Raw genomic sequence first — 71,648 nt, 5'->3', positions numbered from 1 at the left:
TGCGTCTGTATAGCCGGCGTCTGGCTGCCTTGACCACCATTTCGCTGCGATGCCACACTGACGGCAGTCCAGTGTGCAACGTGGAGGGCCAAGAGTATCAAATCCTGGCCAATTTCGTTTGAAATTGTTGGGTACGAAGACCTAGGAGTGCACCGGGCCGCCATGTACTGCGGATTGCAAATGCCGACCCCTGAGTATATGCTGCCATTCGCCGAGGAAGCGAGTGCTTTGGAAAGGGATGGCATGGTACTGCAAAGCCGGGAAATCAATGTGAAAGTCCAGTTGTTCACAGTTGATGCCCAAGCCCGTGCGCTCATTACCGGTATGTATTTGTGTGTAACGTGTGGAGCAAACTCTTTGACACCATCCCACACCTGATGGGATTAGTTCCACTTGCCACAATGAAGTTGCTGTCCACGTACTTGCCTGTTGAGATCAACCAGGATAACATTGCACGAGTCGCCCACAGGGAATACCTAACGATCTACCACTACCGGTTCCGCAGCTGGTACGTTCTGATCATCCCGGCGCGTAGATCAGAGGCGTACCAGTGGATCCTTCGATTCGTTGTAGCTGTGTTCATGATGAGCTCCGATTTTTATAGCGCCAGCGTCAATGAAGCTGCAGTGCTCCTGCAAGACTTCTCGCGGTGGTATAGAAACGGTACAACGATAGAAGGATCGGCACAGATGGATAACGGACAGCATCCACTGAGGAACACGACGAGTATGGTGCATAATGCAATTCACTTGCATGAGGACGTGCAGAGGCATGGCAACCTGGCGGACAACTCGACCTACAACTTCGAGTTATCGTTGCGTCCAGACAAGACGATTGCAAGGACCGCCAGGGCAAGTCCCCTATCTGCGATGGTGTCGAACTACCTCAAACATGAAACTCCATACTTGGACAACGAGACCTACCCGCGTATTCGAGACAAGACGCTGTACATGAGGGGCTACAGCTTGTCTGCCAAGGCGAATGAGAGATGGTTCCTGACAAGGTCATACGAAGTGGCGTTCGTGATTGACTTTTGCGGTAGGATCTTTATTACAAAGACACGTCCCCTTCCCCCTCCCTTAATTCCATTAGTTACTGCTGGAAATCTGTGTACCTATGAAACAGAAACACATAACCGACAGATCATCGAGGTGGTAGATCACCAACACACAATGAGGATGATGAGCCTGTCTGTGTGACACTCAGGCAGTCGTCAGCCACACGAGCCCGCCACTCTGATAGCGCGATCGTCATTCCGTCAACAAACAGCGAGGCGACTACATCTACCAATCACCTACAAACCAAGCTATATCATGGATCAAGTCATGGTAAGTGAAAGTGTTATTAAATGTTTTTTTTTTTTTACTTAAAGTACTTTGACTTTTTTATAAGGTGCTAATTTTCCCAATTTTTCCCACGTTTTCCCACAGCAACCGGCGCCTGCGGTGGTGAAACCGGCGGTTGGGCTATTTGTGGAGTTGCCCCCCCGCCAGGGGCAGCCTGAAAGCTGTCCTGTTGTGCAGGACTACGTGGCAGAACAATGGAACAATAAAAAGTGGTGGTGGTGGAACAATAAAAAGTTAAAAAAGGAAAATCTTTGTGTTAGATTTATATTAAAATGAAAGAAAATAATGGATGGGAAATGTCGGTAATCGGTCCCTTCTTGATTGTGACGACGATGCACTCGAAAAATGTAATCTTAAATCGCGCACACGCCGATCACGTTACGAGAACTAATTAACTAATAGGATTGAGTATTGGCCCGATCGCGAACCCCAAACCCGATGGCGGAATTCTGAGAAACCGTGAACACGCATCATAAGGAACGTTTTGCCGTCTCGCCCTGTGTGGTCTTTTCGTTCGGCTCTCCCCGGCCGTGTGTTGCTGACCCCTACACACCCCTAGCTCAGCAAGCACATTCTTTTCCGTTCGCTCTTGCAGTTCAGTTCTGTGTTAACACTCGAAAATGGATAATCGCTTAACTACAGGATCGCTTAAATACAGTGGTCCATGCATCCATGCAACATTTCATGCTTACAAGCGATTAAGTGTTAATCGTTGTCATAGTCGTCGTCATACACCATGGAATATTTACAAGAGAAGATCTCGGCTGTGGAGGTAAGTGCAACTGCAAGTGGGCTATGCTCGCGAGCATAATTTCGTATATTTATTCCCTACCTGGAATTTCCTGAATTCATTCCATACTTTTTGGGTGTATTTTTCTTCTTCTTATTTTTCCCAGGCCCTTCTGCCATCGGTCTTGGAGTGGATTGCAACCGCTACGCCGCCGACAATCACTAATGGCAAAGTGAGACCGGCCACTACAGGAAACGGAATGCGGGCCCCTCCGCCGTCGGTCCTCAGCGTGCAGTTTTGCAGCATTAAAATCATAATTGATATCGCAAGATGAGAAAGTGGCGATCGCGTCGGCGCCATACGCAGCACAACAGCACGCTGCAGTTCAGGCGTCCACTGCAGCATACACATTTGTTACACAAATACATAAAACACATTTGTTAGATAATTTGGGGTACCCCTCCACCTGTGCCATAAACTAGTGAAGTAGAGCGCCATCTAGGCAAGAAAGTAGTGTAGAACGAGGCGAGAGTAAAGAAAGCAGGAATCGACGAGAAGCCACGACCGTTAGCATCGCAGTCAGAGCAAAAACGACAGCGAGAATCGACAGTGGTTTTTTTTTAGTTTCGCGCAGTTTCTAAAATCGCCGGTTGACGACCCGGCAGAAATAAAATAGCGATACTGCTACAGGAACTCTCGCGATCCATCGTTTTTCACTAACAGGTGTCAAACTGCAAACAAACTGCGCTCGCTCCGGTTTTGGTACGACTATTCGCCAGATCGCTGCAAGATGGTGCTTAGCCGCAATCCAGGAAGGCAGCTTCCTTGTTCTCCTCTTTCTCGCTCCTTACGGGCATGCCGAAGGGTAGCGTTCTCCGCCCGCCTCGCTTCTCACTTTTCATCAACGACTGTTCGTCTATCCCACCTGTCGATGGCCACCTTCTAAATCCTGACGACATTAAGTTCTTTCATACTATCTCCTCCCCATCCGATTCCTGCTTCCTCCAGAGAACCAATGACGAGTTCTGCCAGTTATGCTTGTTAAATGGCCTCGTCCTTTCCCCCTCGAAGTGCCATACGGTATCCTTCAGCCGATCGCCTACGCCTAGGAAGTAGCTGGCTAATCAGCCAGCTGTTGGGCAACACGCTGACTCGCGTCGACGAAATCCGGGACCTTGGAGTCATCTTGGACAACTCCTTGTGATTCCGGCAGCAGCTTAAAGAGGTGTCTAGGAAAGCCAACCGTACTCTGGGCACGGTGCTTAGGTTGTCGTCTGAGATCAGAGGCACGCAATGCCTCAGGGACCCTATTCTGTGCTTGGGACAACGGTCGAGCACGCCAGCATTGTTTGGTCGCCGCATGCTGTGGAAGCTATCGCGAGACTGGAGGGAGTGCAACGGAAGTTATCTATTATTTCTTCGCAGTCTATATTGCCCGGAAAGGGCACCGTGATGACTTACTAACTAGACGATTAAGTGGCTTTTGGCTGATACACTAGGCTAAACGAACGGGGCCTTGTAATTGTCCCGCCTCGTATGAAATATTTTGAGCGTACGATTCCGCATGTTTCCACCCTAACTATTCAAGTTAACGCAGACGATCTTCAACTTTTTCATAGCTCGCCAACTCAATTTTGGCTAATTTTAATAAAAGTTGAAGAGTTGCCCGATGCCCCCATTATGCCTATCGGTATCTACAAGGGACAAAACAAAACCCGGAAGATGTGGAACAATATTTGCGTCCCTTTGTAGACGAAATGAATCCCCTCTTCGACAACGGTTTAGTATTTGACGATAAATACGTTGATTTGGCCGTTAGTGCTTCTATCGCAGATTCTCCGGCACGGGCATTTATCAAGTCTGTTATGAGCTTTCAAGCGAAACTCGGATGCACCGGCTGCCGTATGAAAGGGGTTTATTTAAAAGCATTTAAAAGAATTCTTTCGAACAAACCGAATCTAAGTTTTGGAATAGACCAAACTGAAATCCGAATTATTGGGAGAATTATTGGGCTATTTTAGATATGAATATAAAACGAACTGGGGCAAATCATAAGCTATAGTTTTTTCAAGAGCTTAGAAAGAAAAGCGTGGAGCGAATTGCATACACAATTTTTAAAGAAACCCGATGAAAAGTATCCTAAAAACGCAGGAATTAGAGACAAAGTCAGTCAAGAATTAGATCAGAAGTGCCACCTCCTACATTGAAACTCGTAACCAATCTGGTCGAGTTGGAGGAATTGGAAGCAACGGCAAAGGATAAAAGGTTTATCTTCAGTGTGATTAATGACATCACCGTAAGCTTCCAACTCAAATCAGTGCATTGGTTAGGGCCGGACCATTGCACTGAAGGCCCTAGACCATTTTTTCACCGAGAATTCCTTACAAATGGACCGGAATCAACAATCCAGGATATGATGGCTTCTCAAATCTAAAATGGCAATGAAAGAATACCACAATAAGGTAGATTTTATACACGCTGGCCGTTGAAAATTTAGTAGACGAGTCGAATAAAAAACAGTTGTGTGATACATCAATAGAAAAATATATGTCAAGCCAACCTAGAGGATGCCCTTTAGTGAATTCGAGGAGCTGCTGGGCTACAATGCGGCGCACATTTGGGTTTTCCAAGACCGCGGCGACGTGTAAGCGACACTATGCAGTTATCGACTAGAACCATCGACTGGTGAACATCGATAGTTACCACCCTCCTCTGTCGTTAACTTTAAAGCTACCGCACAGCAAATTTAGTCATGCGCAGGGACAGTAACAGGGCGCGGCGCGCCTACCACAATGTCCGTTCGTTCAGTTCAACAAACAGCAGTTCAAATATGCTATGTCAGCCTACAGACCTTAAAATATTGCTCGGTTAGAAGCGCATGTGGAGTTTTGTCACTGAGCGCAGAGGCTCTGGCAGTCTGCCTAGCACAATGTACCTTAATGAGTCCAAAGCTAACTGCCCTGCTGACATCTGCTCTCTGTTTGCCAGCCATTTCTCTGATCTGTTTGCCGAACCGTTGTCCTCTGCTGTAAGCCAGGAGCCTTGCCTTTCCCAGAAGGAGTTGTTAATACCACTTGCTCCTCTGACTATGATCTTCGAATTGTCGCTAGCTACAAAATCCTTTCCTTCTGCATGGAAGAAGGCTCACTTGATCCCAATTTTCAAAAAGGGCGACAAAGCATGTGTGGCCAACTACAGCGGAATTTCGACTCTATGCAACGGCAGTAAAATCTTCGGTCGTTCGTCCCTTCCTCCTATCAGCCGTTAGCCCGTGGTTGAGAGCCCACATCAGCATAGCTTCATACCTAACAGATCAAACTGTGTCCAACCTGTTGGAATTCGTCTCAAAGGTCAAAGTCAAGGGTCAAAGGGATGCGATTTACACTGATTTTAAAGCAGCCTTCGATCGTGTGCCTCATGCGCTCCGTTTGGCTAAATTAGGAAAGCTTGGTGTTGCTCCGGGAGTGCTGGAATGGTTTTTGTCCTTCCTCTCGATGCGTTCCTGTAGCGTGCGTATCGGCCCTAGCCTTTCGAGCGACTTTGGCTGTACGTCTGGAGTCCCCCAAGGTAGTGTCCTTTCTTCACTTCTGTTTATCATTTTTGTTAAAGATATCACCTTCTATCCTCCTTCCTTCTGGTTATCTGCTTTACGCAGATGACCTGAAAATTTTTCATCCTATCTCTAATGTCTCTGACTGTCCCTCCAGAAAGTGCTTGACGCCGTCTGCCTCTGGTATACCTCTTATCACTTGCTTCTTTCCCCTGAGAAGTGCTCCGTCATTTCCTTCTTCAGATCTTCGTTCCCCATCCTTGACTCCTATACTCTCTATTCCTCCCCTCTTACCTAAAGACAAAACACTAAACTATACCAGTTATAAACACGACCCGTGGAAAGATAGAATAACAACCATTGAACTGGAAATCTTAACCAAAACGTGTGGAGCGAAAATATCAGTTAAACATATAATAGAGGAATGTACAAAATATGATAGGATTTAGGAAAGAATGCGGACTACTAGGTAAAACAGAAAATGACCTTAATAACGAAAAAACGAAAAGAAAATCCTACAATTAAATCGAAAAACCAAGCTTATGGATCAAATGTAAACAATTACCAATAGGAAATAAGATTACGTTATAAGATCAGATCAGAATATAATTATGAAATTTATGTAGCCGTGCTAAGGAAGAGGGCGAACGAACCTGTTAGGTTTAAAACCTCTATAATAATATAATAAAAAGGTTCTGGGAAAGCCAGCATAGGAGGTGGGCCGTGAGAGATGACCGTTTGTAAATATTGTTTTAATTATAAATGTTCAGACCGAATAAAAAACAAAACCATGTGTTTGCCATAATTATTTTTAAAAAATCAACACAAAGCAGACATCTACAAACATAGCAATGCCAAAACACTGGACTAATGGCATAACATGCAATCGGAGGAAGATAATTCCAAAGAAAATCAATTCACACAATGAGAATGCAATCAAATTTGTCTAAATATAATAAATTGTAACACAAGGGGAAGAAAAAGGAAAACCATCGATCAATTTTAAACTAGATGCTGGTACAGAAAATGAAGCTCTTTTTTATGGTAGAGAGAAAAGGTAGAGCCATCGATCGTCATAGGATGACCTTTATCATATATAGAATAGCCATATCCAGTAAAACACAGGCAAATCATATGCTGACACTCGACACCCGACCCTCGTGGCGCGGTGACACAAAAGGAACTCTGCCTCTGCCAGAATGAACTCGTAAAAAGCAAAAGGATGTGAGGACGTTCTGAGCAGTTGTGCTCACGAGTAAGGGAAGCTACAGTTTGAGTCGGATCAAGAACCGGAAAAAGGCACCAGTTCACGCCTGGTCAACCGGTATGTCTACCTGGCTTCGTCAAAGACTTCCTTACGACCACCAGCTGGATCTAGCGTAAAGGATCAGGCACATCGGCCTGTCTGCAAGGAAATGTATTGTATTTCTTACTTTGTGGCTTACGGTTGTGGAATGTTGTGTTGTGGCTTCACGGACTGTTTGCTGTAAGTACTTCGTCCGCAATATTCAGGCATTCGTTTCGTTGATTTCTGTCGGACAAAAAAATAGCATGCTATAAACTCCAAAATTGAAATATTTCATCAATCACAGTACCTCAAGCAGATGAAGATCGGGTTTTAAATATTTCATATGTAATCGACCAAAGCTGAAATAAAAGATCAAAATTATTACAAATTTGCTTCATCAACCATCACAAATCTGTATTACATTACATGCATTGTAGTACAACATCACGACGAACGAAGTTAAGATACGGAACCGAAAATATTGGTTTCTTCGAGGTCGTTCAAGGAAAAGAATAAAATCACAACACAACTGGCCTGTTTAGTGCCTAATTAATGTTTAGCATAGCGGCTTCGCCGGCAAAAGACAATTCCGATAAACTCACCTGCCTGATCGTCTGGAAAAGCTGTCTAGTTATATTTTTCACTGGTCCATAAATACTTTCTCAAATTTCACCAAAGCACCACCAGCACACATTCTTCTCCAGAAAAAAAAAAGCCGAAGACCACTAGGTTCAATCTCGTCCATTTTGTCTCTTACTTGTTCCAACACGTTTTCATCGAACACACACACACACTCACGCACGGAACCACGCGTCTGGAGAGAACACTGCAATCTATTTCTCGGAAATAAAATTCGTCCAAAAGGAGGTGCAGTGATTTTGCTAATCACTGCACCTCCCTGCACCACTGCACTGCACTGCACTACACTGTTGGCGAAAATGCACGTATCACCGCTTGGCCTCCGCAGGCAGCGCACTACACAACCTGAAACCGAGACAAACTCTTCGCGACTGCGAGCTCGCCGAGATCGAAAGGCATGGCGTCGTTGGTGCTCTCTTCAGAGCAAGAAATTATCTTGAGCGAAATGTCTTTCAAGTAAGCAAGAGAGAGCGAAAGAGAGTGAGAGAGAGGAATCAACCCAAGGAAATGCGTACCGGCAAAATTGGCGATATTAATTAATGACGCGGTTTTAAAAACTCAAACATGCATTTCCTTTGCTAACTAAACTTCTATTACAAACATGTAACAGCACAACTTGCATCCGCTTTAAAAACGCTTACGTTTTAATTCTTTACTTCGATCGATTCTGGGGGCGATCATCGACGAGGATTCCCAAGAGCACACGACAGAAGCCTTTTCGCTGGAATCGGCGATCGCAAATCTACCCGTAGTGCAAATTGGCCTTGGAATCTTGTGCAGAACGAGTTTGCGTTGGTTTGAACGGACAACAAAGGACTTTGACCAGGCAACTTGTTTATTCGTGTTTCTCTAGAAATGCAGCACAATGCGACTAAAGCGAAGGAAATCCTCGAGAAGCCAAGTTGATTTAAATAAAACTACAGAATGATCCCGTTTTGGGTTCTCGCGCCGAATGATGGTGCATTCGTGAAGGAAGAAGGTTCTTCAACATGTTGTGATATGATGTGGATTTCGATGTTCGTCGCCTGATTTGTCGCCTTCTGATACTATAGATTCTAGTTTTAGATATTCGATTTAGATATGTGATTAGAGATTAGAGAATTGTGGTTAGAGTGATAATTGTTTTCTTTAAGAACCTCAACGCGAACGATTATGTTCCGGTGAAGGGTCTTCCCCTTCAAAGGGGGTGGACTATCAAGACGAAGGTTTTTTTCGGGCCAGCCTGGTATCCGGGGTTGGCGAGCATCCGGAAGCTATCGCCAACTCGGAGCAGGCGGTTAAAGAGTAACGATGGGTTCTGAGTCCAAAATCGATCCAACCTCTTAATTTGAAATCAGCGGATATTGTAGTGACTAACAAAGTATCGCTATGCTGTTTTACATAACGTGATAAAAGAGCGAGACGGCCTAGCGTTTAAATATGTTGACTTAAGCAGTGGCGCGTTTCAGTTGTTGGTATGCATACAATACACAAATTTAGATTGGTCGTGATCGAAACATCGCTTCCTAAAAGCATCTTACGACCACGTATTGTTTTGGATTTATCGGTAGGAATATGTGATAAAAATGTAACATGCAACATTTCTTTTTTACTTCATATCATTTGAATGAAGAATTGAATAAAGCTCACATGACTTTGGACACCTTTCGTGAAAATAGGGAAGCAATTCTATTAGCCTCGATTGATATGCGTACAAAGCTAATATATTCTACCGAAGCTGTGTAAGACCACAAATTACTACATTATGTTGCCGTATATCCCTCGTCACTACCAATTTGTTACTTTTTCGAGCATGTGCTATAAAGCTGTGAGCATAAATAATAATTTAAAAACGAAATAACTAAACATAATTGAGAACTTACAAGAGAACTAAAGGAGTGATTGGCATCATGGACCAAATGGTTAGAATCTTTACTTGCAAACGAAAAATAAATCGTTGGGAAATGGCTTTGTTCTCTAATATGCTATACGTGAGCATTGAATGCATTTAATACGTTCGTCAAATTGTATACTGACTGAAAATTTTAAACAAACCCCATAATATTCGTCGTCGCTTGTATATCGAAGCATTAGGAATGGCTCTTGTTGATCCATATGGTAAGACGAAAAACTGTCTGTCCTTAGATGAGCTGAATCATCATCATCATCTTCATGACCATTGTCCATCATCGCCATCGTGCTCATTTGCCAGTAATTCGCGAAATAGTAGTAGTGACTAATATTTGCTTATGAACATGTTCTACATCATTAATCAAAATGAATTCAATTAATCAAAATGAAAACATCATGGCTAGTATGAATGTTTTCCACTGTATTCACACTGCTTCTGACAGTTTTCAGTGAATTTTACCCGAGCATTTGCTATGTAACGAACCGCGATGTGGAATATGAAAGGCATGCGGTTGTTTGTGACAGATATTTTTTTTAAAGGAGCCAATTTAAGAAAAAAAACCGTGCTTGTGAGAATCAGTTTGTTTTCGAAATGCTTCCGACTCATTCGAAGACTTATTGCTTAATGAAATATATCATAACAAGACGATGTTCTTTACTTACGTGTTAAACATAATGCAGAAGGTATTTCCAAAGTAGGTATCTTTCTCGAACTGGCAGTGCTACCAACAATCAAGAAGAGAGATACTGACAACCTTACTGATATCTTCCAATACTGCGTGGGTGCGTGGTACTATTTGGTTCCAATACAGTTGAACAACTATGACGCAAACGCACGGCCGAATTGAACTGACCAATTCCTGTGTAATGTTTGAACTTTTGCCCTACACCAAATTCAACGTTGGTTCTCTTCGAACGCTCAATGTTAAACATACTCAATAATACAAATATTTGTTGGTGCATCGATCCATCAATGTCGGATTTTTGAAAAAACACAAAATTCGCGATACTTTTTGAACACACCTTTGAACCACCTTTTGACCATTTAATTTCAACATTTTTCGTTGGAAAGTTCATTCACCTAAAATGAATAGAAAACTCCCAGCCCTAGGAATGGAACCTACATATTGAAACATATTTGCCAAGAATATTTGTTTAGCTGGAGGGTGAAAATGGAAGCAGCTGTCAGATTTTGGTATAAATGTGGGTCTGCTTTCATTTCTTGGTGCGACCCACTAACCGATCCACCAACCGACCCACCAACTGATCCACCAACTAGCCCACCAACAAGCTCATCAACAAGTCCGCCAACAAGTCCGCCAACAATTCCTCCTTTAAAAAGCTGTATGAGTTGCTCTTGTAGAATGTGCATACGAAACCAACATAATGTGAAAATAGTGAAGATGCCTTTGGACGTAGGATAGGTATAGTCTAATATGTTCAGTAATATAATAAAGCTTATCAGATCCATAGATTTAGAATGCCAGGTGTAGAACCTTAAAACTGCTTCTTTTTGGTCGATGAAAACATTTTTTTTAAATAGAAAACCAAAAGATATTTTTTTAAAAGTATTTTTCCTTGCTAGCTACACATTTTTCCTATCTTGTGGGCAATTTGTGTCTACCACGCCAAAAGAATTGTTCATTTAGCGACACAAACCACCCGTCATGTCATTTCCGACAACTTCATATAAATCGAAGTGCTGCTCGGCCAGCGCGTGACCGATTGTCGAAAAGTGGTGATATTTTGAATAGTCCAGGTCCAGTTAATTAGCGGGGGAAGGTAGAACCGCCCAGTTTACTGAATTCAAATAATTATGGACCATTTTTGATGAGTGTGCCCAGTTGTCATGCTGGAATATCAACCTCTCATGTCTTTGATCATAAACCGGCCTTATTTCACGCAACGCACGTTATATTTTGATTATTGGCTGGTGCTCTAACAGTTTCACAAGACTACAACACCTCATAAAAGACGACACTCATCTGATCGCACCAAGTACACAGCATTGCCTTGCGTTCAAAGCGATTTGGTCTTGCGGTAGAAGATGATTTTTTTTTTTTTTTTACATATATAAGGACGGACGAGCCGTATGTTTATGGTAGAAGATGATGGTTGGCCAGGATCTATTAACGATTTTTTTTTTCATTCTAGATGCTCAAAATGTATCCACTTTTCATTGAAAGGCACTACAAGAATCCGGAACGACTTGCATTTTTGCCTAACAAGCAAGAATTCGCATGTGTTTTGGCGTAGCTCCATCTTTTTAATGTAGCTTTTGAATTGAACGATATGCAATTCATGGGGTACCGATGTTCAAGCTGTTTGAACCTTTCCATGGCTCTTAACCGGCCCATAGACGCTCAATTTTATTTATCAATGTTTTGGATGCAAGAATTGCGTCGAACTGTCATTTTATTTTTATTGCTCATATGTGGGCATAAATTGACCTAGTCCTTAATGTTTCATCAATCAGGGTCACAGACGCATCGTGTTCGTTAATGTGGCCCACAGACGACGCAATTATTCAGCCTCATCAATATATTTTCAGCTGGCTGAAAATCTTCAACTTTTTTGACACAAGCTTCAATGTAGCCCACACACGATAAATATATTGGTGTCAATCAACTTGCATGCAAGTATTGAAAAATAAATTTGAACGTCTATGGGCCGCTTTAAGTCCCCCCTTCGGTATTTTCGGACCAAAAAAAGGCCCTTTTTGACGATTTTGTGTGACGTAACCATTCAACTTTATTTATGCAAATAAATGGCATATTAATCTATAACTTTTGAGGGATATTTGATATAGTTTTGAGCAACTTTCATGAACAAACTATTCCATGGCATCAAATTTTGGTAGGCGTGTCGACGAAAAGATACTTTTTCTGGTGCCCATCGTAGCTGCGTGACGGGTCATCAGAAAAATACAAATCGATATTCGTTAGAAAGATTATAAGTTTATCTAGGTAGCCCCGGAGAGTTTTTGTTGATATTCCAATTTTTCGATTTTTCGATGGCAGATTTTTGAAGTTGAAAAAGTGATGCATTTTGCGATTCTGCCCAAAAAAAACGAGCTTTACAGAATTGTTTTAAAAAAAGTATAAACAATTTTAATGATCCCTCGACGGGGTTACCTGGCAAAAAGTGTACAGATTATGTGTTAAAAATTTCAAATCGATCGGCCCAGTAGTTTTTACGGTATGATGGACACCGACTTTTAAAACGTTGGTTTTGGGAAACGCGCTTCAAAGTAGCGGGCTGCATGGAGCCTTGTATGAAACGCGGATTTTCAAAAATTCGGATCTTTGTCAGTTTTTCCTCGATTGATCCAAAACTTTTACACAATACTCTTGAAAGGATCAGCTTTCAGGGAAAAATGTTAAAAACATGTGTCACAAATAAAAATTAAATACCGAAGACCCCCTTAACCCTCGGTTGGGCATCCGGCGTTTACCCCTTCGTTGAGCACCCGGGTACCCGGGTACCCCACTCATGTGCATTGCATTGTTATGTTCTTGTATCATCGTTTGTATCAGTTTTATGATAAAAATGGTGTTCTAGAACTAAATTAATAGTCTTCGGAACGTATTTTTCTTTAAAAATCATAACAAAAACCAATAAAAACAATAAAAATAATGAACACAACGCATTGATACCCCTTCGTACGGTCATTCTCTACCGCGTACGTCGTAAAGCAAGCAATAAGATCGTAAAGTGATCGAATTTTCCAGCAAATATGTTATTAAAATTATTGATTTCTTCGAATAAATCAGTTTTGAATTGTCATAAGGCACTTTTGAGTCATAAACAATTAAGTTAATTGGGCACAATTGAGCTACGAGATCAGACCAGTTGCTACATGGTGCGCTCAGAAAGTAATGAGAATTGATTTTTCTGACAAAACGGTTTGAGATAACGTGTTTAATTTTTTACGATAAGGTAGAGAAAGGTTTTAGTTATCAATTGCACTTTATTTCATTCGGCTATGACAAACGTGAAGAAAATGGGACGATTTTTCGTGAACCATGTTTTTAGTTGATGTACTGTGGTCTACGAAAATGCCGTCTAAACCCTTTTTGATGAAGATTAGTATATAATTTACTCATATGTTAAGAAAATTACACTATAAGAACCATTTTTAATCAGTTTGAGAAATAATATGTAATTTAAATTGCACATAAAAGGTTTCAAAATATGTTGATTATTTTTCGCCTATTGCTCATGGAAAAGCTGAAAAGTTATTAATTTTTCATCAAAATATTGTAGTTTACCTAATTAACGATTAATAAACACGTCAACATTGATAAATGTTGATAAAAAGTGTTGTTTTGTGTTTATAAACATAGCCCATGTGTATAGCCAACGTGTGGGGTACCCGGGTACCCGGGTGCCACTGGGCGGGTGTTAATTTCATCGGGCCATAATTACCTTTAAATATGAGTTATCAAAACAATTTCAACGCCAATTCGGCTTGAAATGAGTTGTACTTTGGGGATCCGGAGTTTCGTAAAAAAATATTGACGGGAAGGCATTCATTTTTTCGATGAAACTTGAAATGGGTACCCGGGTACCCGGGTGCCCAACCGAGGGTTAAGCGTATTTAAATGGCTGGATAAGTAATTCCTAACTACTGGGCAAGTATTTTTTACGATTACGTATGATTTTCATCCAAAAAGAACCTGCAATTCATGGTACTATTCTTTTTGGGTGGATTTTCGCGCTTCTTGTAACTCAAGTCAAAATGGTCATCTTTGAACCGATTTAACAAATCTTTGCAAGCGGTTTCTAATACCAAATTATCACCAGAGGCCTCAATAAGCATTTTATGTGATTCGACCGACATTTTTTTCTAATTAAAGGACAAAAATGGAGCTCCCCGCGAAAGCACTTTTTTAGGCACAAAACTAGGCATGATTAAGCAAGAAAAAATATATGTTGTAGTGTAGAATAAATTATGATGTGCACTGATTTATGGAAACAGGTGTCAAATAAATACAAAAAACAGTACGGGATGTCGATGAAACCTCAATTTGGTCTGTAAGCCCATCTACAAGCTAACAGCAGTTTTAAGTTTATACACCTGGTAGATCCATAACGGCTATGAATTTAACTGGGAGTAGGGTATCGTAAAGCAACCGAGGTAGTCACCACACGTAAAATCGGCCTGAGCACGTTTTCGTATGCTCATTGTAGGAGTAAACGCTAAGTCTAATAATGGCGCCATACAAGCCTCCAATCGAATAGCAATACGAGCGAAAAGCAAAAGGAACAACAGAAGGCACTGTAATCGGCCAAGCAAGCAAAACCGTGTGCAATAGAATCCAGCGAAAAGTCGTTAAAATGGTTAAGAAGAGAACAAAGGCTGAAGAATCGTGTGCTGTGCGAAACAAAAGTCATCAAACTCTCCCTCGAGTCTGCCATTATGCGTTAGCAAGAAATGGTTTGATGCAGACCAATTACGCATCAGCCAATAATAAGGCAGCAGAACTCATCGATAGCAAATTCAAGGGAAATCAGCTCGCACACGCTCGCGGTCGAAATCAGGCTGCAGTCAAGCCGAAAGCCAGTCTAAACAATCAGCACCAATTATGACGGCACCTTCAAAATATGCCCCGGAACGATCGGTCGTTCGGTGAAGGTGGTCGTGTGGCGGCCCGGCAACAAGCCAGGGGGCCGAGCGTCGCAGCGGGTACGGTCCGTTTCTAATTAGGAATCGGTTGGAAGTTAGGGCATAGTTTAAGTTTTCGATATTAGAATGAAATGAGTCGGATTTTGGCATCGAAGCGAAACGTTGTGGTTCTTAAAGAAAACAATTATCACTCTAACCACAATTCTCTAATCTCTAATCATATATCTAAATCGAATATCTAAAAATAGAATCTATAGTATCAGAAGGCGACAAATCAGGCGACGAACATCGAAATCCACATCATATCACAACATGTTGAAGAACCTTCTTCCTTCACGAATGCACCATCATTCGGCGCGAGAACCCAAAACGGGATCATTCTGTAGTTTTATTTAAATCAACTTGGCTTCTCGAGGATTTCCTTCGCTTTAGTCGCATTGTGCTGCATTTCTAGAGAAACACGAATAAACAAGTTGCCTGGTCAAAGTCCTTTGTTGTCCGTTCAAACCAACGCAAACTCGTTCTGCACAAGATTCCAAGGCCAATTTGCACTACGGGTAGATTTGCGATCGCCGATTCCAGCGAAAAGGCTTCTGTCGTGTGCTCTTGGGAATCCTCGTCGATGATCGCCCCCAGAATCGATCGAAGTAAAGAATTAAAACGTAAGCGTTTTTAAAGCGGATGCAAGTTGTGCTGTTACATGTTTGTAATAGAAGTTTAGTTAGCAAAGGAAATGCATGTTTGAGTTTTTAAAACCGCGTCATTAATTAATATCGCCAATTTTGCCGGTACGCATTTCCTTGGGTTGATTCCTCTCTCTCACTCTCTTTCGCTCTCTCTTGCTTACTTGAAAGACATTTCGCTCAAGATAATTTCTTGCTCTGAAGAGAGCACCAACGACGCCATGCCTTTCGATCTCGGCGAGCTCGCAGTCGCGAAGAGTTTGTCTCGGTTTCAGGTTGTGTAGTGCGCTGCCTGCGGAGGCCAAGCGGTGATACGTGCATTTTCGCCAACAGTGTAGTGCAGTGCAGTGCAGTGGTGCAGGGAGGTGCAGTGATTAGCAAAATCACTGCACCTCCTTTTGGACGAATTTTATTTCCGAGAAATAGATTGCAGTGTTCTCTCCAGACGCGTGGTTCCGTGCGTGAGTGTGTGTGTGTGTTCGATGAAAACGTGTTGGAACAAGTAAGAGACAAAATGGACGAGATTGAACCTAGTGGTCTTCGGCTTTTTTTTTTCTGGAGAAGAATGTGTGCTGGTGGTGCTTTGGTGAAATTTGAGAAAGTATTTATGGACCAGTGAAAAATATAACTAGACAGCTTTTCCAGACGATCAGGCAGGTGAGTTTATCGGAATTGTGTTTTGCCGGCGAAGCCGCTATGCTAAACATTAATTAGGCACTAAACAGGCCAGTTGTGTTGTGATTTTATTCTTTTCCTTGAACGACCTCGAAGAAACCAATATTTTCGGTTCCGTTACTTAACTTGTTCGTCGTGATGTTGTACTACAATGCATGTAATGTAATACAGATTTGTGATGGTTGATGAAGCAAATTTGTAATAATTTTGATCTTTTATTTCAGCTTTGGTCGATTACATATGAAATATTTAAAACCCGATCTTCATCTGCTTGAGGTACTGTGATTGATGAAATATTTCAATTTTGGAGTTTATAGCATGCTATTTTTTTGTCCGACAGAAATCAACGAAACGAATGCCTGAATATTGCGGACGAAGTACTTACAGCAAACAGTCCGTGAAGCACAACACAACATTCCACAACCGTAAGCCACAAAGTAAGAAATACAATACATTTCCTTTCAGCTAGCTCGTGGCTTATGATCCTTCGCGTTAGTCAGCTGGTGAGCTCGCTATAATATTTGGAACTATTCAACTATTGCTTATTGCACTTGTTGATACTTTAGTAGTGGCAAAGTTCTCTTGCATTATGGAGACACCTGAATAGCAACTATAGAAATTGTCCGCATCAATCTCGCGCACCGTATTTGCTATCTCCTGACTGTACCCTCGTAGGGTCGTTTAGATGTTGTTGTCCGAGAATTTCTCCCAAGGCCATCCTCGATGGCCGATGAATCGGTGGATTGCCACCAAGCCATACTGGGTATCTAAATCAGCTATTTAAGGTAGCCAGTTTACTGAGTCTCTTTTACACATTATTTATATTTTATTTTATATCATGAATATAAAGAAAGCGCGCGCGAGAGAGGGGATGACGACTCTTGCAACCACGGCATTAAACCTAAGCCCGAAGGACCAGTCAGTCCGCATGGTGTGATCATCGTTTGAAGATGTGAAAATTCTCATCCTTCCATCATTCTGCTCTTCCCAAAAATCCTTTACTCTAGCACCGTAGTTTTCAATAGCTGTTGGACGCACATAGGTAATAAGAGGAGCACCCGGATAAAATATTATCAATACTTTTGTTTTTTTTCGGTTTTCCTGTGGTGTAGTACACTTCAATTATTAGGTCAAGTTCCGGGTACTTATTGCATGGTTTAGTTTGGATCCGATGTATTTATGTGATCAGACGACGTTTAAAAATGTAATTAGAGCGACGTTAGAAAGTGTTTCAAAATTGGTCATTACCCGATGCTGAAACAGATGGAGCAAATACTAGTTATAAAACTAATAATCATATCAATGTTATGTTTCATGCACAGCGATACAACAGAATAAGACTCTAAACGAACCGAATGAGACTCTAAACGAACCGAATGAGACCTTTCATCCACCCCAATCTCTTTTTGGTGGTTTTTAATTTTTAATTTTAATTTTATTTCTTACTACTTGTTTGCTTAAAGCTAGACAAGGATAACTTAAAACTAAGGAGAGAATGGAGAGAGGAAAAAATAGTCATAAAGAAATAGAAACGAGATAAAAATACAAGTAAAAGTAAAAGTAAAAAGCAAAAGAAGGAAGGAAAAGAATCAAGAAGGAAGCAAGACGGAATGACAAAGACAAGCGGAGCCCCCGCGTGTCACAGTTCAGAACTAGGATGGAGAGGCGAAGAAGTCGCGGATTAAGGCACGTTTAAAAGAAGCAATAGAGAGATGAAAGTCGAAGGGTGTTATTGTTCTCCGCTACCGTTTCAAACCCATTATCTGTTTCAAGCGGCGCTGCCTCGAGTGGGTCATCTAGCTTATCGATCAACTTCCGAATATTGCTAGTTTTAAATAGTTTGAATTCGTTTCACGCTAATTACATCCTAAGGATCGTATTTTTTGGAACGATGTATTGATTATAGTGGTGGTGCTGTTTTCGATATATCTAAGTGATAGTTAAATTATTTCCAACCTGTATGAAAAGGAATCTATGAACTGATCGTTGGGGCCTTGGAGCATCATTATCTGAATCATCGCCACTCTCATCTCTACTATTGAGTACCTCTGTCAGTGGTGTCGCTTTAAGGATATTAAAGATAGTGGGTGGGTTACCACCCACCCCACCACGGCTCCTGACATCGTCGTCCGAGTGCTTGTAAGGGCAGGCCGCCACGGTTGTTGGGATTTGGTCTCATCTGACGATGTATTTTTGATCCAGTCTTTGAACAGTCCCTGATACATTAGCCCGTGCCCATGTTAATCTCTTCCTACTATTAATCACAAATAACCAAGACTTCTTCAGTGCCAATCTGCCAGCGAAATCCCTTTTCATGCTACCGATTTTGGATAGTTTGAGACGTGACATGCACATTTGACTCACTGAATAGACGTTGTACCATTTGAGAACCAGAGAAATAAGCGCCATTTTCACTATTCTGATATCAACAGGACGACTTAGTTTCAATCGACGTTGTTATCCGTGTGCTTTACGTCGAGGGAAATTCACCGAATCCTAAAAAGTTTTCAGATTGCGTTGTTCATCGGAACTTTATTTTCCCAGAATTTCCCCAGCTTAGCAATGCCGTCTGGACCCAGAATGGTAATAGATGGTTTCAAGTTATAAATAACATTCAACATAGATGTGAGAGGTGTCGTTGGCCAAACAGCTTAAGCTGAGAACAATCAACAGGACATTGTCGAGTAAGTTGTTAAGATGCATTGGAATGATGACGGATTGAGTTGCTAATGTGCTCATGAACTAATCGGCGAAGGGATCGCAAGATTCTGAAGTGGTAGAGGCAGTGGTCCCACTAAAGGACATCCTTTTAGTGGTATGCGCTTAGAACGTCACTTAGAATTGACGTACTGCTTGAAAATTCGTGCGTAGAGTGATACTACCACGAACACGCATAATATAACGACGAAATAGACAGTGTTTATGTATTTATGTATTTTGAATTGTTTGCCGATACGCTATACAATTTTTACTTAATGATTAGGGCCTTAATTATTAGAGGCGGCAATGGCGCGAAGGCTGCTTTAGCGAAAGATGGAGGCGGGGAGGTGGATGTCGAATAGGGTGCTACCGTTGTTGAACGATCCGATCGCTCGCAAGAACGGATTATTAGCTCCGAAACGTGACCGGATGGGAGGAATGATGAACGGCCCATATGTGTTCAGTCCAATCCGTCCAGAAAAGAAGCCGAGGAAGTGGAGGCGCCAGATCGGGTGAACGAGTGCCCAGTAGATGCCCAAGTGATGGTCGGCATGTTGAAGTCAGCAGGAAGTGTTTTATTCCGTGCGAGGCGCGCGCATCGGTACACGGGGAAAGACTCATCGAACACCATGGCGGACGGGATGCCATCTTTGAGCCACTCAGGCGGTGGCAGTAGGCTGAAGCATCAACGCCTTCGCGGAGGTGGGATTGGTGGGGTAAGTGTAAGATGCTGCTGGCAGAGAGCACAGTGTCGTGATAATTGCGAGTGCTTGCGTAGGTCGAGTGTTGTGACATGAATACCTGTTTGACTGTTTAATGAATGTTAGTGTTTTATAAACTGTGCTTTCTATGCTACCGGTTTACGATAAGTTGCATCAACTGAACGGTTGGATGAATTAATATTAGTCTTAATATTCCATTGTTTTAGAATTCAACAAAGCAAATTTCTGAGAAATGAAAGCAGCATGTACCACTCCCAAGTCGCTCCTCGAATTGTTCTAATCCTGTTGCGTGACGAGTAAAGTCGTCCGCCAACCGCACCAGATCGTCAACGCAACCTTTTCTCAACCGATGGCAAAGCGTTCGTGATTGATAGTCTGGCACTAGCATTCGCTTGTTATATTTCTTCACCAATGCACTCCACCGAAAGACGTAGTTGTCCGCGATAACGATTGTATGTGTAGCGTCTGAAAATGGTCGAATATATTGGGTGGAAGAATGTTATAATCGAGATCATCATTGCCAAGTCCGTGTAGTTTAGGCAAGCTTCACGCTTCCTTCCCAAAGTTTGTGGATATTCAGACTCCGTTGTTTGCGGTGTATCTCACTAACTATTTGTGTTTCTACTAAAAGGCCAGTACGGAATGCTGCATCAGTTCGTAAGATACCAGCCTAAGCTAGAAATGTTACTGTTGTAAATGTTGTTGCAACGGAATTAAATTTGTACAATTTGTAGGTGAATTTTAGTGGTTAGAATTACCACAAATTTAGTGTCGTTTTAGTCTGTTAGTAGTTACACGTTGAAAAAAGGGCGTTTACGCCGCCCGCGCACGTTTTTATATGCTTTTCTCTGGTTATCTCATAGAGCGGTCACTCACTTTCTGCGCTAACACAAGGAACCCATTTCATTATTATTCTGTTTTTTAACAGTCACTGTTTTTGGATCTCGATGATATACCCCTTCTGCTTAATATTTAAGGTAACCATTTTGCATCGGTTCGGAATGGCGTTGAAAGAAACTGCAGCGATGTATGCAACGCGCAAACGGCGTCCGCCTCATAATAATTAATGATAATAATCGATGGCGATCACAATGATAGACCTGTTTTTTATTGCACTGTCGCAGAACTTTTATAGCCTGACTTTTTGAAAACGTTGAATCTAAATTATCAACAGCCAGTTCGTATAAAATCTACTACATTTTGGTACTTCTTCAATGCCACTTTAGACTTGATAAAGTCTCCATTTGCCTGCTTACTCATCCGGTCTCAATGGTCCGGGACCAATTTTTCCAAAAAATTAACGGTAATAATTAATTTTTGTATGCAGTAATCATTTCGTGCCTTAAATTCATTATTTTATTACAAGCATTCATACATTAAAACTAGTTGAAACTATAGAAATTTATACCTTAAAACTAGTTTAACCTTCATTGTTTCGCGGTAGGTTTTATAGAAAGTTTTTGGCCTTTCTGGCCAGCATGAAATAATATGTACTTAAATTTTTTTCTGATTCTCCTACAGAAAAGTTTGCACCATTGTTAAAAATGCCATGCCATTGTCCTGCCCGTTTTCAAGTAGCGTCCCTTGCCGAATCCAGCTGTTGATTCCTACAATAATCTTTCTATGTCGGCCGACCAGCTACTACATTCTACAAGTTGTTGTAACTTTTCAAAACTATTCACTGGCAACAAGTTGGATAGAACATTTGCTTCCCCTGCTGTTGGCTTAGCGTTTAGTAGCGTTATTCAGAATAAATTTGTGATTTCTTGCAGTTCTCTCCTGTAGCTCCTTTCCAACGAAGAACGAGACATGTAACAAACGTCGAAACTTATTTAAAGCATTTTTTTAGTGTCGAGATAGCTATATGCTCCTACGTCTACCTTTACAAGGGCATTAAACTTTGCGTCTTCTTGCGTCAAACTTTGCGTCAACTTACTTCATGTCTTTGTTCTCAAACTTCCCAACAACCTTTACTACTGACCATGGAACATCCTCATTTTGCGTTTTGAGGAAATCTTCAATTTATTTTTCTGTATAATTATCAGTCATACCCACTAATTTCATCTTAATCAGCGGAAATGAGACGGAGTATCCCTCTCTGAGATGTGTACGTAGCATCTCCCTGACTTAGGTTATGTTTTCGTTTTTAGCTACATTGACCAATACCTGGCCTTCCGATAGCATGGCCCCATCCACTTTCGTTGGACATGTCTATTGCAACTGAATGTGTTGAGCGACTTGCGTAAACATGCCTACCCGGGGTGAATTCGATAGCTTCGCACTACCCGGTTCCTTTCTTCCTATCCATTTCAGTCCATGCCTCATGATCTCGAGTCGCTTTGTCATATATGCTTTCTGTGTCTAAGTTAGGCGAGTGAAGGTCAGCATACCTTAAGCCGGATAGAGCCGCTGTTGCAATCGGTCTTCTCTTGCCACTGGTAGGGCTACCATGGTGCTTCATAATCACTCCCCTCAGAGCTTTGGTCACCCGAGTCGCTTTGTCGACAGCGTACTCCACATGGCTCTTCCAGCTGAGGTGATCATTGATTACTACGCCAAGGTATTTGTGCGTCGTACCCGTCCTCACTGTGCTCGCACCGACGTTGAGCGTTGTGTGCTGGTTGCCCTTCTTCGCCCGGCTGATGACGATTACTTCCGTCTTCGTTGGGGCCAAGCTTCAGCGACTGGTGCTCCATCCAGCTCTGGATGCGTTGCACCTCTTCCTTCACACTCTTGGCTGCAAGGTGGTGGGGCTTCTTGGCAGCCGCCAGCACCACCAAGTCGTCCGCGATGGCGAGATTCTGGGTCGGTCCCGGTTGCGTTGCTCCTAGCACATCGTCGTACGCAACATTCCACAGGGTAGGGGAAAGATGCGGTCCCGCAGGAACCTTTTCCAGGTTTTCTTGCAGACGATTCAACACTATGCGCTCGAACACCTTTACGAGCGTGTTAAGCATACACAGCGGCCTATATGACGATGGCAGGCCGGGTGGCTTTCTTCCAGGCTTTGGTATGAGCACCAGCCGTTGCTCCTTCCACTGGTCCGGGTAGGAGCCTTCGTCAAGCAGTCGCTGAAACAGCTGCCGGAACACTTCTGGATAACGTCTGATCGCCGATTTGACTGGCTGATTCGGTATACCGTCCGGTCCTGGAGACTTGTGTTGCTGCATTTTGCCGGCGATGACTATCACCTCTCGGCACGTGACCATTCCGAGGGGCCCAACGTCATGCCCAATCCCCCTTCTTCCGACCACTCCATGGGCAGATGTCGCGTAAAGAGCTCCTCCACGATCGCTTCCCGCAATGTTGGTTCTATCATCTGCCGCTTTGATGTTCCACTGGCTCCTCGCATCACTATTTGGAAAGCGTGTTGCCCCGCAGATCGTCTCCAACAGAGTCGACTAGCTCCTGGGTCTTCCTTTGCTTACTGGCAGCAATGGTAGCGTTACGCGCGTCATCCCAAAATGACTGTAAGCCCGCTTCCAACTTTTCATATATACTTGTTTCAAAAATCTTGAACCTTTCGCTCAACATATCCAACGTAATACAATCCCCATTGCAGTGGGATCTTTTTCTCGGTTCTCTGGTGCAACCATCGCGCCTAAAAATTATAATAATTGGTGCAGCTACAAATTTGCAAAATATTTCTTTTATATTAAAGCTGCACACAATGAATTGCTATTCATTCTGTGTGCTTTAGACATGTATGTCGCTAGCAAGCATGGAGCTATCAAAATATGAGCCGTACGACAGCAATTCCGTACCATGCACTTTGCTATCGTCTGTGCAAATCTGTTCTGTGCGTCTGTTAGCTATTGAATGCATTTTTTTTATGTTTATCAGTTAAAAACCACTTATTGGCGTAATCTTGAGCCTTAAGCGAAAACCCTTGGCGTAAATATACAGTTGAATTGTTTTGTAGTAGAATTAATACTAACCTTTACATAAGTAAAATTTTCTGTCACGTTAATCCAACGGTTGAATAAGGATCGCTCTTGAATTCGCAATGCTATCCTGCGCTAGTGTTTTACTACCAGAGCGGACTATTTTCTTCAGATGGAATAGATAATTTTCGAATGGATATGTGGAAATGGTAGGCAGTGGATCAAACCGGAAAACTTCACGTAAAATGTGCACAATGTTGTGGAAGTTACTAAAAACTGATTTAAACACTTCGTGGTGGTTTCCAATAAATTCCTGGAACAGAGTTAGTACTTGTAGTGAACGTAGCTTTCCGCAGGGCCTTGTATGTGAGTAAATTGTAACCGCACAAAAGCGCGCTCGATCGTGGTTGCTGGTAGCCACCGAACGTCATCGTCAACGGCAAACGCCTGCTGCCGTTCGTCGTTGGTGGTCGCGTCGTAACAGTACCTTTGTAGTGGCATAAATCGTTAATGCTCCTAGTCTGCCGGTGGATTCCTTACGACAACCTATTTTTTTTTTTCATCGTGATTTCTATCTCCTGCAGCGTTGGCTCTTTCCATTTCTTTTGATACGTGTTACCATCTTTGTATGATGTCAACAATGTTTTTATTACTTCCAAATGAAGTAAATGTAAGCTATCGCCTACAATCACACGTCCCACTAAATCTATTGGAAGATCTGTTAATGGCGTTCTAAGAAACTGTCCGTTTTTGCCTTTAGTTTTGTTGTGATTAGCTGGATCCTCTCTTGTCCTGAAGCTAGTATCCGTCCGAAGCGGTGCTGGTTCCAGCTCAACCGCGTTTCTTCAACGGTCTTTTGGACTACGCTGAATTTGATGCAACCATTGTAGCTGTTGTAAGAAACACATCCTGTGAATGATAATTGTTCATTATTGATTAACTACGTGTAGATCTCTTCGCAACACTACTCAGTGTAAACTTTAAGCTCGACTTTAACGCTTTTTTTTTTTTTAGAAACAACCATTTATTCAACTAAACGGTCCCCAGCCCTCTGCCTCACCAATGGCAATCCGTTCCTTTTCAGGCTAATCCGCTGGTGTGGCTGGCCCTCCCGGCTCGACTTTAACGCGGCACGTATAAACCTTTCCAGACTTTTCGAATATCGGAATATGACAACTGTTAGTTGAACGGAAATAGATAGAGAAAATTGTCTTTCGATCGTGAAAAGCAGAACAGACTTAAAGCAGATCGCACTGGAGGCATGTTTCTTAAAATAAAAAAAGATACTTGCAACATAATGATTTTAATACTTAAAAAAACTCCTATATTAAACGTACCTTGACCAGAATGCCAATATAGGCCACCTGCTACAGGACGGAGAACTACTGAATTCGTGACGTTTTACATAGTGTTCAACGATCCTTATGACTTTCCAAATGATGTTTGGATAGCTGTACCAACAGTGCTTTTAGTTTATCGCCTCATTACTGACTGAAGTGCCACCAGCCACCTTGCAGCAGTGCTGCCAGTCTCACAACTATTATTACACGGCCCATGTAATGGCGTAGGCTATAGGTATCTCTATTCCGGCGTCAAATCGGTCAAATCGGCTCCTTGGCCTGTTTTGCTGGCGTCTGTGGCCAAGGCGCTGGAGCGGTTTCAGGCAAGCAAGCTACACTGAGGAAGCCGTCATCGATGTGCTAGGCAAGAGAGACGTGCTGCATTGCGTCGTAAACGGTTATTACGCCGCTTACGATGCCTTCATCGATGAGATCGACGTCGACGAATATGGCGAGGCCGCCATCGACGCTCTCGTCAATTATCTCCGCAAGAGTTTTCATGTCCCGATGAAAAGTTTCTACCATAAAAACTTCGCCTCCCTAACTAACCATTTTTGGTTGTTGGAGGCAATTCTTCTAACGTTGTATTTCCTCTTTGAAACGGCCGACTCGTCGATCTCGACGGTCTTGCCCGGCCCCCCAAGTTTAGGTCTGTCTACCATGACGTAGAGCAACGCCAGTCGTATTTTCCGAATAAAAAAATGCACTGTTTTATAACTAAGCCCCGTCTCGTGAGCTGCCCTGCCGATTGAGGAGCCTAAGCTCCACTCATAAAGAGCCAGCATCGAATGTTTTAGTGATATTCTACTATCATATCCGTTCGATTTCTCGGAGTTGGTGCAATTTTGTAGGCGACATCGCCAAATACAGTTGTCCTTCTTTCTGCTCATCGTCATCGTTACACCGCATCTGTCGCAGCGCTGTTCCGAAGGAATGAGATTCTTCTCCATGAGCCACCTGAGGCCACGATCCTCTTCGGAGAAGATCTCGAGAAGCTCCTCGAATGTCACTGTGCCAGCCATCTAATTAGAAACGTACAACATCTAACGTGATCAACATATTGTAGCACTAACGCAAGCACGTGAGCACTCTTATAAATTTTACACTCCACCTACTTACCTAAAAATCACAAAAAAGCTTAACAAAAGTTTTCTTCATTATCAAGTGGCATTATCAATGGGCCACTCGTCAATTATCTCCGCAAGAGTTTTCATGTCCCGATGAAAAGTTTCTACCATAAAAACTTCGCCTCCCTAACTAACCATTTTTGGTTGTTGGAGGCAATTCTTCTAACGTTGTATTTCCTCTTTGAAACGGCCGACTCGTCGATCTCGACGGTCTTGCCCGGCCCCCCAAGTTTAGGTCTATCTGCCATGACGTAGAGCAACGCCAGTCGTATTTTCCGAAAAAAAATGCACTGTTTTATAACTAAGCCCCCCGTCTCGTGAGCTGCCCTGCCGATTGAGGAGCCTAAGCTCCACTCATAAAGAGCCAGCATCGAATGTTTTAGTGATATTCTACTATCATATCCGTTCGATTTCTCGGAGTTGGTGCAATTTTGTAGGCGACATCGCCAAATACAGTTGTCCTTCTTTCTGCTCATCGTCATCGTTACACCGCATCTGTCGCAGCGCTGTTCCGAAGGAATGAGATTCTTCTCCATGAGCCACCTGAGGCCACGATCCTCTTCGGAGAAGATCTCGAGAAGCTCCTCGAATGTCACTGTGCCAGCCATCTAATTAGAAACGTACAACATCTAACGTGATCAACATATTGTAGCACTAACGCAAGCACGTGAGCACTCTTATAAATTTTACACTCCACCTACTTACCTAAAAATCACAAAAAAGCTTAACAAAAGTTTTCTTCATTATCAAGTGGCATTATCAATGGGCCACTCGTCAATTATCTCCGCAAGAGTTTTCATGTCCCGATGAAAAGTTTCTACCATAAAAACTTCGCCTCCCTAACTAACCATTTTTGGTTGTTGGAGGCAATTCTTCTAACGTTGTATTTCCTCTTTGAAACGGCCGACTCGTCGATCTCGACGGTCTTGCCCGGCCCCCCAAGTTTAGGTCTATCTGCCATGACGTAGAGCAACGCCAGTCGTATTTTCCGAAAAAAAATGCACTGTTTTATAACTAAGCCCCCCGTCTCGTGAGCTGCCCTGCCGATTGAGGAGCCTAAGCTCCACTCATAAAGAGCCAGCATCGAATGTTTTAGTGATATTCTACTATCATATCCGTTCGATTTCTCGGAGTTGGTGCAATTTTGTAGGCGACATCGCCAAATACAGTTGTCCTTCTTTCTGCTCATCGTCATCGTTACACCGCATCTGTCGCAGCGCTGTTCCGAAGGAATGAGATTCTTCTCCATGAGCCACCTGAGGCCACGATCCTCTTCGGAGAAGATCTCGAGAAGCTCCTCGAATGTCACTGTGCCAGCCATCTAATTAGAAACGTACAACATCTAACGTGATCAACATATTGTAGCACTAACGCAAGCACGTGAGCACTCTTATAAATTTTACACTCCACCTACTTACCTAAAAATCACAAAAAAGCTTAACAAAAGTTTTCTTCATTATCAAGTGGCATTATCAATGGGCCACTCGTCAATTATCTCCGCAAGAGTTTTCATGTCCCGATGAAAAGTTTCTACCATAAAAACTTCGCCTCCCTAACTAACCATTTTTGGTTGTTGGAGGCAATTCTTCTAACGTTGTATTTCCTCTTTGAAACGGCCGACTCGTCGATCTCGACGGTCTTGCCCGGCCCCCCAAGTTTAGGTCTATCTGCCATGACGTAGAGCAACGCCAGTCGTATTTTCCGAAAAAAAATGCACTGTTTTATAACTAAGCCCCCCGTCTCGTGAGCTGCCCTGCCGATTGAGGAGCCTAAGCTCCACTCATAAAGAGCCAGCATCGAATGTTTTAGTGATATTCTACTATCATATCCGTTCGATTTCTCGGAGTTGGTGCAATTTTGTAGGCGACATCGCCAAATACAGTTGTCCTTCTTTCTGCTCATCGTCATCGTTACACCGCATCTGTCGCAGCGCTGTTCCGAAGGAATGAGATTCTTCTCCATGAGCCACCTGAGGCCACGATCCTCTTCGGAGAAGATCTCGAGAAGCTCCTCGAATGTCACTGTGCCAGCCATCTAATTAGAAACGTACAACATCTAACGTGATCAACATATTGTAGCACTAACGCAAGCACGTGAGCACTCTTATAAATTTTACACTCCACCTACTTACCTAAAAATCACAAAAAAGCTTAACAAAAGTTTTCTTCATTATCAAGTGGCATTATCAATGGGCCACTCGTCAATTATCTCCGCAAGAGTTTTCATGTCCCGATGAAAAGTTTCTACCATAAAAACTTCGCCTCCCTAACTAACCATTTTTGGTTGTTGGAGGCAATTCTTCTAACGTTGTATTTCCTCTTTGAAACGGCCGACTCGTCGATCTCGACGGTCTTGCCCGGCCCCCCAAGTTTAGGTCTATCTGCCATGACGTAGAGCAACGCCAGTCGTATTTTCCGAAAAAAAATGCACTGTTTTATAACTAAGCCCCCCGTCTCGTGAGCTGCCCTGCCGATTGAGGAGCCTAAGCTCCACTCATAAAGAGCCAGCATCGAATGTTTTAGTGATATTCTACTATCATATCCGTTCGATTTCTCGGAGTTGGTGCAATTTTGTAGGCGACATCGCCAAATACAGTTGTCCTTCTTTCTGCTCATCGTCATCGTTACACCGCATCTGTCGCAGCGCTGTTCCGAAGGAATGAGATTCTTCTCCATGAGCCACCTGAGGCCACGATCCTCTTCGGAGAAGATCTCGAGAAGCTCCTCGAATGTCACTGTGCCAGCCATCTAATTAGAAACGTACAACATCTAACGTGATCAACATATTGTAGCACTAACGCAAGCACGTGAGCACTCTTATAAATTTTACACTCCACCTACTTACCTAAAAATCACAAAAAAGCTTAACAAAAGTTTTCTTCATTATCAAGTGGCATTATCAATGGGCCACTCGTCAATTATCTCCGCAAGAGTTTTCATGTCCCGATGAAAAGTTTCTACCATAAAAACTTCGCCTCCCTAACTAACCATTTTTGGTTGTTGGAGGCAATTCTTCTAACGTTGTATTTCCTCTTTGAAACGGCCGACTCGTCGATCTCGACGGTCTTGCCCGGCCCCCCAAGTTTAGGTCTGTCTACCATGACGTAGAGCAACGCCAGTCGTATTTTCCGAATAAAAAAATGCACTGTTTTATAACTAAGCCCCGTCTCGTGAGCTGCCCTGCCGATTGAGGAGCCTAAGCTCCACTCATAAAGAGCCAGCATCGAATGTTTTAGTGATATTCTACTATCATATCCGTTCGATTTCTCGGAGTTGGTGCAATTTTGTAGGCGACATCGCCAAATACAGTTGTCCTTCTTTCTGCTCATCGTCATCGTTACACCGCATCTGTCGCAGCGCTGTTCCGAAGGAATGAGATTCTTCTCCATGAGCCACCTGAGGCCACGATCCTCTTCGGAGAAGATCTCGAGAAGCTCCTCGAATGTCACTGTGCCAGCCATCTAATTAGAAACGTACAACATCTAACGTGATCAACATATTGTAGCACTAACGCAAGCACGTGAGCACTCTTATAAATTTTACACTCCACCTACTTACCTAAAAATCACAAAAAAGCTTAACAAAAGTTTTCTTCATTATCAAGTGGCATTATCAATGGGCCACTCGTCAATTATCTCCGCAAGAGTTTTCATGTCCCGATGAAAAGTTTCTACCATAAAAACTTCGCCTCCCTAACTAACCATTTTTGGTTGTTGGAGGCAATTCTTCTAACGTTGTATTTCCTCTTTGAAACGGCCGACTCGTCGATCTCGACGGTCTTGCCCGGCCCCCCAAGTTTAGGTCTGTCTACCATGACGTAGAGCAACGCCAGTCGTATTTTCCGAATAAAAAAATGCACTGTTTTATAACTAAGCCCCGTCTCGTGAGCTGCCCTGCCGATTGAGGAGCCTAAGCTCCACTCATAAAGAGCCAGCATCGAATGTTTTAGTGATATTCTACTATCATATCCGTTCGATTTCTCGGAGTTGGTGCAATTTTGTAGGCGACATCGCCAAATACAGTTGTCCTTCTTTCTGCTCATCGTCATCGTTACACCGCATCTGTCGCAGCGCTGTTCCGAAGGAATGAGATTCTTCTCCATGAGCCACCTGAGGCCACGATCCTCTTCGGAGAAGATCTCGAGAAGCTCCTCGAATGTCACTGTGCCAGCCATCTAATTAGAAACGTACAACATCTAACGTGATCAACATATTGTAGCACTAACGCAAGCACGTGAGCACTCTTATAAATTTTACACTCCACCTACTTACCTAAAAATCACAAAAAAGCTTAACAAAAGTTTTCTTCATTATCAAGTGGCATTATCAATGGGCCACTCGTCAATTATCTCCGCAAGAGTTTTCATGTCCCGATGAAAAGTTTCTACCATAAAAACTTCGCCTCCCTAACTAACCATTTTTGGTTGTTGGAGGCAATTCTTCTAACGTTGTATTTCCTCTTTGAAACGGCCGACTCGTCGATCTCGACGGTCTTGCCCGGCCCCCCAAGTTTAGGTCTATCTGCCATGACGTAGAGCAACGCCAGTCGTATTTTCCGAAAAAAAATGCACTGTTTTATAACTAAGCCCCCCGTCTCGTGAGCTGCCCTGCCGATTGAGGAGCCTAAGCTCCACTCATAAAGAGCCAGCATCGAATGTTTTAGTGATATTCTACTATCATATCCGTTCGATTTCTCGGAGTTGGTGCAATTTTGTAGGCGACATCGCCAAATACAGTTGTCCTTCTTTCTGCTCATCGTCATCGTTACACCGCATCTGTCGCAGCGCTGTTCCGAAGGAATGAGATTCTTCTCCATGAGCCACCTGAGGCCACGATCCTCTTCGGAGAAGATCTCGAGAAGCTCCTCGAATGTCACTGTGCCAGCCATCTAATTAAAAACGTACAACATCTAACGTGATCAACATATTGTAGCACTAACGCAAGCACGTGAGCACTCTTATAAATTTTACACTCCACCTACTTACCTAAAAATCACAAAAAAGCTTAACAAAAGTTTTCTTCATTATCAAGTGGCATTATCAATGGGCCACTCGTCAATTATCTCCGCAAAAGTTTTCATGTCCCGATGAAAAGTTTCTACCATAAAAACTTCGCCTCCCTAACTAACCATTTTTGGTTGTTGGAGGCAATTCTTCTAACGTTGTATTTCCTCTTTGAAACGGCCGACTCGTCGATCTCGACGGTCTTGCCCGGCCCCCCAAGTTTAGGTCTGTCTACCATGACGTAGAGCAACGCCAGTCGTATTTTCCGAATAAAAAAATGCACTGTTTTATAACTAAGCCCCGTCTCGTGAGCTGCCCTGCCGATTGAGGAGCCTAAGCTCCACTCATAAAGAGCCAGCATCGAATGTTTTAGTGATATTCTACTATCATATCCGTTCGATTTCTCGGAGTTGGTGCAATTTTGTAGGCGACATCGCCAAATACAGTTGTCCTTCTTTCTGCTCATCGTCATCGTTACACCGCATCTGTCGCAGCGCTGTTCCGAAGGAATGAGATTCTTCTCCATGAGCCACCTGAGGCCACGATCCTCTTCGGAGAAGATCTCGAGAAGCTCCTCGAATGTCACTGTGCCAGCCATCTAATTAAAAACGTACAACATCTAACGTGATCAACATATTGTAGCACTAACGCAAGCACGTGAGCACTCTTATAAATTTTACACTCCACCTACTTACCTAAAAATCACAAAAAAGCTTAACAAAAGTTTTCTTCATTATCAAGTGGCATTATCAATGGGCCACTCGTCAATTATCTCCGCAAGAGTTTTCATGTCCCGATGAAAAGTTTCTACCATAAAAACTTCGCCTCCCTAACTAACCATTTTTGGTTGTTGGAGGCAATTCTTCTAACGTTGTATTTCCTCTTTGAAACGGCCGACTCGTCGATCTCGACGGTCTTGCCCGGCCCCCCAAGTTTAGGTCTGTCTACCATGACGTAGAGCAACGCCAGTCGTATTTTCCGAATAAAAAAATGCACTGTTTTATAACTAAGCCCCGTCTCGTGAGCTGCCCTGCCGATTGAGGAGCCTAAGCTCCACTCATAAAGAGCCAGCATCGAATGTTTTAGTGATATTCTACTATCATATCCGTTCGATTTCTCGGAGTTGGTGCAATTTTGTAGGCGACATCGCCAAATACAGTTGTCCTTCTTTCTGCTCATCGTCATCGTTACACCGCATCTGTCGCAGCGCTGTTCCGAAGGAATGAGATTCTTCTCCATGAGCCACCTGAGGCCACGATCCTCTTCGGAGAAGATCTCGAGAAGCTCCTCGAATGTCACTGTGCCAGCCATCTAATTAGAAACGTACAACATCTAACGTGATCAACATATTGTAGCACTAACGCAAGCACGTGAGCACTCTTATAAATTTTACACTCCACCTACTTACCTAAAAATCACAAAAAAGCTTAACAAAAGTTTTCTTCATTATCAAGTGGCATTATCAATGGGCCACTCGTCAATTATCTCCGCAAGAGTTTTCATGTCCCGATGAAAAGTTTCTACCATAAAAACTTCGCCTCCCTAACTAACCATTTTTGGTTGTTGGAGGCAATTCTTCTAACGTTGTATTTCCTCTTTGAAACGGCCGACTCGTCGATCTCGACGGTCTTGCCCGGCCCCCCAAGTTTAGGTCTGTCTACCATGACGTAGAGCAACGCCAGTCGTATTTTCCGAATAAAAAAATGCACTGTTTTATAACTAAGCCCCGTCTCGTGAGCTGCCCTGCCGATTGAGGAGCCTAAGCTCCACTCATAAAGAGCCAGCATCGAATGTTTTAGTGATATTCTACTATCATATCCGTTCGATTTCTCGGAGTTGGTGCAATTTTGTAGGCGACATCGCCAAATACAGTTGTCCTTCTTTCTGCTCATCGTCATCGTTACACCGCATCTGTCGCAGCGCTGTTCCGAAGGAATGAGATTCTTCTCCATGAGCCACCTGAGGCCACGATCCTCTTCGGAGAAGATCTCGAGAAGCTCCTCGAATGTCACTGTGCCAGCCATCTAATTAGAAACGTACAACATCTAACGTGATCAACATATTGTAGCACTAACGCAAGCACGTGAGCACTCTTATAAATTTTACACTCCACCTACTTACCTAAAAATCACAAAAAAGCTTAACAAAAGTTTTCTTCATTATCAAGTGGCATTATCAATGGGCCACTCGTCAATTATCTCCGCAAAAGTTTTCATGTCCCGATGAAAAGTTTCTACCATAAAAACTTCGCCTCCCTAACTAACCATTTTTGGTTGTTGGAGGCAATTCTTCTAACGTTGTATTTCCTCTTTGAAACGGCCGACTCGTCGATCTCGACGGTCTTGCCCGGCCCCCCAAGTTTAGGTCTATCTGCCATGACGTAGAGCAACGCCAGTCGTATTTTCCGAATAAAAAAATGCACTGTTTTATAACTAAGCCCCGTCTCGTGAGCTGCCCTGCCGATTGAGGAGCCTAAGCTCCACTCATAAAGAGCCAGCATCGAATGTTTTAGTGATATTCTACTATCATATCCGTTCGATTTCTCGGAGTTGGTGCAATTTTGTAGGCGACATCGCCAAATACAGTTGTCCTTCTTTCTGCTCATCGTCATCGTTACACCGCATCTGTCGCAGCGCTGTTCCGAAGGAATGAGATTCTTCTCCATGAGCCACCTGAGGCCACGATCCTCTTCGGAGAAGATCTCGAGAAGCTCCTCGAATGTCACTGTGCCAGCCATCTAATTAAAAACGTACAACATCTAACGTGATCAACATATTGTAGCACTAACGCAAGCACGTGAGCACTCTTATAAATTTTACACTCCACCTACTTACCTAAAAATCACAAAAAAGCTTAACAAAAGTTTTCTTCATTATCAAGTGGCATTATCAATGGGCCACTCGTCAATTATCTCCGCAAGAGTTTTCATGTCCCGATGAAAAGTTTCTACCATAAAAACTTCGCCTCCCTAACTAACCATTTTTGGTTGTTGGAGGCAATTCTTCTAACGTTGTATTTCCTCTTTGAAACGGCCGACTCGTCGATCTCGACGGTCTTGCCCGGCCCCCCAAGTTTAGGTCCATCTGCCATGACGTAGAGCAACGCCAGTCGTATTTTCCGAAAAAAAATGCACTGTTTTATAACTAAGCCCCCCGTCTCGTGAGCTGCCCTGCCGATTGAGGAGCCTAAGCTCCACTCATAAAGAGCCAGCATCGAATGTTTTAGTGATATTCTACTATCATATCCGTTCGATTTCTCGGAGTTGGTGCAATTTTGTAGGCGACATCGCCAAATACAGTTGTCCTTCTTTCTGCTCATCGTCATCGTTACACCGCATCTGTCGCAGCGCTGTTCCGAAGGAATGAGATTCTTCTCCATGAGCCACCTGAGGCCACGATCCTCTTCGGAGAAGATCTCGTGAAGCTCCTCGAATGTCACTGTGCCAGCCATCTAATTAAAAACGTACAACATCTAACGTGATCAACATATTGTAGCACTAACGCAAGCACGTGAGCACTCTTATAAATTTTACACTCCACCTACTTACCTAAAAATCACAAAAAAGTTTAACACAATGTTTTAGCACGTATGAGTTGAGCACCAGTCTATCGATATCCGATGTGCAACGGTTCGCTGTCAATTTCTTAGTGAAGCAAATGATCGATAGTGCTATCATTCCCAGGAAAATCTATGGATTGGTAGCGACCACAATTCGTGTACTAGAGGTGGTTATGTATGTATGTATAGTTGGTATGCGTAATGCTCGCCGGTTACTTTGTATTGATTCCAACAATAAAAGAGTTCGTTGGCTAGCGTTGCAATTAGATTACTTCTTAGAAGAGCAGTGCATAATCGAAGAGCGGTGCATAATCGAAGAAGCGTTCGATTCCCCTTTAAACCGATTTCACTGTTCCGCCCGTGTTGGTGTTGGTTTGCGTTGCTCTCTCCACTGTAGCATCCATCTCAAGTCCATCGCTTATCTCCGCACATCACCCGAAGAGCTATCGTCGTCTCAATATTCGTAATCCTCGTAAATTTCCTCACATTCTCCACGAGTAACATATTGCTTGGAACAGGACGCAGAATTAACTCGTTTTCCTCATTATCAAGTGGCCTTTTCCTTAGATTCTCTACCTTTCGAGCGTAGGCTTCACTTTTCACATGTTTTTGCCACTCTTCGTTCATTATAACGAACGGTTGCAAGTAGGTTTTTTACGATTATGAACGATCACAGAGAAATAGAATCACACTTAACACACGACTATATTTGCTGACTAAAGTTGTTTACGTGTTTGACGTTTTGGTTCAGTAACAAGAAACACTTCTTGATTGTGTAAAATTGATTTATTAGGAACCTTAAACAAAACATGTATTATACCGTTTGCTTGACATGAGATATGACACTTGGAAAATTTAGAGTATTTTCCTCGTGACAAGAGTGCCTTTTTGAAACAACACATAAGATTAGTCAGGTTTAAACAAAAAAGCGTGATTTTTCAAAAAATTATTCCAATAACATCGTTGACCTTTGAATGATCAAGAACGAAAAAATATCAATACAAACGATCAGACCAATAGTTCGCATGTTACTATCAATTTGTTTAAAAATCGTGAAAATAGATCATACAGACGCTTATAGCACTATTTTAAGTTATGAACGTTAGATGAGAGAGTTTTATTTTGAAATTTGAAAAATCTTAATATCATCGACCACCAACGAACAATTGTAAAGAATAGTTTGTTACATCAACAATAAGAACTAAACAAAAAAGGTTACATTTGATCACATAACAAAAGATCGAATAATGTAGTGAAAACTGCATTGCAATGACAACTTGAAAGAGAATGAAACGCGAACTCAGCAACGACATCATTGAGTACGAGCTTAAATTCAGAAGACTCGTGCAAATTGACCCAGCATCACCAGGCATTAGAAGAAGCATGACGCATCAACAGACCCCGCCAGAGAACGCTTCCGCGCAGCTGTGAAACATCGAGCAGAATGTTAACTACAAACGAGAAGATGTCAAGCAAGATTAATCTACATTCAAGGTATGTATATTGTTGATTACGTAGCTGCGACCATTTCAAATGTACATTTGTTTGTCATTTTTCATGAAATTTACACGTATGTGTTTACTATTGTTTTTACAGAATAAATCAAAGAGAAAGGGATCCCTGATTCTTCGTCGCGTCCACAAAACCCCTTATGCCAGAGTATTATGCCAGAAGAAACCAGCTAGAATTATGCCAGAGAATCAACCAGCATCTACAATGGGAATCTGCTGTGCGAATTAACTGTATATTCTATGAATAATATGAGGAAATAGGTTGACTTATAGTTATTAGGATAATAGTGCAGGGAATAGAATGTACTTAAGCTTATATCCTTGGTATGCCTATATCCTTAAACCATATCTCAGTCTGATCGCTTCAATAATACACCACAACCTTTGCGACAAGAAAACCATGCTGTGCTGCCAACAATTGCCACAAGATAAAATAAAAGACTACACTTGAATTTGGAAACACCAGAAGACATATTTCTTCAGCAACATCACGAGCTCTCCGACAAAGTTACTGTGTTCAGCATCGGAGCATCTTATTCAGCATCGAACAACTTGTAGTCGTAGTTCCTGTGGAGCAAAATCTATGGATTTATACCTCGGATCTGACGCTTTATGAGAGCACAAAACTGAACAACAGAGAACGAAGAAAACTGGATCTTTGCCATTGTAGGAAAAGAGTGCACCATTGCAACCGATCACCCACCGAGCCGAGCACCGCGATCACTCACCGAGCAACCGAACGATGAAGCTGGAGCAAACACAACATCAACATCAGATGTAAAACAGGAGCTGTGCATTGCGCATCAGGATTCGGAAAGCACCAATAGTAAAATCGATCAGATACTCTCATGATAGAAAATCACTGATCTAAAGGATTCGGATGCCAGCTACTGTGGAGAAATAGATGATCATTCGATTGCAGTCCTAATGTCATAGTCTCAGAAGTACAACGGTAATACAACGATAGTACAACGACATAACAAGGATATTACAACGATAAATCATTTTTGCTGAGTTGATTTTTGAGCAACGATAAAAACGTTTCGCTGTGTGTAATAATGAAAAAAACATTTCTTGCACTAGAGAAGAAGAGAAGAAGATATCTCGCAATAGAGCATTTGCGCAACGCTATACAGCAAATATCCAGTTATATTTATCTGAAATCAGACAGCGTCAACAACAAAATACGTCAACTTAAATATGGAATATCTAGAGTCGTGCCGGCGCTTCCCTGGTTTTCGTGGCAATGGTTGCTGGTGATAACATTGATGCTGATTAACGATGTTGATGCGGTTTAGTACGGATATAGGACAACCAAAAGCGTAAGAAAATCTGTAGAAATTTATAAGAATGAGGCAACGTGGCAACAGAAAATGTACAAGTTTTAGTTATGTAGAAACACTAGGTGTTAGGATATCTTTCTAAACGAATCAGAATAGTTGAAGTAGTGGAAAGAATGTCATATCAATCTTTGGTTAGGTAAAATATGCGAATAGATAGTTAGAACGCGATGGACAGGGCCTGAGACAATGAAATTGCAAACTTTGATTTAAGTATCGTAGTTATTGGCGAATGAATTATATAATGAATAATTAAATACATTCTTTTTAATTATAACTATCTATGTTCTTGCTGTTATGTCCTTTAATCACTCTGGTCTTATTTTTACGGGTTTCCGTTACATTTAGACACGGTCCGGATAGGAGGAACAGGATATTTTTAATAAGAATGGATGAATTCGAGCTCCGGAACTAGACTCGAATACTTTCCTGTTAAAAGACTAACAGAAGAGAATTTGTACGGCGCCCGCTCCTGTTGAGCGCGGAACGAGGAGGAGCGAGAAATTTTGTGTTAACGGGGACACATTAAAATAGTATATTTCGATTGTTGTTAATTGTTTGAAACCTTTTTTGGTTTAATCAAGCTATGTATCATGAAAAACGAAACTGTTAAATAATTATTGTTGAAAACAATCCTATTATGGTGTCGAATGATTTGTATTACTGCTCCGAAACTATCATATTGATTTTAATGGAATATAAGACTACAGCACCTGTGCTTGCGTTGCGTTCTTGCACAAATTACATCTGCATAATCGTTATTCCTGGTACAGGACTTATTTGTTTACTCCAAAGCCGAACTTTGTTGTTCCTATACACAAATGTGATCACTACCCCAATCAGAACTTGTTCTTTCTAAAATCTGCCTCCGAGTTTCTTTTTGATTTGTTAATGATGCTGCTTATGCGTTTTTTCCTCGTATTCGGTTAGGAGAGTATTGGAGTTAGGGGGAATTGATCAAATACCCTAGTTCGTTACCGAATAGTGACTTCGACGTCAACACAATCAAAGTTAGTGTAACATGCGCTCAGTGTATAAACAACAGATCTTGTTCGGTAGGTCAAAGAATCATATTATGTGCGTCGTGTCGTTAACACCTGTCTAGTACTCAAGTGGGCTTGAGTAGTAAAGGGTGTTCGATATTTATTGATTAGCATTTCTACAATATGTAGCTTAAGTCGCAAACGTCATTGTATCAACTTTTAACGTAAATTTATCCAGCAAAACCCAGACGAAGCACGTTTGAGTAAGGAAGCCCCGTTCCTACGTTGAGCCCTGCTCCGGCAGAGAGGCCAGCGTTGAGATTGCCAGCGTTAAGATTGAGACCACCACTTGCCTGAATGCCTGTGTTAAGAGCGCCATTAACCGCACCGCTAACGCCTCCCAGAACATCTCGAACAGCAGTACCTGCCGTATTGGCCACATTACCGATCAGGTTCAATCCCGTACCAAGAATGCCGTTGACCACATTGCCAGCCGTGTTAGTCGCTTTGCCGATCACATTCAAACCGGTGCCCAAAGCACCATTGACTGCGGTTCCAGCCGTGTTAGTAGCCGTGCCTAGCAGGTTCAATCCCGTTCCGAGAACGCTGTTCACTACGTTGCCAGCCGTGTTAGTCGCTGGGCTGAGCAAGTTCAACCCGGTACCCAGAGCGCTGTTTACCACATTGCCAGCCGTGTTAGTCGCTTTGCCGATCACATTCAAACCGGTGCCCAAAGCACCATTGACTGCGGTTCCAGCCGTGTTAGTAGCCGTGCCTAGCAGGTTCAATCCCGTACCGAGAACGCCATTAACTACATTGCCAGCCACATTACCGGCTGTGTTAACTGCAGTTCCAAGCAAGTTCACTCCAGTGCCTAGAACGCCATTCACCAGATTTCCTGCAGTATTGATCACACCGCCGGCCAAATTGGTCGCAGTACCCAAAACGCTGCCAGCCACGTTTAATCCTGTACCGATGAGTGTTGGTACTGATGGAATCTTGATTCCTCCACCAATGTTGGCACCTACACCTCCCAATCCAGCACCCAAGTTGATGCTTCCACCAATTCCAAGCCCACCAATCTTGATTCCTCCGCCAATGCCAATGCTTCCTCCGCCAATGCAAGGTTTGGTGGTAGTGGTAGTTGGGGCAACGGTCGTGGTTGTTGGAGCAACGGTCGTGGTTGTTGGGGCAACGGTCGTGGTTGTTGGGGCAACGGTCGTGGTTGTTGGAGCGGTTGTAGTTGGAGCGGTTGTAGTAGGAGCGGTAGTGGTTGGAGCGGTTGTAGTAGGAGTGGTAGTGGTTGGAGCGGTAGTGGTTGGAGCCGTAGTAGTTGGAGCCGTAGTGGTTGGAGCGGTAGTGGTTGGAGCGGTAGTGGTTGGAGCGGTAGTTGTTGGAGCGGTAGTTGTTGGAGCGGTAGTGGTTGGAGCGGTAGTGGTTGGAGCCGTAGTGGTTGGAGCGGTAGTGGTTGGAGCGGTAGTGGTTGGAGCGGTTGTAGTTGGAGCCGTAGTGGTTGGAGCGGTACTGGTTGGAGCGGTAGTTGTTGGAGCGGTAGTTGTTGGAGCGGTAGTGGTTGGAGCGGTAGTGGTTGGAGCCGTAGTGGTTGGAGCGGTAGTGGTTGGAGCGGTAGTGGTTGGAGCGGTTGTAGTTGGAGCCGTAGTGGTTGGAGCGGTAGTGGTTGGAGCCGTAGTGGTTGGAGCCGTAGTGGTTGGAGCGGTAGTGGTTGGAGCGGTAGTGGTTGGAGCGGTAGTGGTTGGAGCGGTAGTGGTTGGAGCGGTAGTGGTTGGAGCGGTAGTGGTTGGAGCGGTAGTGGTTGGAGCCGTAGTGGTTGGAGCGGTAGTGGTTGGAGCCGTAGTAGTTGGAGCCGTAGTGGTTGGAGCGGTAGTGGTTGGAGCGGTAGTTGTTGGAGCGGTAGTTGTTGGAGCGGTAGTTGTTGGAGCGGTAGTGGTTGGAGCGGTAGTGGTTGGAGCGGTAGTGGTTGGAGCGGTAGTGGTTGGAGCGGTAGTGGTTGGAGCCGTAGTGGTTGGAGCGGTAGTGGTTGGAGCCGTAGTAGTTGGAGCCGTAGTGGTTGGAGCGGTAGTGGTTGGAGCGGTAGTTGTTGGAGCGGTAGTTGTTGGAGCGGTAGTTGTTGGAGCGGTAGTGGTTGGAGCGGTTGTAGTAGGAGCGGTAGTGGTTGAAACTGTAGTGGTTGGAACCGTAGTAGTAACTGCAGCCGTTGTTGTGGCTAATGTTGTAGTAGCCGCAGTCGTGGTCGTAGTTCCTTGCAGAGCTGCTACTATAGCCAGTATCGTCGCCAAATCCGACGATGCTAAAGTGATAATGCCTACGATCGAAAAGAAGTAATTGAGTAATATCTTTCACAAAAAGGCGTATCTTTTTACTACTCACTTCCTCCAACGTTTACTGAAACCGTAGCAGATTGACTTGCTACTGGGCCGGTGAGCAAGCACACGGCTAATACCAGGTATGCCAAACAATTCTTCATGTCGATTTCTGCCCGGTAGCTGCTGGAAGGATAAGCTATAACAAATGAGGATATCTGGAACTGCTTATATACCAAGTGAAAAATGATAAAGCCAGACCATAGGGCCGCGTGTCAGACAGTATGGCTAATTTTATAGCAAAAGAAGTCACTACAATCATGCTCATTGTTCTTTAACGTCTAATAAGCAACGCATCAATGAAAGGCCCATCATTATTTACAAATGTCTTTTTCACCATATCGACTCGGCGATCACGTCAATAAGAACTGTGGAATCGATCTGATTGTTTCATCGTACCTTTCATCCGATCAGTTTCAAACAAAATGCACGTGTCTTGAATCGTCAAATAACAACACAACACACACTCAAACACGAACACCCATTAAACAACAAAAGAATCGTTTGACGGTATGTTCTAGTAAGAGCTTCTAGAATAAAACAGGTCGCCACAATCGAGCGAACAAGGTAAATGATTGTTCACATCTTTAGTACCATTTAATAGTCGTTGTAAAATCAAAAGGCAAAAAGGATTAATGTCAAACATTCCAATTCAACTAGGTTTTCTATTGAACTCAACTATGCCCCATAATCACCATCTTATAAATAAAAACAAGAGACGGAGAGGGAGAGGGAGAGGGAGAGGGAGGGGAGATTGTCAAAATTGACCATTAAATTGTTGGGCCCTATTGTGTGTGTCTTGTCTTGAAAACAAGACTGCTTTACAGCTGATGAAAAAACTCAGCAGTCATGTTTTGAATTAGTGAATGAACCGGTAATTTTTTGTGAGTCCGAATACACAACAGTTCCTAATACGACCATAAAAATCACTAACACCACCAAAAACCAACATCGTTAGCTATCATTGGTGACTTTGACGAAACGGAAAAAATCGACCGAAACTCTACCGAGCCTCACTTTTCCAATCGTGTACTTTTTGGTACCAGACTGCGAGTCTGTGAAATGAGACTCAAATTGGAGATGCTTGTTGCGATTTCTGCAGCTAAACAAACAAATCCAAACGGTTTCTTGAACTTGGCGAGCAAACGTGTAGAAACAGTTTTTTTCCTGAATTTTTGGATTTACTTGTGTCCGTGTCGTCGGCGAAAAATTGCTCAAAAATGCACAAATCATTACAGAAAATTGTAAAAGTTTGGAAAATGTCAAAAAACTACTGTTGACTAGGGCGTTTGCGACTCAAGTCCACTTAGTTGTTCGCGGAACCATCTGCTTTCAGTGATCACTCCGCCTAGATAGAGCTGGCTCTGCTTGTTATCACCGGAGAAGAGGTGTCCAAATCCAGCTAGGCTTTATTTGCAAATAAAAAAAAGGATAAATTTGATCACAATGGACTTCACTCTAGTCGCCAGTTGAGCTGTGTCGTTTTTGGTACCCATTTTTTTTATTTTCGTCGCAGTTGCCATTGATACTTCATTCATGGTTCATACAGTTCATGCTGAGTTTTTTCACCAGTTTCGGGCACCAGTTACAGCAGTCTTGTTTTCAAGACAAGACACACGCAATAGGTCCCGTTGTTTTAACGAAGATTACATTCATTACCTGCACGTTGGCCACAAAAAGGGAGATTGGTTATGAGTGACTGGCTGCCGTATATTATCATAAATTACCGATGTCAATTAATTATCTTTACTCTTCTTATTTTGGTCAGTATCTTCTACTTCTAGCATATGCCGGTGCTCTCAAGATAAAACTCAAGCTGATAGACGCGTTCAATGCTACAAATGATATCGTGCTAGAAATAGGATAAGAAAGATGGACCAAGGGTAAAAAAACATACCGTTTACCCGTATGAAATCGGGTATATCAGCTAGTTGAGAATAACAAAGTATCGCTCCTGAGTTGGTAAGTCTACTACCAGGGAAAAGAAAGTACGTATATCTTTCTGGATCATCTGCATAATCATCAACCATTTTTGATTGTTTTTTTTTTAGCATGGATTCTTTATTTGCTTTTTAATTTGCTTGTCCATTCGTTAAGCTATCCGGCGATCATTGCTTTCGTCAACCATGGTATCTACCATTGAAGCCTCCACCAACTGCGATACCACCGGCAAATGGCGGCCAACGTCCATTGAATGAGCTTTGCGCACCGGCCCCAATTCCTGCAGAGAGTCCACCGTTAATTCCAGTGGCAATTCCACCGCTGAGTCCAGCGCCCAGGTTTCCTATGGCATTGCCGATTCCACCCAGCACCCCGGTTGCCAATCCATTAGCTGCGTTACCAACCGCACCTACCACATTGCCTGCTAGATTCGCTGCCGCGCCTACTGCATTCAAACCAGTGCCAACTAAGGTGCGTGCAACACTACCGACCGCTGGTAGTATACCGAATCCACCCCGTTCTCCACTACGTCCTCCTATGCCAACGCCAACTCTAATTCCAAGAGGACCGATCCCTACTCCGATACCACCTCCTATGCCAATTGGACGAGGATGACACGGCTTCCTTGTTGTCGTTGTAGCGACGGTCGTTGTGGTGGTTGTTGATGCTGCAGTCGTCGTGGTAGCAGATGCAGCCGTTGTTGCAGCTGTTGTCGTCGTTGGTGCTGCGGTAGTGGTCGTTGGTGCCGCGGTAGTAGTCGTTGGTGCCGCGGTAGTGGTCGTTGGTGCCGCGGTAGTCGTAGTAGTCGTTGGCGCCGCAGTGGTGGTGGTGGTGGTAGGGGCCGCAGTGGTGGTGGTAGTGGTAGGGGCCGCAGTGGTGGTGGTAGTGGTAGGGGCCGCAGTGGTGGTTGTCGTCAAAGCCGAAATAATTTGAAGAATCACGCTAACAAGAGAATTGTTAGAGGAAGACACAGTGACACTTGATCCGTTGATAGTAACCGTTGCCGTAATCGTAGCAGCGGTAGTAGTCGTTGGGGCCGCGGTAGTGGTCGTTGGTGCCGCGGTAGTAGTCGTTGGGGCCGCGGTAGTAGTCGTTGGGGCCGCGGTAGTGGTCGTTGGTGCCGCGGTAGTAGTCGTTGGGGCCGCGGTAGTAGTCGTTGGTGCCGCTGTAGTAGTCGTTGGTGCCGCGGTAGTAGTCGTTGGGGCCGCGGTAGTGGTCGTTGGTGCCGCGGTAGTAGTCGTTGGGGCCGCGGTAGTGGTCGTTGGTGCCGCGGTAGTAGTCGTTGGTGCCGCGGTTGTGGTCGTTGGTGCCGCGGTAGTAGTCGTTGGAGCAACAGTTGTGGTGGTCGCTGCAACGGTAGTTGTAGTGGCACCTGGAGCTGCGGTCGTCGTAGTCTGGAGGGCTGCTACTATTGATAGTAGTGTATTTAGATCACTAGAAGCCACGGTTATAATACCTAGAAGTTACAATAAAAAGTCGATCAACTGTACAGCTCCACAGTTTGACTGGATTCCATCAATCTTGAATGCTATACTTACTTCCCCCCACGTTAATGGATACTGTTTGAGCCTTAACATTACTGCTCAGTAAGCATACTGCTAAGGTTAATGCGAAAAAAAGGCTCTTCATCTCGTTAAAGCCTTTCTAGTGCTGGTAAGGACACTGAATAACGCAGCTATTATACGCGCTTTTATACTAGCCCGCGTGTGCTAACATGTGTCAAAGAAAAAGAAACGAACGAAAAGTTTGCCCATCGTTCTTGAGGGCAATGAAAAGATGTATTTATGCCACTGACCTTGCCTTATGCAGATCGAAATTTGCAAAAACAGATACGCATGCCGCATCGGTTGTTTACCTTTTTTGTTTTTTTTTCAGTATTAGGTCCAATTGTATGTTTGCTCAGCAGATACAACGAAGTGAATTGAGAAATGAAAGTACACCTTCCTATGTTTTTTCCTTTCTGAACTGTTGAGGAAAAACATACCTTTCAGTATTGCTTTTACGATACTGAGGAGATAATCTTTGTTATTGAGTTCGATAAACTGTTTGTTTATGTACATCTGTCATCTCTTTGTTCATCTATGAGGCAAAATGGGTGTACATGTACCCAAAACAACAATGCATTGTCTAATTATATTTACATTGCAAGGGAAAGATGTTGGTTGATGGCTGCTTTAAAACATGGCGTCAAAGTAGAAATATCTCGATCTTACTCATAAACAACACATTGATCAAAAAGTAGGCATTAAGAAACCAATTTTTAAGGCAACGTAAGTTCCACTATTTTTACACAAAAAACACTTGCGTAAAATGTACACCAAAAAACTCAATACACGTTTCGAAACGAGAGTTATCAAATACATTCGTTCATATGATCCAAACCCTAGTTTTTTTTTAATGTAAGTTCAGTGTTCAGTGTGTGATAGTACAATCTTTACGATAATTATAATTTTATTATTTGGACTATTTAATAAAATGTGAGTTCAAATGAGAACTACGTTATTTTATCAAAATATTAAAAAAAAGTTCAACAATCCAACATGTTCTTTTCGTATGCACCTTTTATTAAATTTTGTTTATCGTTTTATTGTTTTGTGTTTATTATTTTCCATTCTTGATACTTAGCCAAGGGCTATACCACCCTTGAGAGCAATATTCAATCCTCCCGAGCCAGCAGCCCCGGTTCCATCTGCTGCAATTCTTGCTCCAATGCCGCCAGACAAGCCTGTACCGCTTCCTATTGCGCTTCCAGCGTTTGCGAGACCAGCCGCTATGTTACTGATACCTTGACCAATGCCATTGACAATACGCCCAGCAACATTTAATACCGGTCTAGCAACGAGACCTACAGCGTTTATGATTGGAGCTACTGGACGTACTACAGGAGCAATTTGGGGTCCACCGATACGGAAACCCCCTCCGATTCCTAGCACACCTCCCGGACCACCGATACCAATTCTACCGCCGAAACCAAAGCCCGACTCATGACTGTGATGTCCATGGCAGCCACGCCCGGCTAGTGCTGTGCTCACGGTTGTACTAGGAGCAGCAGTTGTCGTGGTTGCAGATGCCGTCGTTGTCGTAGCGATTTGGTTTAAAATCTGCGTCAGCAAAGTTAGGAGCGACGATGAGCTTGATGAAACAATCAATGTGGTTCCATTGATAATAATTGTTATAGAGATATTCGCTACTGTGGAGGTTGTAGTAGAGCCAGAAGTTGTTGCTGTTGTAGTTGTTGGCGCAGTAGTCGATGTTGTAGCTGCACCAGTAGTCGTAGTACCTGCAGTTGTTGCTGGGGCAACAGTTGTGCTTGTAGCTGCTGCGGTTGTTGTTGTTGTTGCTGCTGTTGTTGTTGTTGTTGTTGTTGCTGCTGCTGTTGTTGTTGTTGCTGCTGCTGTTGTTGTTGTTGCTGCTGTTGTTGTGGTAGATGCAACAGTGGTGGTAGTTGCGGTGGCTTGCAAGGCTGCAATGATGGCTTGTATGGTGGATATGTCACTAGCAACAACGGTTAGTATACCTAAAATATGACGCAATAAATATAAATTTTCATCTTTCATTTCTTACACTTGTACTTTCAGGTTTGCTTTTGTGGCAACACTCACTCCCTCCGATGTTAAACTTCACTACGGATGGCGTAGTAGTAGCAGCTGCAGTTGTAGTTGTTGTTGGTGCAGCGGTCGTCGTGGTTGTTAGTACACCGGCTAAAGTGGATAGAATGCCAACTACGCTCGGTACCGTTGGTACGGTAATACCGATCGCCGCAACAGTAACTGCAGGAATAGTAACAGGAAGCGATGGAACAGTTACAGGAAGTGTAACAGCTGGTATAGTCACAGGCGGAACGGTTATCGCTGGAACGGACACTGTCACAGGCGGTATCGTAACAGGAGCAACGGAAACAGAAATCGGTCCAACAGTTACTGGTGGGACTGTTATTGGTGCCACACTCACGGCTACTGTAGGCACGGTAACGGCGGGTACCACCGGAGCCACCGTTATTGCACCGCCCCCAAGACCACCCAACTGACCAACACACACATGTCCCGTGAGAACAAGAAGTGTAAAAATGGTAGCGATTGCTTGTTGCATCTTGTCGCTTGTTCGTTCGGTTTGTTGCAGCAGTGCCCTGGCAATTGCTGCGAAATTACAACTTTTGGGACACACCCCCCTATATATATACATGATTTGTTATAACAGCGCCAATAGAGAAACCCAATAAACGGCGTACATTGTGGAAAAGCTGAAACACCATAAGCGATTGTTGCGGAAATGATATTTTGCAAACACCATAGCCGGATATCCGAACCGAGCACTGTTCAATTAACCACATTCAATGACCACCATTTTGATGAAGAAGTGGATCTCAAAAAAATGACCATGAATTGTCCATACCATGCGATTGTTTTGCAAAAAAAAAAAAAAGGAAACAATTCGTACATAGTGTGAAACGAGTAAAATCCTTTGAGTCATGGTGTGGAAAAAATGCGAAAAATAAGGAAATAAGTACAGGAACCTATTTTTTTTATAAATTTTATAAGATAGTCATAATAACACTATGGTAACTACGAAGTGCCGAAGTAGCAATGAGCAGCTAATCAATTTCAGCAGCAAACATTTGATAGCCCAAACAACGGCATTATTGCGCACGATCTAAAGTATTATACTCCAGGTCCAAGATAATTTTTCAAGGTATATGATTTTTCAGTGAACATTTGCACATCAAATCAACTTTATTGAACATAGTTATATTTATATATTTGCTCTTATTATTTAAAACATAAATCAACATTGTTTTTATCTCTTATAGGCAGTAAAATCTTGAAGAATAAATATGCATAACGTAAGAGATGTGTAACACTCGATTATAAATTGAATCTTTAGTTGGCGTTTGATTGATCATAATTCATTCAGCGAACACTTCTTAGGCTTCATAAATTTAGTGTATTATGTATTATTCCTTCTATTATAGGAGAAGTTATTAATTATTATGGCATGGTTCATTTATGTTTAAACATACGTGTGCATTTAAAAAATAGACAATTGTTGTGTGATGATGATGACAAATAAACTAGAAGAGATAATTATGCCCGGCAAATTTCCCATGGAAGCTAATTATATAGAAGGTATTATACTTAAAAAATGTACGTGGTTGCGTATTGAACTATTGAATTAACTATTGGTTTGTTTTTGATTTCTGTTTTTTCTTTATGGCGATGGATTTTACGAAAAAAAATGTTAGTACATCATGCACTTCAACTTTGTCCAGACATTTTCGATGGAAAGCAATTGGTGAACGTTAAGCAGGTTCGCCGATTAGCTGTCTTAGTTTTGCCTTTTATTTTGAATGCATACGATATATTCTTGAATCATAAAAAAATATTCTCATATCATCCGTTGCTTTTTTTTTAAATTACAATGAATGCGTTGGGTCTGCTCCGGTGTTGCATTAGTTTGGCAATGTAACCAGACATCATGTGTCTATAGACCCTGCTGATGTATATTGGCACTGTTGCTATCGCTTATGGTTGTCCGGTGGGTCACGCGAAAGCCACCACGATCACCGAACCGTCGAATACAGGATATCAACCGTCGACGTTTTTTGGTTGTTGATCCCGTCCCACTGCCACTCATCACTGTACTGCTTGCTAATGTATCGCTTGTGCCATCAGAGCCTAAGTAGAAGGTTGATAGATACATACTGTGCGCATGAGAAATGAACTACTTATTATTACAGTTCTAAACTTACTTCCTCTAATTGCAGTTAAGCTTAGGGTACTTCCTGCAACAGAACTTCCCGTGGCTTCCGTAGTAACACCATTATCACTAACACCCTGCCCATAAATAACCGTCAGCAGGGCAGCCAAAGTTAGCAACACCCAAGGTGCAAACTTCATCGCTAATGCTTGATATCATGTACTGTGCCATATGCTGATCGTCTTGACAAGTTGTTACTATTTTATATCTTTAGACCAGCGAGAACATGAGATGAAGCAAAAAGTCCTCTAACACAGCCAACGCAAAACAATGAGCTTCATTGTCATACACAACAATGGTGTCGAGTGTGAAAATCGCTATATGAAATGGGGCTTTCTCAGCGATATGGATACAATTGATGCGCACTCATTTGCCGGTGCTAATGGAAACAAGCAGCTTCTGCGTGAGCCCGGTGCCTCTCGCTCTATAGTATAAGGGTTAAGGAATTGATTTTTAAAAGACATGTATTTTTTCAATTTTTCTCTGCAGTGAAATTCGCTTCCAATATCAATCATTAGTCTTGTCTCGTCTTTTACTCATTACGAACTCATTACTCTCACTCCCTTATCGGTGATCTGCCGCTACCTTTCTCTCATTCAATCATAGCAGCGTTCTGTATTCTAGGTAAATTTATGAATTAATCGAAGTAAAACTAACAAAGACATTGTTTTTTTAAATCGCGCTTCATACAATGAATATATCCATCATGCATAGCAACAAAATCAGTGCGAACAATCTTCGAAAATATACCTTTTTTACCACAATTAACCTTAGTCTTCCTTTAATTGCATAACATAAGGATCGTTCATTCTTACAAATCTATAAAAAAATTCTCCTACATCTTGTTAATCGATAAAAACATTCATTCGAGCTCGTTCGTCCGCAAGGGTCGGGTTGCCGTGTCAGCTATTTGTAATCCTAACATTTGTACAGCTCCATGATTGAAAAATCATTAATTATGATTTACCGTAAAATGAGCACAACGGCATACAGTGGAAGACATTCGTTTAACCGAACCTAGAGGTTCAGGAGTAAACCGACAATTACTTTTGAACGGATTTACAAATTCATGGTATCAACCTATTATTGTGTTGGTACATATGTGACTAGTACGCACGTAAAATATGATTCAAATATGTGGGTATTTGGGATCTCTGTGAGGCAAAATGTGAGCAAATGTCACATTTCATCGGTTGTTTAGTTAGACATTCGTTTAGCCGAAGTGCAAGAAAAACATAATATTTCGCATCGTTTTCGAACAAATGCAATTCTTTGTACTTGAAGCTCAATAGTAGAGCTAAGTTAGATTATTTTAAGCTCTAGACATGCCCTTTTTGATAACACCTTGATTTTTAAATATTTATTCAAAAAAATAGGTTAGAGCTAAGTGACTTACGGAAGAAAACCGACAAATTATCAAATTCTGTTAGGATTACTGCTACTTTTATCGTTCCATTGCTTCAAATATTCATAGAAAAGAGAATTCCATATATTATTTCTTTTGAAAAATATCATATGGTGAAGTTATGCCTCCATTAAATGTGAACAAAATAGTGTCCTAACGGTAAAAAATCGGGTTTTACATAAAATAACGAACAATCTGCTATCTTTTGGGCTTATTACAAGAAATGTGGTTAAACCAGTAATAATTAGACTCATTTTATACAATATGTGCCACAGAAAATAATGAAAATGATTGAAAATTTGAAGCAAAGCCCTAGTTTATTGATACCCATAAGGACAACCGGCTTTTTTTATCATGAATTTAGTTAAATAATGCGAAAATGTAGTATTTTTCAAACCAAAAAAGTATTCTTTTGACGATCTGGATGGATGAAGCCGTTATTTGTATGATTTCAGCCATAAGGGATACCTATAAGGGATTCAGCCATACCCACCATAACACACCGTCAGTTCCAAGCTAAATCTCGTTGTAAAGGGTTTGATGTCGTAAGTGACTTGCTCATCATGCGCAGTTTCCCAGTTGCTTAAGTAAAACGCTAATGACTTCAGTTATTAACAAGGAGCTTAAAAAAGACGTTGTAATTCATCTTATTGAAACTAACGAGGTGTAAGACCTTATATTTCAGTAAGTGTTAGCGATTAAACCATTAAACAAAACGCGAGAACTACGCGGTATCTTGCAGTATATTTTATAAACTCAAAAAAAACCACTGTCCTCTCTCGCGTCTGGTTGTACACTCTTTTCTTTTCCTGCTTCTCTCTTTCTGTTCTCTCTGCTGCTCTTTTTGCGCCTACTAATGATCTGGATGTGGCACCGGTGGAGGGGTACCCGAAATATCTAACAGTAAGATAACAAATGAGCTCATTTTCGCCAACAATTGAATGAATGGTTTGAAGACAAAAACGTCCCTTTTTACAAAAGTTTAGCATGCATTTCCCACTGCAAACACACAAAAAACATTTTGTGTTTGTTAACCCTCGCACCAACTGATGGGTCTGGCCAGACCCATTTCATTTTCAATTGTTAATAACTCAAGTTCTATTAATTGTAGCGTCTTGGCCTTTCGGGTAGCTTCCTAAAATTTTATTTCCTTTCGATTGATACCACTATCGTTTAAGAAAAAGTCCTCGGAGTATGCGAAAAAAGGACTTAAAAAAAAATACCCCTCGGACCAACTGATGGGTCTGGCCAGACCCCTATGCTTTTACACGGGGTTGTATGGGCGTACATGCTGTGTTTGAAACAATTTTTCTACCTCTAGGAATCACATAATTGAGCTCTCTCTTTTGCATATGTGTTTAGCATAGCCTAAACTATGTGACAAGACAAAAATATGATCAAAATCTGTTCTATTTTTGGAAAAAAACACATTTTAGTTTCTCGATTTTTCCCATGCAAAAAGTGCCTAGAACTTGTATGCGAATTAATACTTTCCTCTCCTAAAATCATCGCCACACATAAACTAATAAACTCTTTTCAAGAAAGTGATATCAGTCATACAAAGTAATAATTTCTCTACAAGAATCAATTATCATAGTAGTATAATGTGACGATTATAATGTGTACGAGCATAATTTTGCGACGTGTCGCTCGTGTGGTGCAACCGTATGAATTAGCATACGAGCACTGCCATGGCCGGCGAAGACTCGTGTGCAAAAACGTTCTTCTTTCTTTTGTTCGTTTTCTTCGCTAGCTTCTTTCATGGTGCAATCAAAACGATCGATTCTAGTGGAGAAATGATCGCTTGTTATGACTGATATAACTTTTTTGGAAAAAGGTAATTAGTTTATGCGGGGCGATGATTTTAGGAGAGGAAAGTACGAACCCGCATACAAGTTTTAGGCACTTTTTGCATGGGAAAAATCGAGAAACTAAAATGTGTTTTTTTCCAAAAATAGAACAGATTTTGATCATATTTTTGTCTTGTCACATAGTTTAGGCTATGCTAAACACATATGCAAAAGAGAGAGCTCAATTATGTGATTCCTAGAGGTAGAAAAATTGTTTCAAACACAGCATGTACGCCCATACAACCCCGTGTAAAAGCATAGGGGTCTGGCCAGACCCATCAGTTGGTCCGAGGGGTATCGAAACATCAGTTGGTGCGAGAGTTAATTAGATTGGTTTTTGCGAAACTTCGGCAAATTCAAAATATTTCGAGTTTATGTCGAGCCATTGACGACTGTTAGACTGAAATTAAATAGAAAACCCATTAAATCTAATCGGAACCCATGGCAAATTATAGTTTTGGATTTGTTAGCAATGCAGGCAGTAACATAAAATACCAACTTGCACATTGTTTCAAACAAACTTTTGAAAAAATGTGATTTTTTCGGCAAGCACTTCGGCTAAACGAATGTGTATGTGAAATTTTCATATTTTCCAAATATTTCCTCGAAAAATCATCCTTCTCGTTTTTTGTTAATACATGTGTTAAAGAACGATAAAATATACCGTTGATATTAATCAAAACGGTAAACGGATGGCTAGTTTGGGAAAAATCTCGAAAAAACTTAGTTCGGCTAAACGAATGTCTACCACTGTATTATGAAGAAGCATACATCCATCCAGCATATTATGAAGAAAATTGCCTGGGATCCTAGTAAAAGGCCTTTCTGGTTAAACTCGTCGGTTTATGTTTTTATTAAACGTATGTTGCGCTAAAGTCCATTATTTTCTTACCGAGCGGTTTTGAGTCCTAATAATGCCTTGATAATGAATTTACCGCTTCAAACATGTTGTTTCTGTAATCCTCTATCACGTTTTGGTCACGAGAACAACCAAAACGAAAAGCTGAAGGATCGATAGGGGCTTTGGAAGTACTTGTTTCTGATAATTTCAGTCGAGTTTTGATAAATATCAATCTTTTTTATCCGTACAAACTAAATATTTTATACAAAAAAACATTGGTGACAATAATTTAGGTGCTTGGAACAAACATAAATTGGTTTCAATCTTGCGAATTACACAATTTTGTGGACTGAAACACAATTATCGATTAAGTCAAATACTACTACTTAAGCCACTACTTTCTACCATATTTTGGGCAATTTTCGAATTCCATGTCAAAGAACTACACATTTTTTGATACTTCAATAAAGAGCGAGGTGCTGTGCGGCCAAACCATTTTCCAAGCACAAACACCCCCCACCCCCGCTAGCCTATTGGCTAATCGCTTGTGACTAAGTTCTTTTTCTTTACGCTTCGAGACATCTGTTCATTTCGATTGTGCTTAAGGGGGGCGTCGGTTTTTTTGTGACACATACAGGGAGCGCCATCAGGCGGTACCCTATTTCGAAGTTGAATAACTCTTCAACCGATTTTAGAAAATAAACCAGTTTTATTTAGGTTATTCTATGCCATTTATTGTGACATACTCAAAAGATCATATCGATCAAATGGCCGCTTTCAATAGGCATACAAAAAGCGGCCCTTTTTCGGGCATTTTGTATTGTATTTGACAACATTTAGGGAGTTTTTTTTGGGAATTTTAGCTCAAATATTTGCTTTAAGTTGTTTCATAGTCTTCAATTTGTTTGCATAAACCTTATTTTCCAATTAGAACCACACAAAAAATCCAGCGCTGTCATATGCGGCAAAGGAAGAAACCACCATTTATTCATCATCCATTGCAGTTTCCAGGTGGAACGCAGTTTCCACTATTGACTGATTATTTTCAATGTAAAGGGTGGCAATTCCAGTTCGCTCTTTTAACGTGAAGTGATCCATTACTAAAATGGCCTAGACTGAAGTTTCAGAAACTGACCTATTTGTCCAAATCAATGACTGAAAAATGACCGAGTTATTCAACTTTAAAATAAGGTACAGCCTGATGGCGCAAACATTAAACATTTTTCCCTGAATGCTGATCCTTTGTATAAAATTGTTGGAAAAATCGAAGCTAATCTGACAAAGCTATAGATTTTTGAAAATCGGCGTTTCATACAAAGCTATATGCAGCTCGCTACCTTGAAGAGCGTTTCTTAAAACCAACGTTTTCAAAGTCGGTGCTCATCGATCCATAAAAACTACTGATTTGAATTTTTAACACACAATCTGTACACTCTTTGTCAGGTAGACCGGTCGAGTTTCCATAAAAATTGTTTATACTTTTTTTTTAATAATTATGTATTACTGGGTTTTTTGCAAAAGGGCAAAACGCATCACTTTTTCAACTTAAAAAATCTGCCAAAAATAGGATATTATAAGAAATTCATCAAAAACTCGACGAGGCTATCTGGATAAACATAATTTATCAAAAGAATATCGATTTGCATTTTTATGATGAGCCATCATGCAACTACGAGGCCTATCTTTTGTAAAAAAATATCTTTTTGCCGACGCATCTTCGTAAATTTGATGCCATGGATGATGATTCTTCAAAAGTTTTAGTTTAATATACCATTCACTTAACACATACTGACACATACAGAACAGTTTCGGGTCTGTTAAACATGACCAGACCCGTATCGTTCTTGGGGAAATTCCGATCGGCCAATGTTTGATAGACCCGAAACTGTTCTGCTTGCGGGTATGTTAAGCGTTGACAGACCCGAATGGATGCTCTGTGTCCATATGGAATGAACAACAACTATTTACCAGGTGTATGCATATGAAACCGTTCCTTTTGATTTGCGTAAAAAACGCTTTTTGTTGGAAAATGGAGAGAAAGTTATTCTCCAAAGTTATGGCAATCGTTAGATACACATTCACTATATCTTAGGCAATTTTGGATGCCTAACCTAAAAAAACTGCCAATCTGTACAATTTTTTCAAAACCCATCCATTTTTCCAAATTTTTGAACAAAAGGAAGCGCTGCTCGGCCATTACCTGTCGAAGCGATGCAAACGAATGTTTAATTGATAGAGTCAAGTCTGGTGAGTTAGCCGCAATTCGTAATTGTTACCAATTGTGGCTTTTACCGTTGGCCGATATTCCGCGCGGTGGCGGTGCATTTTCATCGAGAAAAATAGGTTAATTTTGACGTTTTTGATATTTTGGTTGATTTGTGAAAACAAATCTCGGTCGAAATTGATTAATTGTTGCTTTTAATAATCATTAATATCCGTTTTGGCCAATAAGGCATGCAATTTGATGATTTCTAACATTTTTGATGGTTGGTGGTTCTCTCCTACTTTAAAAAAATTTGAACCGCACTTTGCACTGTGTTTCAGTAAGAGCATACCCACCGTAACCTTCAATAAAAATGTGATGCGATTCGGCCGCCGTTTTTTTTAGATGGAGCCATAAAACGGACGATGTCGGCGAATAGCAGTTTTTTGGGAACGAAACTTTTAATTTTAATCGTAATGAAAATATTTGTTATAGTGTCAAATTAGAAAAAATGCATATCGATTATGTTTAACGGATGCCTAATGAACAAAATGAAACACTTAGACTTACTTTAAAGCTCCATTTGGCGTAGATATAACTTTACAATGAAAAAGTCGGTTTCATATGCATACACCTGGTAAACACATCAAGCCTGGGATAGACGAAGCGTAAACTCTAGCGTAAACTCAGAATGTAATGCCAAAAGGTTTACGCTTCGTATGGCAGGCATAAAAGTTTATACTGAAACGTAAACTGCAATTACATTCGTGCACCTGCAATTACATTATGCAATTCGACGACGACATAAATCGACGAGATAAGTTGATGTCTGAACATCTTTTTATATATTTTACGTTGTTGCTGCTGTATTAGCGATTGTAGAACATTCAACTATTTATATCGCTACGCTTCATGTTGGTGCTGAGTTTACGCTTGCTTTTACGCTCCGCGGGCCTGTAATATTTTTGACATAAGCATAATCTTTTTGGCATTACACTCTGAGTTTACACTAGAGTTTACGCTTTGTCTATCCCAGGGTTTACAACTTTTTGTTTAACCCTCGGTTGGGCAGCCGTGTACCCGGGTAACCATTTCCGGTTTCAACGAAAAAATGAATGCCTTCCCGTCAATATTTTTTTACGAAACCCCGGATCCCCAAAGTACAACTCATTTCAAGCCGAATTGGCGTTGAAATTGTTTTGATATTTTATATTTATAGGCCCGATGAAATTAACACCCGCCCAGTGGCACGTTGGCTATGTACATGGGATATGTTTATAAACACAAAACAACACTTTTTATCAACATTTGTCAGTGTGCACCTGTTTATCAATTTTTAATAAGATGAACTACAACATTTTTTTGAAAATTTCATTATGTTAGAGATTTTCTACGAGCAATAGGAGAAAAATAAACAACATATTTTCTGACCTTTTGTGTGCAATTTCATTCATATATTATTTCTCAAACTGATTAAAAATGGATCGTACAGTGTAATGTTCATCACATTACAGTAAATCATACACTAATCTTCATCAAATAGGGGTTAGGCGGTTTTTTCGTTGACCAAAGAGACAAATATAGCAAGTGATCTTATCTCCTAGCTCAATTGTGCCCACTTAGCTCAATTGTTTATTACTCAAAAGAGGCTTATGACATATAGAAAATGACAGGTAGGTTTCAATGCATTTTGTTCATTGTTTTTATTGTTTTTATCGGATTTCGTTGTGATTATGAAATGAAAACACGTTGCGAAGTCTCTTAAATAAGTTCTAGAGCACCATTTTTTTCATAAAACGAATACTAACGATGATACAATATCATAACACTGCAATGCACATGAGTGGGGTACCAGGGTACCTGGGTGCACAACGAAGGGTGTACGCCGGGTGTCCAACCGAGGGTTAAAGACACGATTTGCTGAAATTATTGTTAAGGCTTTATATTTTAGAAATCGTTCTTCAAATGAGAACTAAAAATTTCTCGGAATGTTATAGACAGCTTTGAGAAAGCCCTCTACAGTTAATGGGCCAATTAAATCTAAATAAAACGAATTTTCATTATTTCTTTGAAAAAATACGTAAAAAATTACTCGCAATAGTCAATACGTCAATCGGCATACTACGTTATTTTCATTCAGTTACGTATGTATGCTAAAATGCATGCCAATTTTTCTGTTGTTAGCCGTATTTTTATAAGAATATATATTTGGTGGCGGGTTATCGGAGGTAACTTAGAAATATCTAGCAATTGTGAACGTGTTACATTGCCAGTGTTTAGCTTAGCTTAGCAAATCTTCCCTTTTTTGTGCTTTTACTGGTTGGTGGGATAAATGAAGCTCTTGCTGCAATTATAGATAGGCGTTTGTTAGCCATGTGTGTTTTCCCAGTGAGATGCACATTTTTTTTTAGGTCGGCACACAATTGGAAATAAGATTTTTCCCGGTCCTCTTTGAACTGGCATCGAGAACATGATGGTATCGTTTTCGGGTAAGCAGCTTCCTCTCTACAAATTATTTGAATGGCTAACAGATGGTTCGAGCTGTTTAATGTATTTAAAAAAATTCTCGTTCTGTTCGTTCTTTCCCGTACGTTCTCCTTCTTTCTCGATGTCTCTTTCTTTATCCCCTTTCTTTCTCTCTCTTTCTCTCTCTCTCTGTGTCTCTCTCGTCGAATTGTAAAAGTTTTGCAGTATCATCAGACTTGGTACTACTTCGATTAAAAATGAAGAAATGTAATAGTGTTCAAATAATGCCAACGTTACACTCAATGATAACATTTGAATGCAAATCTTAAGACCTAATCCAGCAAATGTATCGTTAAAATAATTAGATGTTATGATATTTGCATTATTAGAGCGCAATCGACCGCACGAGCGACCAAAAGGTCGTTTCTTAACCGAAACGATTGCACTGCGTAGGATAAACATGAAAAGAGAAACGAAAAATATTTAAAACCTATCTAAACCTTGACATTTCCTAAAAGATCGCATTTTTTTCATTTGTAAATATCTGTGCGCTTAATGGGAGATCACTTAATGAAGCATAAATAACCACGCAAGCGTCAAATTTCTCCTGAAAAAAAGCAAAGTTTTGCGTTTAGTGGGTTCCGAAAGATCCTTCAAAATATTATTGCAGCACTGTGGATTCTTTGCTGTTTGTTTATCCAGATAGCCCCGTTGAGTTTTTGTTAAATATCCTATTTTTCGATTTTTAGCACTAGTTTGACATAATTGTTCAGAAAAACAAGTTTTACATTATTGTTAAAAAACATTTAGCAACATCAAAAGATTGTGTGTTAAAAATTTCAATTCGCTTCAGTAGTTTCTATGCTACGATGGGCACCGACTTTGAAAACGTTGGATTTTGGGAAATACGCTTCAAAGTAGCGTTCGATGCATTGAGTCATGCATGAGGCGCGATTTCTCAAAAATTGATATCTTTGTAAATTTTGCTTTGGTTGATATACAAATTTACACAATATTCTTGAAAACATCAGCATTCATAAAAAAAATGTTAAAAAAAAATGTCACAGAAAAATTAAATTCCATAGCCCCAATCCAATGCAAATCATTATGCTGACATATAATATATTTTCATGTTATAAAATAGTTTAGTGTGAAGGATAAAATCAGTACCTATGGAGCAAGTTCATTGGTTTCAACATTCAGAATGTTGTTTAAGTTAACGGTAATTTAATGTATATAGGTTCTATAAGTTATACTATATGTTTTATTGATAATATGAATAATAATTTCATAAAAGTTTGTTTTTTTTTTCATATAACAAAAATTCGAAAATTATTGAAATTATTATTAACCGTTAGGTCATGGACGTGCAGGTACGTTAAAGAAAAGAAAACCTTAGAATAGAACAAAAAACTGTAAACGAATACCTGCTTTTTGGAAACTTTTGGGAGAACCCAAGTTTTACTGCTGCTTGTGCTTGCTGTGTGAGTTAAATCTACGTTCTTCTACGCGTGGTTTTGTCGTCGTCATCCCTTGAAACAAGCATTTGGAAAACCCTATGCGTTCAGCTTAGTTCTCTCACCGATTTCTATGTTAGTCGTGAACCGTCAGCTCTCGAGTGAGGATGTGAACCGTTGCTCCTCAAACCAGTCCACTAGCAGTGCCACCGCTGAGAATTGAACGAAGACATTAATTTAGTGCAGTTGAGTTAAGTGAAGCGTAAACTAAGATATATGTAAAGACATTCAAATAACCCAAGTGTAGTGTGATTAATGTATAAGTGCTCATTCAATTCAAAAGCAACTATTCGGGATGCTTCATGAATTAAGTTATTTTCTTTCCTGTCCTTTACCGAAATCCAAAGCATAAATTATATTCATCTTATGTTTTCAAACGTTGTGTTAATTTTCCTAAGATACACGCAGTTCTCGAGTGGCACGGATGTGATCTCGAATCTCTGTTCCAAATCGTAGACAATTATTTGCTCCCAAGAAAACCGTGGTTGATTGAGTACTGATTTAAGAAATGCTGTTGACGGACTACGTGATCACTTAGGATCTTATGAATCAGATCTGTCGCTTATTGTTGATTGGTTTAAGTTCTACTATTCCGATTTGTTGTGAGCGAACTCGTTACTTTATGCTTCGTAAATATTTCGTAAGCTTTGTGAGAAGTTCAAAAACTTTTTGCCTTTAAAGTGTGTGTTTTGGACATCGTAGTATTTTCAGATCACATTAGTCATCAAGCGCTCAAACGGACGCTTCCAACTCTGGACCGAATCGAATCATTCTCGGCTCAAGGTTGTAATACTGGAGAAGATAAATGCCTAGTGTTTTTGGTAAGTTGATAAATTTCTTAATTAATATGTTGATCGCTCATGATCGCACATTCTCTGTTCGGACAGGGTCAGGCATTTTCGGTATTGTCGCGTTCATAAATTCCAAACATTCGGATTTTGTTCTAGAATGTTCTCAGCCATTCGTTCTCATAATTACTTGAAAGATGGCACGATTCGGGCCTAACCTGATGGCTTGGTTCAAATGACAAACCATCCATTACCGCATACATAGTCATTTGTTTACCGAGACAGCCGCTTATGTATGTCTTATGTTTCACAACCGATATAACGCTGAGGTGGCTCTCTTGTTGAAGAAGCCAATGACTTATGGCCAATATGATTTAAACTAGAGCATTATATTTTTGTGCGATCATAATGAAGTCTCGGTTGTTTATTTTAGACATAAAGTGTGTTTACGCTGCAAAGCAGAACTTTTTTGATTGAACTTGCATTTTCTCAACGAGACCCTTTTCACTGTTAATTTTGCAGTTTTAAGCGCTTGCAAACGTACGTGACTAAATGTCCCAAAGTGAAAATGATTTCTTTCATTTATCAAGTTAATGTTAATAATGATTAAGTTGTTACCGGAGTATCTGAGTTTTTTAGTTGTATATCACTCTCATGGGCTTAGAATGTTTATAAAAGCGTCATGTCGGTAGACTGACGAGCGTAAATTAGGAGGAGGGACCTTAGACGGTCGCTCACTTGCCCTGATTGGTGTCTTGCAAAAAAAGCACGACGGTTATCGCAATGTCAGCATGATTTTAACATTTACTCTTTTTGTCAAGCGGTATATAAGTAATTTTGGTACACTCTCAACTATATTCTAATTTATATTTTGCGATTTGTGTTAATTCGATTATGTTAGTTCAATATAAAAAAAAAAAACAAAATAATCGGCTCACATCTGGATATAATTTACCGACAGCAATAATTATTTATTATTATTTCAATAATTATTTCAAAGTAAATAAGTTACGGTGCCGATGTTGGTGAACCGTGCGAAAGGCGAGCTGTTAAAAGCTGGCGAGGCAATTTCTTGCCAGTTCCAGCGTTGATGCGACTTACTGCGCGAAGTCGGAAATCACCGGGCGCTCTCTCGTTTCACCGTTCTACTCTAACAATTATTTATTCATTATAATAGCTATCCATCCTATTCAGATATCCCCCTTATCCACTTCCCTGGTCCGCATTTATGCTCTACAACCGTAGAGCCGGCGATACATGAAGCGTAAACTCAAGCGTAAATATAAAATTAATTTACACTTGAACATGTTTAAATGACCGGGTTGAGACGCGTAATCTGAATTACACTGAACTTTTATGGACTTTTGTGAGAAAAATAGGATCTTTTTTCCGAAGAAAAAGATTAAAAACGCTAGTAATGATCACTCACTATTAATGCAAACCACAAACAGAAAATATAGCGACGCAAATCGCTTGCAAAAAGCGATTACGCTAGGATTTATGCTCCGTGGACTTATAATCTTTTTTACACCGTGTAAACGGCAAATGTAAACTTTTTGGCATTACATTCTGAGTTTACACGAGAGTTTACGCTTCATGTATCCCCGGCTTAGGCCCTATATCGCTGCTGTTATTTATGACTCTGTCTTTCGCGATCCTGTTTCTTTAGGATTGGTTATGTAAAGGTTATATTATCAACTTACTTACTTAGGAATGTGTCCAGGAACCTTTCGTACAAGCGATAACGGAGCGTGGCTTGCGCATTGCGCATTGACCGACATCCCTAGATATCTTGTTTGGATGCTCCAGTTCGCTTCTTCGAACCAACTCCGTACACCTGAAAACCTGACCAGCTACAGAGTGGGTCACAAGCAAGCGTAATTACCGTTCTCCGAGGGACCAGAATGAAACAGGACACAGTTGTGGTTTCGATAACTATAACTGCTGACTGACTAACGATAGACAGCGTTAAGACGTAAGATTTATTGATTGACTGAACTTTATTTATGCGTTTTCTTGAGTTTATTTTGTTAACTAGCAGATGTATCTGATGTCATATGGGTACATGTTTTGATATTACCTGTTGTTGGTTTCCTTTCATTGCTCCATTTGTCTTATCATATTTCTTGCACGATATTTTTATCTGGCTAGATTCTAGATATTTCTAGCAGTATCGCAAATGAAGTTGGTTAGGTCACCTTTTCCTTATGTTGCGGTCGAATTACACATCCCTACGGAGGCAAACGCATAAAACGTTGAATATATTCAGATTTACATATTTTAAACTCTTGATCGACCATCAGATCGTAATCGAATGATCCCAGGGAAAGACATCCCGGAAGTTTTCCTAGGTTTTCCCGATATATGGTGCTCTTTAATTAAGAATCTGGGACTGGAGCCCTCTTGCAGAGTAATTAATTTTTCCAACAGATAGGTATGAGGGAGGGGAAAAAGAAGAGGAATCCTGTGAAAAGGACAACAGCTGTTATCATCTAGGAAAATAACCTATCTATGTGCTAAGTTTGGTTAAGTGCAACCCGGTAGATTTTGCGTGATGCGCCAACATAAAAACATACATATAAAGGGCACTTGTTTTTATTTATTTGAATTGATTAAAATTAACTAATTGGTATGAGCGAGACAGAGGATCTCGTTCCACGATGGTACAATTGTGGTACAGAAATGGTGGGAGGCTCTAGCGATTTTTGTGCAGGGACGAGGATACGTCCACGTACATAAGTGACGTGCAAAAGATGTGCAAAGAACCGTTTGCCTTGCCTCCTTTTTTGGTCCTTTTTTGAAAACGTTCAACGCGACGATTAAGATACTTACGCTACCCTAACTTGGTGTAAATATCTTCTATTTCTAGCCTCCGCGATTTATTGCTTTTTATACATGCGTACATTGCAGCTGCGATGCATCAATCTTTATTCCATTATTTGCATCCTTCATTTACATCGTGGTGGTCCTTAGCCGCCCGTGGTGGTACGTTCAAGAGACGGTATCGTGTTGCTACGGTCTCAAATTAATTAGTTCGAATATAAAAATACGCTTTTTCGTGTACTTTCTAATTGTATGTCTAGTCTGATTAATCGCGTCTTATGCAAGCTGATGCCTTTCCTGATTCGCTAGGCCTGTATGTAATATTCTTGTGGCTGCCTTGGTCTTCTCCTCAGAAATTTCTTATCTGTCTTTGCTTTTCTTTTTTCATCAATATCTCTTCATATTTCTCTATCGACAACAGTCGGTTGGGGGCCGGGACTTGTAGCCGAGTGTTGATTGTTTGGTTTCCTCCCCTGGACCGCTAGCTACTTACTTTTCACGATGGTGTTACTCTCTTGAGCCTATCCAGTGCTTATGCTACTGCTGCTAACGCGATCACCTCACCTTGGCTGTCACCGAGCAGAGTTGTTTCTCTTGTAAATTAAGAATCGATTCGGCGGAGCGGGTCATACAATCCAGTAATTGCCGGTCTCCACGGGATCCTTCCTCTTGGTCTAAAGAACAAGTTCTCTTGCTGTGATCTCAAGTGAAAGTTATGATTTTTATTCAGATTTTGTGCCGTTTATTCACAGATTTGGGTGCCCTTTACCGAATTGGTAAGAGCGAGACAGAAGGTCTATGTTAAAGGGCACAAAGTAGCAACTTTACTTGGTGACATTGTTTAGGAATCTCGCTCGCGCGAACGTTTGTTTACGCTATGCTGGAACGTTTACATTATGCTGGGCTATCGTCGCGCTGCGCGTGCATGCGCGACGCCCTTATGATTCAAGCCACTAAAAATTGTTACAATTTAATCTTTTAGTAATAATTCTGTTTCCTAAACTAGCTGAGCTGTGTGTTACGCGTTCGTAACAGGCAGATTGGTTCATTTCTCCCTCAATGCGCATGATGTGGTTGCTCTGGGAGTGATTTTCGCAATGTCTTTTAACTCTCACATTGGTGCCGTGCTGACCTTGAATTTTATGTTCTAAGACGATCTCGAACGATCGATCTTATTGCTTGCAGGTGTTCATATTTCGAGCGTCCCGGTTATTAGATTGGTTCAATTGGTAGCGATTCTGTGGACATGACCATATACGGTGATATTTTTGACGCTAGAGGATTCTAAGTGAAGCGACCAATGATAAGGCTAGGTCGGTGGTAGAGGATGGTCGAGTCCCTTCACTATTTATACTCTACAAGTTCGTGGCGGGAGTCAAGTGAAAGTTGTGGCTACAGCATGACTCTCGCTGTGGTAGACCTTTCAGCACACGAAACCGTGCCATTGCTAGCATCTGGAAAACATCAAAAGCCTATGACACCCTTTCGTGGTTGCGAAACTGAGCGCGTTACAGGTGTGACTGTTCCTGTGTTATGCCTTTGCATACTCTTAGGCTATAACAGAAGTGACCAGAGTCGAGACCTCGGGGCAGGACGCTTCATCCCCCCGCCACTTATTTGCGTTCGAGGATCAACGGATCCTGGAAGATCCTCGAACGTTAGTTGTAACTTAATCCTAAGAGCTAAGGTAGTATCGGGCAGATTGATATGTTTCTCGGTAATGTGTTCCTGCAGGTATTTTTCTCGACCTAGGCCCCTCTGATGTTCTTGTTTACATTTTTCGTTTCTTGCTAGCTTTGTTTCCTTCCATAATTCTTTTTCTTGTTTTTTTTTCTGTTACATACTCGCGTCTTTGCGCGGAATTACGGGATGTCTCCCAACTAACAACCGGGACACCGAACGGGAGGGAGCCGGGACTTGAACCCCGGTGTTTGGCGTATGATATCCCCCTACGTGGCCGTCGGTTTCCTCCGCGTTGTCCTCTTCTAGCCTCTCGTGGGCTCCTAGCTTACCAATCGGGCGGAGGCCGGGGCTTGAACCCGGGAGCTGGACGTTTGGTTTCCCCCGTCGTGCCGATGGTGCCTAATTCTCGCGTCTTACCTAATTTGCGCGCATAATGCTTTTCTTGGGCTGATTTTACTACTTTGTTAACGTCAACGGTGCCAGGAATCGAACCCAGCCTTAGGACACCTATGATCCTAAGATTCCCAGGGATGTGCCGAAGCTAGCACCCACAAGGCCGCACCCGTCTTCGTAACAATCGTGTACTCGTGTCTGTCGCGCGGTTTTAGTTCTGGCCTCTCTTGGGCGATTCTACTGTGTCTCTTCTTCTTCAGGGGCCTGGTTTCATATGATTTGGTGTTATTTGCGGTTTACCTTTAATTTTTTCTTACTTGTCGTTTCGCTTTTTGTTTGCTTGTCGTTCTACGCGTTATTTGTTGTGCTTACTTTGTGTTTCGATGTTTGCCCGATTACTCCTAGCTATAAAAAAAAAACTTTTCCGTTTCAAACTATAATGGATGACCTTGTACCGACCGTTTTCCTCGTTTTGAACGGTGGTTTGTTTTGGTTCTTGTTTGTGGAAGCAATTTGTTTTCAATCTGTTAATGCTTATTCTTTTTCTGACTGTCTTCTTGGGTGGACTCTTCTTCCCTGTTTCGGCGTGGTTCCTCGTTCAAAGAAGCAACGAAGGTGAATTTTACGGGTTGACATATTTTATTCCTCTACATTGGAGAGGTAGATCGGATTGGCGGGGTGTGGTGTTGGCGTGCGATGAAATGACGAATGCCGGGGCGATCCGTTTGCCAAGGGAGCGTACACCGATTCACCGTGGTCGATGTAGATCTCCCTTGACATGCTGCGGGAGTCGCGGGACACGCTGCGCTCTCTCGTCGTGCTGCGTTGTCGACGTGGTGCGGGGTGTCGACGAGTAGTCCTTGGCGGCGGCGAAACGGTGTTGTTGTCGGGTTGGCTCTCATTCTGCCGGTGGTCGTCGTCGTGGCCGTATGCGGCGTTGTAGGCCGCAGCGTAGTCGCTGCAGAACCACGGCCGCTCCTCGGCGCGTATCTGCCGGAGCTCGTTGACTAGATGCTGTGAGTCGGGTGTCCCGTCCTCCGGCTGCTCGAGGAACCGGCGCACTCTCCGGTTGTCGAGATGGCTCAACAGGTACTCAAGACACCAGAAGTTAAGGGCGTATGCGATGGTTCGCCCAATCCGATCTGCTCGACCTTCTGCTTCGATTCGGGAGACCGTTGGGAGCCACTTCCGGATGTAGCCCCCCGACGGTGCACACGATGAACCTCACGGTCCAGTAGAGGGACAGCACGGCGGCAACGATGTTGATGAGGATGGACATTTTTGCAGACTGATGGCCACGCCGCCGTTGCCTCCCCCTTTTTGTACCTTATTGCACATTGTTTTCCCCTGGAGGCGGGGTTTGCAGTTCCGCATCTAGTTGGGGTGGTGGCGGAGGTGGAAAAGGTTCTTCTTGCGCTGCGATTGGCAAAGGGTCAACATATGGTGGCGGTGCGGGTAAACTGTGGTCAGGAGATGCATGGGTTTGTGCTGTTTGTTGTGATGCAGTTGGGTTTTCGGCTGTGTTATTGTTTGGTTCTTTCTGGCCTAAATGCCATTGCACGTTTAGTTGCACTCGTACAATCACTATTGCCGCGACGGCGAGGCCGAGCAATAACATCAGTGTTGTGTAGGGATGCCGGCCTGGTGCGTTCAGCACGCGTTGCAGCACGGGTTCGTTTTTCTGCAATTCGGCGATGTCCACTGCTGTTGACTGCAGTAACTCGCGTGACAAAAAAGTTGTTGTCGGATTGTTCAAAATCGGTATCAACCCGTGTGTATGTTTGCTGATTTCAAAATCGGTGGTCCAATTCAAATGTAGATCAAGCTGGCTTACTGCCACTGATGCTCTGACGTGTGCCACGTAGCTCAACTGTACCTTGTTTGTGCGTAGCGCGGTTCCGGATTCCAGGTGGATTCGTCCGCTACCTGACAATTCCTGTCGTACGGTACCGCTACTATTGGTTATCAGGACAGTGGTAGGAGTTGGCGCAACGTAAATCCAAGTGTTCGGCTGGTGTGCTTGCAGCCATATCGTGTCGACCGTGCGCACAACCTTGAAATCGCATGAACGCGTTGAATTGTGGTAATAGATGTTGGTGAGGCACCGATCCTCTTGCGGTAGATATTTCTTCGGTGTGGAGAGTGTGCAAATCTTAATTCGTCCGGACGATGCGCATGCGTGGAATTCTGTTTCCGCCATGAGGAATCCCATATCCGTGCGTCAATCCGTTAAGAGTATTGGTTTTTCTGGTGTGATTAATGTTATGATGGTTCCTTCGATCGACGGCTCTACAGTCCCTCTCAGGGTGCTGTACCGAGTGTCCTCAATCAGAGGGACTTTGAGGGTTAACTTTATGACCCGTCCTGGGGTGATGTCCTTCGTGATGCCAATCATGCTCAAAATTTCCGGTAACACTTCGCCGGTCCCGCTGGTTGGGAGTTTCGTGCCTGCGGGTAGGGTTGCCACTTGTTTTTGCATTTGCTTTATCAGAGTCGCCGGGTTGATCAGTTCTGCAAGGTCGGCAATTGACAACCGATCCTGCGTGAACCATCGTAGGTACGTGTGCATGACCCGATGGAGCTGTTGCACCACATTTGTTACCCATATGCCAATTTTTTATCAAGCTTTGCTCTATGCGTAGAGTGTGTTCGGCTTGCGCGGTTAGATTTAACCCCGTCTCAACCTCTTTCCGTAACAGCTGTTCCGTTTCCTCCGCTCGCCTCATTGTGTCGTCTACACGATGCGTCGCCTTGGAAATTTCGCGGTGAAGTTTTTCGACTATTTTCGCCTGGTGCTGGAATGCATCTTTTAGATTCTCTTCATTTCGCTGTACCATTGTCATATCTGCATTCAGGCGGACCCTGTCGTCGTTGTCCATTGCTCCAAGGAATGACATAATTCCTCGGGTTCGCCTTGCGGGGAAGAAACTTCCGAGATATGGCATTTGGCCACCATAATTCCGTACGCCTTCCGCCAACATTCCGGAGATCATTTCGCAGCGATCGTGGTGTAGTGCTTGCACCAGCTTTTCGCACTGTCCTTGATGCATCGCCAGAATGGTTTTGAGGTAATCCAGGCCTCGCTCTGCTTCCTTGAAGTCGTGATGAATCGTGACGTCCATGTCGCCTTGTTGAACGAAGGTTATCCCTTCCGAATCCATGTGTAGTCGCGGCGGTACCGCCGCAACGACCATCACCCCGAACATGCAAACCCAAACCCTGGCTAACATAATACTTAGTGATTTCAGGGGTGTCCTTTGTTGTCGGCTGGTCGTCTTCGATAGTTCACCGGGGGTCCATAACACTATCACTAAACACAACAATAGTTCACCACTTCGCTTAAGTTAAAAAAAAAATTCAGTACTTTCACTTCACCAGCCTAGTCCTAATACACACGCGAGGGTACGGGTATCACTGTCCCACTTGACTGTGATCCCACCGCTGTCACCAGAATGAAGGGTCGCTGGCTTTTAGTCACGGCCAGGGGTGGCCGCGCCAGTCGAAATGTTCGCAAAATGCGACGCGTGCGTGGACTTGTCGGGACTGGAACTGCGTATGTCGCTTCCACTATCTATCTCCCGCGCAATCTCCTGTTGGCGCGATCTTACTTGCCGACGTTGACCGCGGAATCGAGGCCTAAGGCCAGAGTTTCGGATTCTAGCTGAAAGATGGGAGAGTAGAGAAACAAGCGACACCATCGTCTTACAATTTCCAACTGCCTTTATTATGAGCTAACTTAGCCTATTTATACCCTAAAAGTTCTTCACGGAGAAGCTGCCTTCTCCGCCCCGCGGTCTCCAAGTTCTGGATCGTGGGAACAGTGACATCGCGCGTACCTGTTGTCGCCGACTTGGGTGCGCGCGCATTTCCGCTGACGCCGCGTAACAAATAGTTAATGTTTTTCGGCTGAGTCCGCGCATGCAATGTTGCAACATGTCGCTGTCAAAGGAAAGTTTATGACCACTCGAGGTCGCATCGTGCAGATGTTGGGAGAAAGTTTGGGTTGTTTAGAGCGAGGAAAAAGGTCCAAACAAACATCGGCCTGCTGTGACAAAACACCGGGTTGGTGCATCGTGTATGCATGCCGAAAGTAAGTTATGACTGTTCGTGTGTGTCCAAACATGTGTGCGATGTGACATGTTCCCGAGACGGGTTGCGATCCCGCACACGAAGTCATGCCATCACCCACATCTGTAACGCATTAAGAACCAACTCTGTCCCGTCATCCGACACTCCTTTCCTTGACGCGACATTGCAAGCGGGCTCGTGCGCGTCACATGCGTAACAGCCGCAACTTTACCTACTCTAGCTGTGTTATGCCTGCATACATTTGGGCTATAACCGAAGTGACCTGACTCGAGACATCGGGGCGGGGCGCTTCATTAGAAAGGTCGCAAGTTCTTGGTATTTATCGTGCGGAACAAAGGGAGATGGAGCCTATATAATTTCTAAAGTGAAGAAAGTCAGCTAATACGAATTTTCGTAATACGAAATTATCTTTCGAAGAGCGAAGGATCGACCCAGATTCCTTGGAGTGAAGAAGTGGAGTGAAGACGAAGTGAAGGTTTTTTTTTTTTACAACCTACATGAATTTGAAGGCGGAGTGAAATCGACTAATTGCGGCAAAAGAATGCTAATTTCTTTCGGATAAGCGGAGCTAACTTTTATACCTTAATCAAACGGTCGATGTTTAAATTTCCAAATAAATGATTTTTATTCAATAAAGGGCGATTACCGCCATTCCAGAACAAAGTTAGCTATCTCGTCAACGAGATAGCTCCCCATTTCACGGTCGGTTACCCTTTCGTCGTGCCAGTCCTTTAACTTCGCCTGAATATCCACTGGCACCTTCTCCATTTTTCGATCTATAAAGATCACCTCCAATAGTTGCTTTGCATAGTAACGCACGTCGGCCTCCGTATAACGCCGGTAGCGAGGCATTTTCGAATCTCTGATGGCTGATGCTGTCGTTGGTGACTCGTGGGTTGCGCTGTTGATCTTGATCAGCAGCAGAGTGGGTCATGCGCTGACGCAATTGCCGTTCTCCGTGGGATCGAAATAAAAACAGAACCACTCGGTTTGGTTTCTAAAGTACAAAAGACGTTTATTCAATAATTCTTGGGGTTTATATACCCTTTTGGTTCCTATCGATGATAGGTATAAGCGAGATAGAAGATCTCGCACCATGGAGTTACAATATTAGAAAATAGATCGCATGCATTATTTACTCGGAACATTGATCTAGTAGCCTGAATTTAATTTTCTAAATGATTTATTGATTACTTATTTACGCCACCCGAGGGCGTATTCCGCAATAGCGTTGGTGAGATGATTCGTCATCGCAGTCGATTTAACGTATCCGGCCCGCCACCGGTCCATTACTTCCGCTATGTCATCCGGTAAGGTGTTGATACCAAGGTCGATGATGAGGAGTTCCATTAACTCTTTCAGGTAGAATATAACGTCCTTATCTGAGTAGTAGCGTGGGCGCGACATGTTGCGATCCGGGTGCGAAGGTGAACTCGAGCCGCGGGCGTTTGTCCGACCTTCGTATCCTTTTACGTCTTCGCTTTGGTCATCCTTCTTACGTGCATTATGACATCACGTTGGTCCGATGCATGATTTCGGATGTATGTTAGAAACGAGACGATTGTCCCGTTCTCGACATACCGCCCCTCGTAAAACACTAGTTTTACCAAATGAACGGGTTATGTCGAAGTTAAGAATTACAATTCCCGGTAATGTAGCTAGTGCGGAGCGGAGTCATACAATCCTAGTCGCAAGCGAAGTAGGCGGAAGTTAAGCGGAACTCAGAGGAGGTAATACGAAGATTTCGGACCAAGAGCGGAAAATAGATCTAACTACCCAATGAATTTAACTTGGAAAATTAATTTTCTAAATGAATAATTTTTATTCAATAAAGGGCGATTACCGCCATTCCAAAACGAAATTAGCTATTTCGTCTACGAGATAGCTCCCCATTTCTCTATCTATCACTTTCCCTACGCGCCAATTTTTTATCTTTTCGCTTATGTCCCTTGGGACTTCGTCGAGCCCGCGGTCGACGAATATTATTTCCATTATTTGTTTGATGTAGTAGCGTACGTCACGCTCCGTGTACATACGATAACGCGGCATTACTGGTTTCGTAGTAAAGGTGAGGCTTGTCGAAGTGGATGCTGCGGCAAGACGAGGCTGCGTTGGCGAAGCGGCTTCGGCGACCGGTGTTACTTGAAGGACTTCGATGGCGTGGTTGATCGGTGATCGTCGGCTTGCAGGGATGCTCGGGTAGGTTCTTGCCGTGACTGGCTCTACGTTTAAACGGTGATCGATATCCGTTAAGTTCCAGGATGAAAATTCTCGGGTGATCGGTGACGTAACTATCAAAGCCGCATATTTGTGTATGATTGCGAGCTCTAATAGAAAACAAGTCGACTAATTTGTGGCATAAGAATGCAAATTTCTTTCGGATGAGCGGAGCTAACTTTTATACCTTAATTAAACGGTCGAAGTTTAAATTTCTAAATATCAATTTTATGTTATTGATTGGTGAATTGTTTCAAGCAGTTGCTTGAGGTAATAGCGCAAATCGCACTCTGTGTAAATGCGCGGGTGTAATGTGCAATGTTATCCACTTACAGACCACCGTCGCTAGTATTTTAAACGATATAGATTTTGGGCCTTCTAGTTTTGTTTCTAGGATTAATTTTACTTCTGCGTATAGTTGACGCAAGTTAGCCAACAGAATTGCCTGAGACTTATCTTCAATTTCTTCTATTATTGCTAAACATTGGTTATAAATGTCTCTGGCCTCTGTTAGCTTGCTATTGATTGTGACTAATTTGTATCTTCTATTTGGTGCCTTTTTTAGGTTGACCAAAATAATTTTAAGTAGTTTTAACTTATCGTTTACATGATTAATTACTTCTTCCCGTGACATAGGGAAAATGGTTAGTTAAGAAAAATTATGTATACATACTTGGCTCTCTTGGATGTGCTGCTGCTGT

The 71,648-nt window shown here is 42.2% G+C and overlaps 4 protein-coding genes and 2 long non-coding RNA genes across 6 annotated transcripts; 1 reads left to right on the top strand and 5 right to left on the bottom strand.

The window, feature by feature from the left end:
* Positions 1-7,061: 7,061 nt before the first annotated feature.
* On the bottom strand, positions 7,062-7,799 carry LOC126576937 (uncharacterized). Its single transcript, XR_007608306.1, has 3 exons — positions 7,517-7,799; positions 7,222-7,273; positions 7,062-7,157 (listed from the first exon to the last, which is right to left on the bottom strand). It is a non-coding gene; the product is annotated as an uncharacterized LOC126576937 (long non-coding RNA).
* An 8,330-nt stretch (positions 7,800-16,129) lies between these two features.
* Positions 16,130-19,219, top strand: LOC126576936 (uncharacterized). Its single transcript, XR_007608305.1, has 4 exons — positions 16,130-16,412; positions 16,655-16,706; positions 16,771-16,867; positions 18,975-19,219. It is a non-coding gene; the product is annotated as an uncharacterized LOC126576936 (long non-coding RNA).
* Positions 19,220-22,392: 3,173 nt separating this feature from the next.
* LOC126576566 (uncharacterized) lies at positions 22,393-23,061 on the bottom strand. Its single transcript, XM_050237874.1, has one exon. The coding sequence runs from the start codon at positions 23,059-23,061 to the stop codon at positions 22,393-22,395; it is 669 nt and encodes a 222-aa protein (XP_050093831.1).
* Positions 23,062-38,826: 15,765 nt separating this feature from the next.
* LOC126576565 (mucin-2-like) lies at positions 38,827-41,081 on the bottom strand. The gene is made up of 3 exons (XM_050237873.1): positions 40,985-41,081; positions 40,657-40,919; positions 38,827-40,602 (listed from the first exon to the last, which is right to left on the bottom strand). Exons 1-3 carry the CDS (start codon positions 41,079-41,081, stop codon positions 38,827-38,829), a joined length of 2,136 nt encoding a protein of 711 aa, XP_050093830.1.
* Positions 41,082-43,097: 2,016 nt separating this feature from the next.
* LOC126576564 (mucin-5AC-like) lies at positions 43,098-44,562 on the bottom strand. The gene is made up of 2 exons (XM_050237872.1): positions 44,457-44,562; positions 43,098-44,374 (listed from the first exon to the last, which is right to left on the bottom strand). The coding sequence occupies exons 1-2, from the start codon at positions 44,545-44,547 to the stop codon at positions 43,098-43,100; spliced, it is 1,368 nt and encodes a 455-aa protein (XP_050093829.1). The 5' UTR covers positions 44,548-44,562.
* A 977-nt stretch (positions 44,563-45,539) lies between these two features.
* Positions 45,540-47,016, bottom strand: LOC126576563 (mucin-5AC-like). Its single transcript, XM_050237871.1, has 2 exons — positions 46,521-47,016; positions 45,540-46,435 (listed from the first exon to the last, which is right to left on the bottom strand). Exons 1-2 carry the CDS (start codon positions 47,005-47,007, stop codon positions 45,540-45,542), a joined length of 1,383 nt encoding a protein of 460 aa, XP_050093828.1. The 5' UTR covers positions 47,008-47,016.
* Positions 47,017-71,648: the final 24,632 nt, after the last annotated feature.

The sequence above is a fragment of the Anopheles aquasalis genome, chromosome 3 (genome assembly GCF_943734665.1).
Source record: "Anopheles aquasalis chromosome 3, idAnoAquaMG_Q_19, whole genome shotgun sequence".
NCBI classification, from domain to species: Eukaryota; Metazoa; Arthropoda; class Insecta; order Diptera; family Culicidae; genus Anopheles; species Anopheles aquasalis.
The sequence above is the reverse complement of the archived record's forward strand: the minus strand, read 5'-3'. Positions and strand labels throughout refer to the sequence as shown.

Bases quoted from the DNA above. Each gene is read 5' to 3' on its own strand.
- LOC126576566 (XM_050237874.1), bottom strand. From the start codon at position 23,061: ATGGTCACGTGCCGAGAGGTGATAGTCATCGCCGGCAAAATGCAGCAA.
- LOC126576563 (XM_050237871.1), bottom strand. From the start codon at position 47,007: ATGCAACAAGCAATCGCTACCATTTTTACACTTCTTGTTCTCACGGGA. The intron at 46,436-46,520 runs GTGAGTGTTGCC...GTCATATTTTAG, and splicing joins GAAGTTTAACATCGGAGGGA to GTATACTAACCGTTGTTGCT.
- LOC126576565 (XM_050237873.1), bottom strand. From the start codon at position 41,081: ATGAAGAATTGTTTGGCATACCTGGTATTAGCCGTGTGCTTGCTCACC. The intron at 40,920-40,984 runs GTGAGTAGTAAA...TTTCGATCGTAG, and splicing joins TTCAGTAAACGTTGGAGGAA to GCATTATCACTTTAGCATCG. The intron at 40,603-40,656 runs GCTCCAACTACT...ACGGCTCCAACC, and splicing joins CTACCGCTCCAACCACTACG to ACTACCGCTCCAACCACTAC.
- LOC126576564 (XM_050237872.1), bottom strand. From the start codon at position 44,547: ATGAAGAGCCTTTTTTTCGCATTAACCTTAGCAGTATGCTTACTGAGC. The intron at 44,375-44,456 runs GTAAGTATAGCA...TGTAACTTCTAG, and splicing joins ATCCATTAACGTGGGGGGAA to GTATTATAACCGTGGCTTCT.